The sequence below is a fragment of the Acipenser ruthenus genome, chromosome 27 (genome assembly GCF_902713425.1).
Source record: "Acipenser ruthenus chromosome 27, fAciRut3.2 maternal haplotype, whole genome shotgun sequence".
NCBI classification, from domain to species: Eukaryota; Metazoa; Chordata; class Actinopteri; order Acipenseriformes; family Acipenseridae; genus Acipenser; species Acipenser ruthenus.
In genome coordinates, this window is record NC_081215.1 from 8351952 (window position 1) to 8424040 (window position 72089).

A 72089-nucleotide genomic window follows, 5' to 3' on the forward strand; every position below is an offset into this window, starting at 1 on the left:
TTTTGGACTCGATCATTTCACTCTGTAATCAGTACATTCAATTTCCTTACAGGGAAGAAAAGCAGATTGCAGGAAAAAGGGAATTTCATTGCTCTCATGTAGCAATTAAAGCACCAAGAGTGAATTCATTTAATTTTGTTAACAAAAAACAGTACCTTTCAATTAATGTGCAGCTTATATCTGATGCTTGCCTCAGTCTACTAAATGTTGTGGCTAAATGGAACCCACGATTAATTTACTCTTCAAAACAGCAGTGTGGGCGCCCACCTAGAAAACAGATGAGTGACAGACGGCTACACTTACCACATATGGCTAGATAGAGGCATTTTAAATGCAAATTACCAGGTGTGACAATGAGATTTATTAACACCTATATTTAGAAACATGCATACGAGTGCCTTACACAACATTAACAAATCAGGATTTCATTATTCTAAACTTTATGCACAGGAACAAATCCAGTCATTTCTTCACACAAATGATAACTACAGGCCCAGGAGTAGAAGAGCTGACTTTGGCCACCCCAGAGTCTCAATGAACAAGGTACTGCTGAACATGGATTTTATTTTCAAAGTAAGGGTGCATTAGGCAGTTTATTAAGATTACCATAAACTATTGCTGGTTCACCTCAATGTTTGACCTAGAATGTTTTCCAAAACAAGGGGATAAAGTAGTGAAGTAGCTCTCCACAAAAGCCTGGACCAATGCATTACAAGTGAGAATATACATGAAATGCAAGTCAATTCTGTAGTTTACTGGAAGCCAGTGTAATGACCACTAGACCGGAGAGATGTGAACAGGTAGAATTGTTATGTTCAGAGATGCTGGCTGCAGCATTTTTTAAATGCAACCTTGTTGAGTTTGATATCTGGAACACAATAACCAACCACTAAAGTTGACATCTTTACATAACAGCATAGGCATCAAACCACACCAGTTGAGCAAATTAAAAAGCTCAGTGGTTTAAGAGGAGTCTGCTGGACACAGGGATATCTTTGCAATGCTACAAACATGAGCAAGTCAGAGCTCGCTTCCCCTCACACCTGAGTTGCATGTGTAGGGCCAGCAAGTGTGCCACTTAGTGTGTGTTACTTCTCCCTCTCCAGAGGGACTCAATTACAGTACATCAGCAGCTCAAAAAGCAACAATATTGTATTGTAATATTTTAATAGGACTGATGCCTTAATATTATTTGTTTTGTTCACCCTTCTTTAAGCTCTGGTGTTTGTAAATCAGGAGACAATGACACTGGCTACAGTCAGGGGTGGTGCCAGAAAGGACTTCCCATTACAAATTACCCAATCCTGACCTGCACAGGCAGTCTCCTCAAAACAGCCTTGTCCAGTACAGGAGTTTTAGCCATTAGCAGATTTGCATCCGTTATAGTAGTCCGCTGTAAATTATATCTTCAACCCTTTTGGAGCAATAAAACAAAGGCAAGTACACAACAAATAATTAAGAAGACACTGTCTTTAGCTTAATATTCACTAGCAGTAATGGGAAATCTAACACCATCCACCAAGAGCAGTTTGTAAAGTTTGAACTTGTCATAGGTTAATACAACATGGTGGGAAAATATATTGTTTTCAAGCATGAATGAATTAAAATAATACATAAATGATCAACAAATACCCACCAGGATCAGTCTCAGCTTTACTTTATTGGAGAATTTTACAGCACTCTGGATTGCATCAACCACCTAGCCATGGTTAACATGGCATAATAGGTGGTCAATGAAATCCAAGAGGATTCCCCAATGCTGTAAAAATTCCCTTATAAAATCCAGCAGTGGCTTATCCCAGGAGGGCATCTGTTGATTAAACTGACTCTGCAGTTTCGAGTTGCAGCTGCCTGTAACAGTTGGCGCAAGGACCTTTAATGTGTTTACAAGTTTTCAGGTTGAAGCCCATCACTTTACCTAGCAGTGTTTGAACAATTTTCAAAGGGTAGGGCATCCAATGCTGTTGTATATTGTTCCTTTTTGCTTGACTTTAGTAATACTCTTCTCACTGGAGTAAGGTGATGTTGGCTACAAACTGGGGTCAAACCTTCAGAAGTGATTCAGTGCAATCATGGAATATGTCTGCACAGAGGATATTGTACACTGGTTATTAATCTGGAGCATGTCTAACCGATACCTGTTTGCAGCAAGAGGAAAGCCCTGCAGTGCACTCTCAGTGTGAACACACAGAACCTGCTCTGCACTTACACAGGGAGGCACAATCAAAATTAAATTACAGGGCTATCGATTCACATTTTAAAATCTCAAAGCCACAAATGACTCAATAAAAGAAAAAAACCCTGCAATATCAATGGTTTCCTTGACTGGATTCAGTTTTGTCTTTTAAATACTAAAACTTGCACACTTTACACTGATTTTTAAAACTAAAACAAAAGAAAAAGACCATTAAGATAAGTTTAATATTTTTGAAAATAATGCATATACAAGAACTGAGACAAAAAAAAAAAAAAAAGCTTTGGTTCAATACCAAAGAGGTTACAAGATAAAGTTTGTGAAAGGTGAAAGTTCCTTTATAAAATGGAAAACAGCTCAAAGTAAAAATCTAAAGTTTTGGTAAAAATGCATAACACTGGAATCTACAACAGCAACTTTACCTGTTTACATCATTATTATTTATTATTAATATTAAAATCTAACCACAGGAACCGGAGGTTGCACGCATGCATTATAACAAGTACTGGTAAATCCCCATCTGGTCCCAATTACCACATTAGAATACCACTTGTTGCATCAATACCGACGTTTCACGGCTGTGCGATCTACATCCGATTCCCCCTCCCTCATCAACTTAAATACTCTTTGTTATCGTTTCATAGCTCTTGTTAAGTTTGCAAAATTCTACAATAGTTTCACAGACAAACAAAAATAACGCCATTCAAATTTCCATGCGCTTCATTAAAATCTTATTTATTCAGCAAGTAAAGCTAAGAAACTACTATAATTGAAACCCAAGCCTACACACCTCCTGGATCAGTTAAGGAATACAGAAGTGCTTATGCGCTTGCTGGGCACAGCACTATCCTGCAAGGGAAGACAGTGTTTAACACCACTGATCTGTTCTCAAACTCAGCTGAACACTGTTAGAGCCTCCTTTACAGTGACTTGTTCCAATCTTACCACTGTTCAACAATTGAATACCAATCAGTCTACAGGGTATTGAGTGCAGAGGGGAGGCAGACAAAGACCTCTTCAAAAAAGTCAAACTTAATAACGGATGGCAAGAATGGATTCACTACCCCACTTTTTTTTTTTTTTTTTTTTTTTCTTTTAAATCATCTCACTCTTAACTGGTCAAATAGAAAATTAGCCTTTTAAGCAGTATATGCTTCAGTCCCTGGTCATTCCAATGTGGCACTTAGGATCAATATTACAAATAAAAAAAAAACCCAATTAACTGTTACAAAGGAATGAATCACTGCAGGCGGCTCTTAAAATAAAAACAGGAAAAAAAATAGTACAGATCAGTGTATCTGATATAAATCATTAACAAAAATATATCTGAACCAGTACAATGTTACGTTAAAAGGAAGAGGGTTGTATGGGTAGGCTAACTGTCACACACTTCTTGTGTGTGAAGGGCAATTTGTCATCTTTATTGCAGAATAAATCTGAGTTGTTCGTTTTTAAACATTGCTTAGATTAAAAAGCTGAGCACAGCTTCGCAGGGAAGGGAGAGGAGGAAGGGAGGCGCTCATAGCAGCACACACTTGCGCTTCTTCTTGGGCTCAGGAGGTTCCAGGGCTGCCAATATCGCCTCGTCAAATACATTCTTTAGTCCTTTCTGAAAACAAGTGGGAGAGAAAAAAAGGCGTGGACTCATTTGTTAAATTAAAAAAATCAAATAAAAAGGGGGAAAATTTCAAAAGAAAATAAAGCTGCCTATTTGGATTTTCCTCATTCTTTCAATGAAGTCCAGTTATCAACACTCTTAAATATGGCATGTTGAAATATGGATGCAACTAAAGGCAGCATGTAGGCACTCTAGAGGAGTAAAGAATGAATCCATTACTGCAATGATGAAGAGACTTATTTAGCCATTAGTTGTAGTGGGATCTGGATTAGTGTGTAATTTATTTATATCAATTTAACCATTTCATTTCATTCTGTGTTTTTCCAGCAGTGGTTAGATTAATCAATAAATCACATTAAATGGTTTTGCATAATGACACCATTTTTCAAGACCTGATAATTATTGCATTAGGAGAGTGAATACACTACGCCTTGGTGTTTATACTACTTTGTTGTAATAAGATGAACATTAAGGACAAGCATGCTAAATGGAAATAAATAATAAAAGACAGACAGGTAAGTGATCATTGCAGTTAAACACAAAACAAGAAAGTGGAGGTTCTGTAAACAATTACTGCTTGGGTTTCAAAATAAAATAACACAATCCAGCAATGTGAAAAGGAATCAATATTAGCGCTTGCCCATTTGGGGATACACAGCAAGCATCTTTTGCAGTAAAATATTTTTCTACTATTGTTGGTATGCAATTCTTGTGCTAGAATTCTGGAAATGTTTTCATTTGTCATAATGGTACAAAAAGATTTAGAAATACTTCATACCTCAAAAGTCATTATGAACTGAAAACTAGCACATTCTTTCCATATGCAGACTAAATGAACATATTAGCCAGAAACTGCTTACTCCTTAAACCCATAACGCCATGTAGCTTTATATGAGCAGTTAGGGATGCAACACTTACAAAAGGCATGTGTATTACTAGCAGAGTGACCACCAGCACCCAGGCTGCAGGGATTGTTTAATAATTCCATGTTCAGATCATCATTGAAAGAACAATGTGGATATTGCATTTCTAAACACATAGAACATATGAAGTGATGCACAAAGCTGTTACTGGAATGCAATGAACTGGATTTTGTATTTGTCAACATTAGTTGTGGTGTGCTAGGATGGATAATTTAAATTTAATTTATCAACAGCTACAAACCGGTTCCAAACACCAGTAAATCAACAAAAATGTTCAAATGCATCTGGAGTTTCCAAAAACAACACACCCATCACCCTAGCCTTAGTTATTGTAGTACAATTTATGTGGTCCCTCTGATGGAAAGCTTTGAACAATTCATGATTTTTACAGAAATTTAGGATTATGCAGTGAGTGACACAACCTAGTATGCGGATAGAAATAGATACATTTGCAAAGGAGGCTAATGACTCCTTTGGGTTCAACGTCTATTTAATGCTATGCAGCAGATATGAACAGGAGACAGTGGGAGTCGCAAAAATAACCCCTTTCATTCGAACCACCAAACACTTGCAGAGCAACACAGTAACAAGAAAAAAGAGGGGTTTTCAGTTTTCCTTTATTCAGTTCACAAATAATTCCACAAATTTAAACTGGGATTTCACTGCTTGAGATCTCATTTTGAACCAAAAAAGCACCCAAGCCTATGGCACATTAAGCAGTCCATGGTCCAGCAGGGATAGAAAGAACGTTCTATGTAACATTAGTAGCAGTACAAAAAACAAACAGGGATATAGATGTATGGGAAATAGTCTAGAAAAGTGTTTTCTCTCTCAGATGTAATCAGGTGCAGAATAAAGCTTCCCTTTGACCCCTGTCAAAGCTCCAAGAGTATATTCTCAGTTTTCTTCTAAAGTGAAACATTAACTCCCAAGTAATACTTTATGACACCTCCTTTAGACCAAAGACCTATAAAGTGCTGATGTAGAGAAGGTGTTTAGAAAGCGGAATACGGGCTAATGGCCTTGTATCAGGGATGACGTACGAATGGAGATATTGGTCTTAGAGAAAGACAAAAGTATACACATTTACACAAAGCAAGCTTGCTCAGAAGGTTATGATAGCAGGACACAGGAATTTTAAAACGTCGTCATTTCGTTTTTATTTTACGTTAGTCATTTCTACAGAAGGGAAGAAGAAGTAGAGAGGGGAATGGTTTTAGAATATACAGCACTTCCGCTTTCGCTGAGTTTCAGGCGGCTCAAGGGCAGCTAGGATAGCCTCGTCAAATACATTCTTCAGACCTCTCTACAAAGACAGAGGGGGAGGGGGAAGAGAACAGCACCAAGGTTAGAGGTCAAAGCAAACAGGTTAGTGAGCAAGCAAACGCAACAAAGCACTTCAGGATGCATCTGAATAACTGGGAGCAGACTACAGCTGGACAGCAGCAGAGACCAGCTGGACTGGCTATTTAGAGTGGGACAGGAGGAGGTGGTGGGGTGGGAACGACAAAACATGAAGGTGCAGTATCCCTTTTCAAGTGGACAGCCCAATCACTATCTTTAACATTTCACCATTCATTATTTTAGCAGTTTAGAAAAAAAATCCAGAAGTACCAGACTTGCAAGTTCTGTTACTTTAATTCATATAAAATATCACCTTTATTGTAAATGGCTTTGCAAATCAATTTCATACTGCAATACACTGATTTCAACAAAGTGCTTTGCTAGCTTCCAATATAATGGGTGGCTTGTTTGAGAAAACACCCTGGCTATTCAAGTAAACTATTACACTTCCTAAACATTAACCCTTATAGATAAATGTGTCCAGCTGAAAAACACAAACCAAGAAGTAGTGATACGGCACCTTCAGGCAATCCAGTAGTTTTTAGTGCCTTAGAGCAGTCTGGGCAGGAAGCACCTCACTAGTATTTGAGTGAAAATGTCATTTAATACCCATTTATTGCAAAGGACCAAAAAATATCTGTGTTACAATCAATTTCAAGGCAACCAGAATACAATGTTGCAAGTATTTACTGATGACTCTTATCTACTTCCCAAAATTACTGTATTGTTATAAAAACTTAAATACTAGATGATTAATTTTAGATTTAGTGACAAATACGGTTACTCCCGCACCCAGTCTATTGTATGTTCACAGATGCATGTTTGGATCTATGCAACACATCAGCACCCAGTTAATCAGGCAGCACTTCAAGTACCACGCATTCCAGTTGACTGACTTGAAGGAATGTTATTTATTTATTTATTTTTTTTAATAAATATGGAGAGGATTTCTCATTAACCCCTAAAACTGTAAATACATGTGTACATGTGAATTTACATAATTGGGTAAATTCAGGTAATTTACTCCAAAATTTAAGTCTCTGAAATAAATTCCAGTTGTTTGTTTTCTGTCCAGTATGTTGTGTCCCCCCTCCTGTAAATCACAAAATAAAGGAGTTCGGAGAACTGCTTTGTGAATTCCCCTCTATATGTCAATGTTCACATCTTATACAGAGCAGAAATTAAGATTAACAAGGCTGTTATCCTGTTTAAAGCAGATAGATTTCTACTAGAAATATGGTTGGATAGAAAAGTGCTCATTACAAGCCTGGTTTATTTTAGAAGGGCTTGGCATGTGATAAAGGTCATCCATGTTTAAAACAAACTCCACCCAACTCTTTGTTCAATCATTTAGCTACCTCTGCAAATGAAAACCAAATAAACTACTTCAAAAGCAAAAACAAGGTGCCAAGCAACATTTATAAATAAACAAGTGGCCGACCTTGATAAAAAGGGATATAGCCACTTTAAAAGCTCTTGCTAACAGGTACACAAAACATTTACAGAATCTAAAACACTTACATGGTCGTGGACAAATTTAGCAGTCACTTATTACTTCTTATAATACGAATTCACTTAACACTAATTTCCTGTTTGTGCAAATTACTTAAGCCCCCAAGGGAAGAAATTAATAAAACGAATTGCCCTACTTTGAGTCTAAAGGATATTGGGAAAAGTATTAACTTGCATCCAGACCATCGTCTCTGTACTGTAATATAGTGCTGTTTGGAGACTACTGAACCTATGATGCACCTTGAGTTGCCATAGTGCTCACACATCAATGCCCTTTCCAGGAAGCATTGAAATGAGTGACCAGTACAGAAAGCATGCGTTATCCTTGCAGATGAAAGTGGAGGTGCTGAAAGTGGTTTATAGTACACCTCTGTACTACAAAAAGAAAGCTGTTGCTGCAGATTTCAACATTCCCGCAAACACTCTCTATCATTCTAAAAAAACAGGATAGAATCCAGGTCTATAAACAGCAAAGTGTTGATGCAAGTCGTCAGTGTTTCCGATTTGCTCAATATCCTGAGGTTGAGGATGCCTTGCTTTTGTGGTTTAAAAATGCCTGTTATCTGAATGGGACATGCAGATTAAGTTGTATTTATTATGTGTTTTCAATAAAATGCACACTACTTTTAAATGTAGAATACATTCCATTGTACTGTAAATGAAATTTGATTTTAGTGTTACTGTAACTTCAATAAAAACTGATAGTATGCATTTGGATTAGACTCCTGATGAGATTTTTTTTTTTTGCCGGTCCCTTGAAATTCACATTAATGACCGTATAGAGAAATATTAATTTCAAAATATCAATATTTGGGTTAACACAACACATGCATAAAATATAAAACACCAAAGCAACCACATATCCGAATAGGCAAAATGTAGAAAATCCATGCAGTATATTGAAGCCTATTAAGACCAGGAAGTGCCTGTTGTAGCACACATGCCTTTTTGTAACTCATGTTCCTTAAATGTTATGACAGTTGCATCACCCAACTTATCAATTGCTATGACTCACCACAATAAACTAAATGACAGCTGCTAAATACATAGATAATAAAACGTACAAAATATTCCAGTGTGACGATATTGCCAATGTAAATCAATGGAGTGTTTGTGTGATGATATTGCCATTGTAAGGAACGGAACGCACTTTCCCATCTATGATTTATTAGACGATGGAATCAGAAGAAAGCAGAACACTCATCTTCCATAGTGCCTGGATTCACTGATTTATAGCCCATGTAACTGTATGAGTGAATACAATGTTAAACCTCCACCTTTCTTGTTTTTCAACCAATGCATTTTTGCACAACTTAATGCTTAACAGATTGTTAGTGTGGCTTTGTACCAAGTTACATTTATCAGGTAAAGACTTTAAACTGGTTTTAGACTTGTGGTCAAGGTAGGCTATTGGGTCTTCCAACTGTTCACTCAATTAAATTAGTCAGAAACCAATCTGCACATCATTCACTGCCTGAACCTCAAACCTCTCCGGAATGAGTTCTGGCTTAGTTTCAGTGAGTGTTTCTGCACAGAATGCTGGATGGAATATCCAGTTATCACATTCCATTATCCAGGACAAACCGATTCCAGCTCCCTGGCTCGTTTCTCATGGCTTTGAGTAGCCACACTTCTCTCCATGGCTTGTTTGGAGTTGCTTTGTGAGTAGCCACGCTTCCCCACTCACCTGCGTGAGGGCAGAGCACTCCACGTATTTGACTGCCTTCAGGTCCCGGGCCAGTTTCTCTGCAGTCTCGGGGGTGATGGGCTTCTGTTTGTTCTTGGCGAGTTTCTCGATTGTTGACGGGTCGTCTCTCAAGTCAATCTGCGTCCCAACCAGGAGGAATGGAGTCTTTGGACAGTGGTGAGTGATCTCTGGTACCCACTGTTACAGAGCAAAACAAAATCATATTTTTAACACTTTTGCTTGGGTAACTGTTTCTCTTTTGTAAATGCATTTCTGAAATACCATGCATGTGTCAATGTGAGTTTAAAACATACTATACAAGAAGCAATTCATAATAGTTGACATTTGTAAATTGATGGTTCAATACAGACAGAAATATGTACATTAAAATTGAAATACACTAGAGCGCTGCCAAGTAACTCCTTGTCCAGTGGTGCTTACACATTGGAAAATATATTAAAAGCAAAAAACATCGAGACAAACCTTTTCTTTAACATTTTCAAAAGAAGAAGGTGAAACGACAGAGAAACAGACTAGAAACACATCTGTCTGAGGATAACTCAGAGGTCGCAACCTATCGTAATCCTCCTGACCTGAAAAAGAAAAGAAAAAAGTAGTTAGTTTCTGGAGAGGCGCTATTCGGCCCATCAATGCATGTCCGAGTCCTAGAACTTTGTGGAGGTAGGCCTGAGTTTTAGCTTTAGTTTTTTGCTGATATAACTCTACATGATATGATTTGCCATTTACAACCGACTACAGCAACAATAAAATAAGTCTCTCAATACATACAAATCTTTCTATATTGTTTCTAATTGTTTAAGACTCGTATGTGCGAGACAATAACACTATTGTGTTTATTTGTCACAGTTAAAAGGATGTGTGTAATAATGGTATGTCCCGTTCCTTTGGCTGCACAAATGCAGTTCAGTGTTGCATTTTTATTTCGGTCAAAAACAGCTGAGTCGATATAAAACCAAACCGAATCATAACGGACTTGCCTCCCTACAAATAAAACACAAAACAAGCCATATCTGTACCAATGGCAGCTGTACTTTGCAGGGTATGGTGTATCTTTCAAACTACTTTACACTTCTGGCATAACAACAAATTGTGTCAACTACTCCATTGTCTTGCCCTTAGTCCACATTCATAGTTTTGTGAATTGAGATTATCAGCATCCACCAGCTGAGTTGTGAAATCCTGGAATAGAGGAATTTCCTGAACAGCTTGCAATAGTACAGGGTGGGACGAGGTGACAGGAAACTTGCTCCATGGCTCATATCAAGACCTTCCTTTGCACATCAAAATCAAAACACATTGAAAACGTGGATGCAGAAAGCCTGAGAACACATGAAGGCATTTAAAGCCTTTTAAGACTTCTTGTAAAACGTTCTCATTTAAATATATTTATTTAGTTTTAGTAGTTCTAGAATTAAACAGCAAATTCTGTATGACCCTTTCCAGTACTCCAGTCTACTGATGGTGTTTCTTACAATCACCACTGATTATCAAACCTGGCCAGCTAATGATCTCTACAAGAATGCAGAGCCGGTGATCAAATACTTTGATGTTGTTTTGTTGCTAGATCTTATAGTATTTATTTATTTAAAAACCAGGAACCCCATTTAGACGACTCATCTTGTTTACAAAGCTATTCAGGGGGGGGTTACAGGGGGTATCGGAGCTTGTCTCATTTCATGTTACTCTCCATTTTCAACAATACAGCATGCCTTTAAAAGTTATTCAGACTCACTGTAGCGAGCACATCTTAACTTGCTGCAATCAGACTGCTAAACTTAAGTGCAGCACTGCTTCCCTGACATGGGTGTCTATGGAGAACCTCAGCAGTACAATAAATAAGACAATTATTTGTAAACATCCCACAAAAAGGGAATACCCTTCCAGGATTCTGTATCCATTCCCTGATCCAGACTACTCGTCTATCAATTAATATAGCAACGGAAGCTGCACAACTGGTAAAAGCTGCTTCAAAGCAATGATAGAGCACCTGTGCAGTGCACTTTACTGTTTTCAGCTCAAACCCAACAGGTTACATCGAATACAAATCAAAGCATCAACAACATTGCTCGACTGATCAATGGTTAGTTCAAACATGCAGTTCCCATATTCCCTTGCTTGCACAAATCAAGTTCGGTTTCAAACTTTAATTTCCGCTTTACAAAAAAATTATTGGATGTCAAACAGCTGAAAGAGTTGATTAAAAACCGAATCGATCATAAGCGACTTGCCTCCCTAAGATAAGCCACCGCGTTTCCAGATCAATGCATGTTCCCTTCCCTTATACAAGACAGTTAATAGTGCAACATACCTGCAGTATCAAATAATCCTAGGGTGTATGGTTCACCACCAATCATAACCGTTACAGCATAATTATCAAAGACCTAGAGAAGGGGAGAAAAAAAAAAAAACACATTCAGATATAGGAGGGCCATTCAGCAAACCTAGGACAGCATGATAATTTTTTTTTCTACATAGTAATAAGTGGCCTTTAAGAACGATGTCTTGGGGGTACTTGACTAATAGCTTATACTACAAATCTAATTTTAAAACCACACACCATTAGTCTCTTGAAATGTGCTAGAAGCCTACAGATGATAACAGCTAAGGCTGGGAATGAAAGAATCTGCAAAAAATGTAGCAATGCAAGTCTACTGCCTGCAAAGCTTCAATAACTGCTTATCAGGTTCTTATACAGCAATGCCTCTCAATTACCAGCAACTGCTGGATTTAGAGCTTTTGCCTGAGGTCAGACATTTGCTTTGTAAGGAAGAAAGGAAATTAAACTGGGTAGTGTCCCTCCCCCGATCTTAAACTAAAGTAGGCGTTCTATAATTTTAGGAGCACATTCTTAAAAGCAACCTAGTTTCAGGATGTAAAAAAGTATAGACTATTCACCAAAATACAAAAATAATAAAAACCCCTTAAAGAATTAAAACCGACTTACCGTTGGTACATATTCCGATGGGAATTTGTTGGTTGTATAGGAAATTAAGAGACATGTTTTACCAACAGCACCATCCCCCACTACAACACACTTAATCGTCTGCATAGCTGCTCTCTGTTAGAATCCACTGTTCTCATTCAACAAGATCTGAAACAGAGAGGGAGACAGGCAGTTTATTAACATGACTGCATTTTCAGTTTAACGAAACTGTGTTTCACATGGCAAGAGAGAGATTAAGGATCTCAGTGTATTGAATATTCTGATATTAACCGGCACACTGTCAATGGAAAGTACCCAAAAGAACGTATGCAATTCATTAACCTGTTAAAGGCTGGGGTGCATGAGGGGACTGTCCCCCGCCAGCTGTACCCTATCCTATGATAACTTTCCTTTGCTTATCAAAACCAGTTAATACTGTACCTTTAAACTATTGCGTCTGGCAGTGATACAGACAAGACCTGGATTGTGAAAGCAAGCTCTGGCTAGGGTTTGATACTTCTCAAGCACCAAGGCTGGGCAACCCAGCTCTGAAACATCTTCTTGGTGATAAGCTGGCGCAGGAACACTTGAGCTGCACACTCAAGCCAATGTTAAAATAATGGCTCGAATGAGAATTAAATAAATAATTTTTATATTTTTTATATATATATATATATATATATATATATAATGTACCTCATTTAGGAAGCATTACATTAGTTGCACATTTCGAGAGTTACGTAACCACCTGACAGAAAAAAAAAGCAAAATCCAAATGACTGCTAAACAATGCATTAAGTGACCACAAATGCACTTAAGGTTTAACTTTTAGTCCACTGATGTGTTTTTTCATAATTGTTTCAGATTTCTATTAAATATTGGTAAATTTCCCCATTTACATATGTTCAATACTAGCCAGCGCTCCAGATAAGGTTTGGGGTCAGATTTCAAGGCGAATAAACCTGGCTTGTTTGGTGCTGATGTCATGTTCACACCCTTCTGCAGATAAGTCCGGTCCATCACCACAGCGATTGCCCAAACGTTCACAAAGTACCAGCTAACCTGGGAAAATGTGGCCTCGACTTGATAAAAAAAAAAAGATAAAAACTGATTATACTTAACAAAAGGCCTGCCTGCACATATGATATATTTTTAAATAAAATAGTACTCTTGATTGATCGCCTTGCCATAGCAATATAAAAGCGACCAGACTCTCTCCAAACACAGAATATTGTATTTATTATATAGATTTACCTTCAAAATTTCAGCTGACAGATAGGTCATTTAGTAAGTTAGGATGAGGGGGACTAAGACTGCGCCGAGAAATCCAGTCGCTTAGTCACAAGCACACACTGCAAGAATCAACTGTACTTTTTATTGTATTTTATTGAAAACCCAGATGCATAGGTCACATGTTTCTGGCAATTCCCAGGCAGGCTACAAGCTGTCCCGTCATTTCTCTAGCTACTGCAAGCAGTACCCTCAAAATTGAAAAGCCGAGAACCACCAAAGTACAAGCTTGATAACATGCAAGCTGTTGAGCAGAATTGCTATGTGTATTCATTGCGCATTAAATTAAAATATCATGGGTACAGTTTATCTGGAGTGTAGACTAGCCATATATGGTATATCAAAAGCATTGTTACACAGTCACAATAAACTGTGTACTGTTCATCATAAACTACACATCGTGACTCAATTTCACCGACTTCAGTTTTACTTTGATTTATGTCTCGCATCCAGTACAGCTCTCTAGCACTTAGTAAAACTGCAGTAGATACAGAAAACTAAAAAAACTCCCAAAAAAACTAAATCACAACGTACCTGACCCTAAAGACATGCAGCACATGAAAAATGTTAGGGGTTATCTATTGTGCCCTCCAGCCGCTTCTCAAACTGTATGTTGAAACATTCAGCCTTATGCTCTTATTGTTCTGTACAGTGCAACTTAAACACTGCTGAATCGATTGGGCCCAATCAAAACAGCATGACAATAGACTTGCTATTAACTTTGACACCCAGCGATGGCATTGGGTCAATGGGTTTGATCTTCAACAGGTCAAGTAGCAGCAGCAAATCAGAACATGAAGTTTCAGAAATCATAGCACCTTTACAGATCCATTTCTAAAAAGAAATTATAATTTAAATAGTACATTTATTTATTTTTCTGTTTATTACTGACTATCATTATTGTCTAAAAAAAATAAATGTATTCTCTGTAGCCTACTGCAATTCATGAGTCACAACATCGCTAATGATTTGATTGTTCCCGCTAAAGTATAATACAGAATGCAAAAAAAAAAAAAACAGGTCTAAAAATGACAGTATATATTAAAGTTTTTTAAATAATGCTGTTCTATATCGATAAATGGATGGCAGATGTGTGGGAGTGACAGGCAGCTGCTGCAGGGGCGTCACACAAACACATGGAGGTCATCTGCATGCAAAACTCAAGTGAAAGCACCATAACTATTAGGATTTCATTTCAGGTTTAAAAATAAAATGAAGGACAGATCCATATTGCTGTTAAAACACACCACACAAGGGAGTGGAGATTTTGTTGCCTTGGGGCTGGATCAAGCTCTTTAAAACATTTATACTATTTATGCATTTTAAACAGTGTACAGGCCTACATATTTGGCTTTCATATTGTTTGTTTATTTGTAATTATTTTTTGAGATGCAGACCTCTATTCAGTATTTCAGCTGGTCTTTGCAGTTGACTTCTATGATACTCAGCGTGTCAGTCGTGTTGCAACACTAACACCACTCCTGCAGAGCAGATGCTACCTTCTAGTGTTGATGACATTAACCAAGTCAATAATGCAGTGTCACACACTCGGACTTCATTTTATACTGAATTTACAACATGTTTCCATTGCGTATCCTGCTGTGCACTACGCAGTGGTTCTCAATCCTGGTCCTCGGGGACCCCTGTGTCTGCTGGTTTTCATTCTAACTGAGCTCTCAATTACTTAACTAAACCCTTCATTGAAATAATAATTAGCTTAATTAGGCCTTTAATTGTTTGCTGCTCTTAAACAGTTGGAGATTTCAGCTCAACTATAAAATGTTTTAAGTAGCTTGAAATCTGTAACTTTTTAGGAGCTGAGAACAATTAAAGAGAGCTTAAAAATTGTTAAAATGAATACAAATTAAAACATAGATCTGTTTAGAAACTGCACCTGTAAACTTGCAGACACTAGACAGTCCACTGGAATTCCAAAACACACATCAAACCTTTTAACACCCCCCGAAATGGTTTAAGGATAGTTAAGGCCTGAGCAGCCTATTGTAAAACACAAAGACAACAATGTAACACATTTAACCAGCTTGGGATATTAATACAGCTTTACACCACTTTATTCTGGAAATATACTGAAAGCCCAGTAAATCAGGAACTATGATTAATATAAACTGATGCAAGCAAGCAAGCAAGCCAGCCATAGAAGCTGTCAGGATATGACAATTGGGAGGAGCCACAGGAAGGGCGGATATTATAAAAAGGAAGGGGTTTGGCAATTGCCTCCAAGTAACTTTTCTAATTGACGCAACAGAAAGATTGACACTGGGGCGGGTTTTATTCTCAGTCAATCTGGCACTTCATCGGTGCAGTGTGTGTTCATACTGTAGCAGGCGTGGTATGGTATCAGTTCCACAGCGGGGTTAGAAAGTTAATGACAAGCGTTTTTTCGTAAATTTTGTTTTAATAAAATAGCATCTCTAAAAGGAACGAGGCGAAGCCACGTTTTTAAGTATTTTGAGGAACCGTGAGAGAAAACCATGGTATGTAAATTATGCCAAACAAAATTGCCGTACCACAAAAACACAAGTTCAATGTTTCACCATTTGAAATGAACATTCAGAATTACTGTGGATAGAGCTACTGATAGCAGTAAAAAGCAAACATCCACAACACTTGTTATAGATTGGGCCGAACAGTGCATGATCACATTATTCCCTATGACTGAGGACAGTGCGTGTGAATTGTGAATGCAGCAGGTTTTGAAATCAATGTAAGATTATCCCAATACTGTGCCGACTCGTAAAATAATAACAGCGAGGCTGGAAAAACTAAGAAAATTGTGCTGCAGCTGTTCATACAAAACTTTCAAAAGGGAGAAAAAGTTGCGATTACCAGACTTGTGGACACCATTCCCCCAATCTTGCCATAGGCAGAGGCCCGATAAGAACTGATCTTAACCAGGGAATCACCTTTGTTCCGCATTGCCTGCAGAGTCAAGCATATGCAGATTGAATCCTCCATTCCAAACAAAGAGCCCACCCCTCCTCCCTCTTCCTGGTTTCCTGTCAGCAGCTGTGTGTGGTTTCCTTTCTGCTGTGCTGCCTAGAGATGCTCTGCAGTGCTCTGCTGCAATGAGGCAACAGCTCGCTAGAAACAGGGGAATCACACTGCTTCCTTCCACAATCAAACTGCACAAACACAAATCTGACCTCATCTGTGCATATAAACCTCATACCGAAAACACAAGCCTACAGCAAGTCAACAATCCAGTGTTACTGCACATTTTAAAATAATGACAATTAAAAAAAAGCTGCAGGCCAATTAACTATTCAGATTCAAAACACAGTGATAATTATTTGGACAGCTTGACAAAGTGAAGGCAATCCTTCCACCACCCCAATTAAATTATCTGTTTTGGTTTAATATTGAATAGGGCAGCAGTGTGGAGTAGTGGTTAGGGCTCTGGACTCTTGACCGGAGGGTTGTGGGTTCAATCCCCAGTGGGGGACACTGCTGTTGTACCCTTGAGCAAGGTACTTTACCTAGATTGCTCCAGTAAAAACCCAACTGTATAAATGGGTAATTGCATGTAAAAATAATGTGAAATAATGTATAATGTGATATCTGTATAATGTGAAATAATGTATAATGTGATATCTTGTAACAATTGTAAGTCGCCCTGGATAAGGGCGTCTGCTAAGAAATAAATAATAATAATAATGCTCAGACAGATTAGTACTGTATTTCCAAGCCACTGCAATAACAAATAAGCCCTTCAGTTTAACAGACTGCCATGAAATGTACAATTAGGTAAAAACGCAAGTAATGGCATCCAAACAGGCTGCCAGCCACCATGTTCATTTCTGGTCACAATTCACCCCAAGTGTGTATGCTCCATTAAGCTTAGAAAGAAAGAAAATAGTCAGATAGAGCACTATTTTTAAAAGACAAGTTAACCTACAAAATTGGGACAAACAAATGTTCTATTTTCACTATTTGGCCTGAATGCACTCATCTCAGAGCTGAAGCACAGTGACTGGTTTAGTCTTGCATTGGATAGTGGTATTGTAAACCAGGCTAGATTACTTCTGTTGACTGTGCTGTCTGGTAAGGGGCATCAGTTGCAGTACAATGTATGAATTAAGCTTTAATGTACGATGTAGACGTCATTCATTGTAACATTTCCTATTATTGATTATCAGCTGAATAAATCAAATATGTAACATTTCTTGTAACACGTCTATGAATGTGGACTTCTTTATCTTCATATCAATATCTTCTACCACAAGCCTTGAAACTTTGTAAATGTCTAAATTACAGGTCAGGTGAACGTGAGGAGGCCGTTCAGCCCATCTAAGTTTGTGCGCTTGCTAATCGCTGATGTCAAAATTGTCAAGTTGGGTGTTAAAGGATTCAATTGATTTTACTGTGTAAAGGAGTGTTTCCTTCCCTCTGTCCAAGTCTATCTCCATTTAATTTTCAACTGTGTCCTAGGATCCTGATTTCTATACTGCGCTTAAAGTATTGGATTGGGTTAACTATGTCAACTCCTTTTAGGATTTTAAGGTCTTCAAAATCATGTCCTCTGTAATTCTTCTTTATTCTAGGCCAAAAAGATTAAGTTATTTAGCCCATCTTCGTAACGCATTCCTTTAAGCCTAGAGATTAGTTTGATTGCTTTGTTTGGACTCTCTCCAGTCATAAGTCCCTTTGGTACTGACAAGAACTGAAAACAGTATTCCAACTATGGTCTAGCAGTGCACTATACAGCCTCACCACAACCTCCTAGGATATATACCCAAGCATTCTGTTCACCTTTTTGATTGCTTTCCTGTGCTGTCTGGTTGCTGATAGTGATGAATCTATTGCAACACCAAGGTCTTTTTCATGATAAGCCTGATCTAGTTCTAAACCCCCACCCCACATTGTATTTGAATCCTAAATTTGTGACTGGCATGTAATTACATTTGTTGACACAGAGTTGAATTTGCCACATTTCTGCCCAGTTCTGTATGCAGTCTAGACCTTTTTGGATTTGACTGAAAGCGTGTGTCACTTCCCCAAGCTTTGAGTCATCTTTAAAATTTGACAAGTTAGCTAGTAATCTCAATTCAAAAACACACACCACAATCTTCAACAACCCCAAAGCATGAGTATACAAAACACTAATACACAAACAATAGTGTAGAAATGTCAGCACACCCATAAGCCTATACAGCCTCCTCTCGGACCATAAAGTAAGTTTTAGAATTTGTCAACCCCCTTGCAACCAACATGAGAAGGCTAAAAAAACCACAAGGACTGTTACTTCGTTTCTACACCACATTCAATTCTTGACCACAATTTTAACAGGGAGACCCATCTCCCCCACAGAGTTGTGTGCTTCCTCTCTATACATTTAACCCAAGCAAAAAAAACACAAGTTTCTTCTTTTAGATCCTTAACCTTCAAAAGAGAGACATAACTGACTGTTTCATTTCAGGCAAGCGAATACTGTGCTGTCCCTTTGTAAGGCACAATGGGTTAGAAGGCAGCATGGTCCTGGCTCCCATTTGCCCCATAATGCCATTACAGGAACACTTTATACTTGGGAGCAACATATAGCATGGTCCTGTAACTATAGCATTATAGGGGAGAGCCTTTATCTCCAGCAAAGGGCATTATAATAAGGGCAGCTGCTTTTTGTTCTTCAGTATCGACGAGAGGAAATAAAACTATTACTGGAGAATGTGTCACAGTTTCAAACTTTCACCATGTATATTAAACACTACTGGTTTGAAAACTTCACAAAGCAGACATCCTTAAAAAGACATCCACAAAGACATAAAATGATCATCTTATAACTGACTGGTTCCAACTAAAAACTCACAGCTTTTTTCCATTTATTTATTTATTTCTTAGCAGACGCCCTCTCATATGTATCAAATATGTACTTTAAATATTTTCTATGTGAAATGTTGAGGACTCGAATGTTTTTAATATGCATTTAAACAAAATGTTGAAAATAGAAATTAACAGGAATAAAAAAAAGACTTCAACTTAAACATTCAAAACATGTTTCATTGTGACATTTTTGCTGATAAAAAGGCATCAAAAAATGAACCAGACTAACTACTGAAAAAAGGACAAAAAAACCACAAAAACAGCTGTTAGAAATTATAAGAAACTTAAGGGAGTTCAACTTAATTACAATACTACTTTCAGCAACTGGGTTATTTCTGTGTAGCATTACACAACATAAGTAACTTCAGCACTGCCCATTGCAGAAATAGGACATCGCAGTCTGACATCACTTTGTGTAATGGGCGTGCAATGCATTGGGATTTCACACTTCAGCCAGGGTAAAAGAAGAAACACTGTGGATACAGGGTCAAAACCATCACTGCCAACATGTCCCTCTTACTGTAGGTACGTTTGTTGTTGTACTACTGTGTTAGGTATGAAGATCATTTAAACTTCTGTTCCACTGTGGAAGACAATGCAGTATTATAAAAACATAGGCAAAAGTAGAGCATGTTAGATAAATTTGATAAACTCATCATCCCCCCCAAAAAATTTTCAGAACTAAGGTTAAAGGCAGACAATTGATGTTAAATACATTTAATTTAAATGTCATCAAAACTGGCAAGCAACATTTTGACAACTACCTGCCCACCGATGTGTCTGCACTTCAAACCAGTGATATTCTTCCCATGCCACGGCACTTCATTGAAAATGACAGCCATCGGCAACATGAAAAACCTGATCCCCATTCCCTGGATTCACTGGACGTTAGGGACAGTGTGATATATGGCAGTTACAATTATTGGCGATAACTGCATTAGGGCCGTTTTATATTACAAGGCTGTCATGGGCAATGTTATAATGGAAGTAATAAAGTGAGCGGTACAGCATTTGTTGTTTTCACAAGTGATACTGCAAGTTATCATTCAGCTGCATCTGCTTTATAGCCTGAATATTAAATTGTATTATTCTTTCTAATACATCTGAACTATTTCTATCACATACCGGTACTTCAATTCCAGCTATGATTGTTTTTTAAATCTATGACTACTGCTTTTATTTTTTAATTGCTGTGTGTTCACAAAGATACGGTAGGGAGGGAGAAGAAACACTAGGGCTTATGTGGGTGCTCAGTTAGTTATACTTTGGGCTCAAGGTTTGGCTGGTACTCCTTTTGCTCTGTGCTGTAGATACCTGTTGACAACAGACTGTGGATTTACAACAAGATTCCTTGTTCTGCTGTATTCACACACAAAGAAGTCTGGATTAATTTATAATGTGTCAACCTATTTTAAGATGATTACAACAAATAGACAGCTTTTTAAAGTAGTGGCTTGTTTGGCACTTCAGCACATACTAGGGCTACTTTATCGCAGATGGAATCGCAGAATTAGGCATTGGAAGCATAATTAGGCATGATAAAACGAGTGATCAGGAGATGATTTATCGGTATGCACGACTATGAAGAGGTATGTGAAATACAGTGAACAAGGGGTGGGCGGGGCTGGAGATGCAGTACTGAGTGTCCTGTTGATATGCAGTGCCTTTTAAACCTGTTTTACTGTGAAAAAAATATTAAATATTTAAACAGCACGTCTAAAATAAACTGTGCTGGACCTGACACGCTGAATAAATGGACTGCAAAGGGTTAAAGGAAATTGCTCGCTTTACTGTGTAAAGAGGATGTAGTCACTACCTAACACACCACACTGCTTGTTTCATAAAGACATTGTGTCTAGAGATGCACCTCTTGTTAAACTTAGCAAACAACAAGAATGCAGAATTGCGCAAATAAACTATTGGGAGGATTAATTAGAGTTTACATTAAAAGGAGCGCTATTTAAATTACAATCGGGTGATACACAGCAATGAACCTGTGTAGCAACGAGTCATCAACATGCCTTTTTTATCAAGCTGTTTCATATTTATTGTTATTGTAATGCCAGCAATAAACTAAACACCTTTATTAGTAGACTGTACTGCAGTGTCAGTGGAAGACTGTACATACGATTCTCACAGCAGTGCCGGACATTTGTTCTCTTATTTTAATACCAGCAATGACCCAAGTGAGGTTTATAAACATTGACATGCAAGTGTCTTCAGGTGCTTTACTTACCATTACAGCAACAAGAATAATTGTAAATCTTGACTAATAAAAAATAAATTGTGGCAATGCTTATTAATTTACTTTTTTTAACACTTCTGGGGGAAAAAACATAATTGGTCATTTTTGAAAAAACGGAATTTGCTATTCCCCACAATGAAAAAAACCAGTTGCCCTATACACCTAAATTAGTTTTAGATGTAGGCCAGCAGTATTTAATTTAAAATTACCCTTTCCATCATGATGACAAGCTACTAGTTCACTGTTGTACTTCCTAGTTGAAAACACTGCTGCAAATATACAACCAAGAGAAAGAAAGCACACTTATTTGTCTTTTCCACAAGAAAAATCCTAAAGCTTCCAGGGGTTGTATAATTCAATGTGTGTTTAAAAGGCATAAACTGTCTCTTGGTCGTTCAAATACTTCCACTATCTTAAAAGAAAAAGAGAAGTGGCTGGTTAGTTTATTTATTGACACAGCAACAAGGAGAGGAAACTACAGCAATTGCAACTTGAAGAAGATGTGCTATTTTTGTGGTTTACCAAAGCAAGGACTCAAAGAATGACAATCAGTGATGACATTCTGATAACAAAAGCAAAATCATTCGCAGAGCGACTTGCTACTTATTCAGATTAGCTGGCTTCAGAGATTTAAACAACGTCGCAAAATCCATTTTTATTAACATCATGGGGAGGCTGCGAGTGTGGATAATGCAGTTGTGACTGATGGACGTAGAGTTTTAAAAATGGTTCTCAGTAGCTATGATCTGAATGATATTTACAACATGGCTCTCAAATTTTACAGCAAAAGTTGCCTGTAAGCCCGCCTGTCAGCACCAGCACATCTGATCTACAGCCCATTCACAAACTTGCTCAGCACCACCTGGCCCGTTCTGTCACAATACAATTCTGTCTAATCTCTACCTGCGGGAAAATGACTGTCAATGTATTATTATTGTAATTCTTTTTACTGTGCACCTCCCAGCACAAAGCCACAAGAGACGTACTGTATCATTGGTTAACGAAGGGCAAACAGGGAGGGACGCTGTAGACTGAGCTCAATATGACAGCGGTTCCAGGAATTTAATCACACGTGTTAACTGGCAGTGTCACTGTGATTTTTCCACCTGTGAGCACCATGCCAACTCAAAAATGTTTAAAACGAGAGGAAGAAAAGCTATCTAAAGCACCCTTTTCATTTAAACATTATAAGGTTTATATGTACAGGTGTGCGCACATCTTAACTGACTTCACCACAGCACACAAACAGAAAAAAAGACTGAGTGATAAATTTATCAAAAGTGCCTGGAAGAAAGTGGTGAAAACTGGAAAATTCATCAAATACCAGCACAGCAACTCAACAACATATTGGCAAAACGTATCCTGTCAGTCAGATGACAAAACTGACCTCCGTGGTTTACTGGAAAGCATAGACAGGTATTTAAAAGCAACACAAATATGAAAGTTCAATTTACTACAGACTTTTTCAAGCTATTCTAAACAGCTACAACTGATAAAAAAAGACTACACCAAGGTGTGCATAATATAAGCCTGTAATCATATCTCGGCTTCTGAAGACATGGATAAATGACTCATTTATCTTGCCACCAGAAGCCTCAATACAATTACAGGCTTATTACGCACACTGGTGTAGTTTATACCTTATATTATTCAATTGTATCTATAATATATGCCAGGGCTTGAATTTCATTTTTGTGTGCTGGGGGGATTTCCCCCTTATGCTGCAGCCAATGAGGGATTCCAAAATTTTAGGGGGGGAATGGCAAAAAAAAAAAAGGCACTTTTGCATATAAAAAAACAATACCTATTTTACTGCATCTTCATTCACACTGGTGTTGCTTTAAAATAAGCTGCTTTCAGGAGACCTAACAGCTGTTCATCACTGTGAGATAGAGCACTCTCCATTGCTTTTGCAGAAGAAAAAGGTGCTTTTCTTTTAAACCAGCACTCCATTTCTTTTTTTAACACACAGCCCTATTTCCGCCTGTTTTTCACTGTTTTCATTTATGTATGTTTAACTACTGGATAGTTTGTGCTGCATGCATGTAACACATCAAATGAAAGGCCACAACATTTCCTTTCATACTATGTAAATTGCAACAGGATCAGGTATACTATATGTGGTAGCGGTGAGAATATATGTAAAAAAATGCTTTTCCAAAAACATCATGTTTGGCCACTGCTATATATATTGTAATCATAGATGGCAAAAAAAACAATGCACCATTGAATCTCAATATCACCTCAAACTCAACCTCTCTAAATCTGACCCTTTTCTTTCCCTCCTCCTCCCCCTCCTCTGATCTCTCTATCTCTGTTCCTCTGGAATCTACCACACTCTCCCTCTTCCTCCGCTAAGAACCTTGGAGTCACCCTGGACCCCTGCCTCTCTTATTCTCAGCACATCTCCACTCTGGCACGCACTTGCCGATTCTTCCTGAGCAACATCCGAAGAATCCGACCCTTCCTCACCAACTACGCTACCAAGCTCCTGGTCCAGGCCCTGGTACTCTCCTGCCTAGACTACTGCAACTCCCTCCTGGCTGGCCTCCCTGCGTCCGCCACCCATCCGCTCCAGCTCATCCAGAACTCCGCTGCCCGCCTGGTGTTCTCTCTGCCTCGCTTCTCCCATGCAACTCCACTACTCCGCTCACTCCACTGGCTCCCGATCACCGCTCACATCCAGTTCAAGACTCTTGTACTAGCCTACAGATGCCTTGACCAGACTGAACCCAGCTACCTCCACACCCCCACTCGACCTCTCCGCTTCGTCTGCACTAGAAAACTGGCTCTACCTCCTCTACGCTCCCCTGCCTCCAGAGCCCGCTCCTTCTCCACCCTCGCTCCGCAGTGGTGAAATGACCTTCCTACAGATGTCAGGACTGCCCAGTCCTGACCACATTCCGGCGCCTCCTTAAGACTCGCCTCTTCAGACAGCACCTGTAGAACTCCTCTGTTTTTCCCCTGGGACACTTATCACCCTTCCTTAAATGCGCTTTACTTGCTCTTATCTGCCCCCTATTTTACTGCATTTAATCCTGTACTTCAGAGTACTGTAATCTGCCAAGTGTTTAATCTGTAGTATTTTGTATTTAATCATATCCTGATGTAACTATCACTGACACTGTTATCTGCTGTATTATTGAATTGTATTTTGTCACACTTGTACTTGCTTGAACCAAAGTCATTGTATTTATCTTGCTCTTAATTGTATTATTACTTGTACTGTGATACTTGAAATGTATTTGCTTACGATTGTAAGTCGCCCTGGATAAGGGCGTCTGCTAAGAAATAAATAAATAAATAAATAAATAAATAAATAAATAAATAAATAAATAATAATAATAATAAAATATGAAATGAACATGGGGGGTGGGCAGCTGAGCTTTCCAACGATACCATCCCTTTCAGTCTAGCTGCTACAATGACGGATCATAGACTTAAAACGAAACCTAAAATGAACTCTATCACATGATGAGAGGCTTAACTTTGGGCAGTCGTCATTCCGGCTAGGAGTACCGCATACACACACTAAATAAATATGTCTTTGGAAAGCCCCGAGTCTATACTTTTAAACAAGCCAGGTAGGTGGCTTTTACAGTGCCCGAGTAATATGTGCGTAACCTTTGGTGCGCTGGCACCCCATAATGAATGGAACTGAGTTTTAACAGTTAAAGCGAATGTCACCACTTGCAAAACACCTAGGTAGACTTAATATCATGTATTTTTTTCAAAACTGTTTACTTATACTGCAGTGTACTGAGTTTCTATGATGCTTAAAGATAGCGGCCGAGAATCACGTAAGAGAGAATAAAGACTCGCAGCACTTAAAATATCCAGCACTACTTTTATTGATTGATTGATTGTATTTATTTATTTATTTATTTATTTATTTTAACCAGAACTTCTCAGAATGCAGCTCATAGTGCTTTCGTCACTGACACCCACTTCCATAGACTGTTGTAGCGTTTCAGGCATCCTAAATTGTATAAGAAAAAAAAAAAAAAAACAGTAGCTTGGTGTCTTAAAATATCTCTGCAGGATTTTCCTGCACTGAAAAATGCATATATGCGGGAACAACTTGGAATGTGCTATTCTGTGCTGAAATTCAAGCCCTGATATGCATGATTGCATGCGCATATATATATATATATATATATATATATATATATATATATATATAATATATATATATATATATAAACAGTGACACACAATAAAATCATGCCTTCTCTGTACACATTACTGTAGAATTCGAAAATAAAACATTTTAAAGTTGAAACTAAAGGAATTTAGTGCACTTTTTTTTATCCAACTACTTAATAAAACGCAAAACAAATATTGCTGCATTTACACGCTATACCACGCAGTACCTTCCATATACTGCAAACAAAAAGAATAATAAATCAATTTGAAATGTACATAGAATAGTTCACAGTGTACGTGTGGTTGCAAGAAAAACACATCGCCTACCTGCTGTTTTCTAAATTAGTCCAGAATTGTTTTCTGTTGGTATGATAACCTTAGCGTAGCATATTTTATACATAGGGCACCTCCATGTTCTCCAATACCGAAAAAGATTCTGAACTTGTAGTGTTTTTCTTTTTTGCGAAGCAGTTTTGAAAGAGTGTTCTCACTGCTTCCACTCTCCGCCTTTTCACAACAAAATCTCACAAAAAATCCTCACAACCACTGGGCCATCATCGTTAGAGCAGAAGTGGCGGCTAATTAAATATGACTATAACAGATGGAATAAATGTAAAAATAGCATAACAACTTCAGCTGTCATTAAAAATCGTCATAATTAATATAATAACGTACATTTCCGATACCTCGAATTATTTTTATAATGCAGTTTTTTTACCATGACTTCTATTCGATACGATATTACCGAGTTAATGTAAATCAACCCAACCCTAGTTTCTTCCCTACTGTATGTAGATGTGAAAATGTCATTTTGGCATACAAAGGAGGTGCCTCCATATACCCCTGCATTCTGCTACTATTAACTAGTGCAAAATAACGTCCCTTTCAAGTTTCGTCACAGATATATTTAAAGATGTAAGTGGACAGACAAATAGCCTACATATATGCCAGTGTAAATGGTACATAATGCAAGTTTTGGGACAAATGGACAAGTGGTTCTAAGTGTGCCATGTGTATGTATGTACGCCTGCCTCCACACTGTCCGGGGCATGCATTCCCAGCACAGGATAATAAGCAGGCCTAGATGTGCACTAGTGTATTGCTTACTGAACGAAAGGGCTTTTCATCTTTTCTTTATTCAAAGAGTTGGTACTGGTAGGTCAATTTATGTTCCTTATTTGGAATTCCCAGGATGGGTTTATTGGAAATAATATGCAGTTTTTTTCCATTTCTCTTTCTGTGGCACTTCCACAAAGGCTTAATATTGAAAAGGTTTTCATGACCTCCAGACACAAACATTCTAAAGCCGCTTTCACACTGGCATGCTCTACCCGGGTCGGCTACACTTTTGATAAAACAGGGTTGACCTGGGTGACAGACGCAAGTAAACAATGCGCGTATCAATGCCCTGGAAGCAGCTTGTTATGGACACTTCCATCCAAGCTTCTCTGGATTGAACCGTCGGCCCAAATGTTGAGTAGATCAAATTTTTCTTCATCCCTGCTGCAATCTGGCTCATGGTGTGTCTCGGTCAACAAAAATATGGCTAAACAGAATAAACCCATGTTACTTGTGGAAGTGAAACCTTCACGCAGGCGTGGCTGTTTGTTATTTCATGAACCGCCATCATGCGTTTTGTCTCGCTCGACCCGGGTCAAAGCGGGTCGACCCACATCTTGAGGTATGACCCAGGTACGTGGTTTCACACTATGCAGGATTGTGACCCGGCTAGCCATAACCCGGGTCAAGACCCGGGTAGGAGTGCCAGTGTGAAAGGGGCTTTAGACAACAGTTTCTGCCACTAGCAGGGACAACACCAGTACAATGGCTTTTAAGCGTGTGAGCAGTTGAAAGGGACCTCATACTCTGCTTCTCTTGACTTTGTTTCATTGCTGCTCATTCTTTACTCTGCTTCCATCTCTTCCTTTAGTACTGACATGAGATTCACCCCTTATGATAAGAGCCTTGGATAGTGCTTTTATAAGCCAATTGTTTCCCAAAAGAGGACCTTATTGTTCTTAAATTTGGATTATTAATGCACATTACCCATTTAGCCATCATTATTAACCTTCCTTCCTCAAGAAGTGATGGGGATGGAAATAGACTGCTTGCCACATGAGTGGAGATCAACAATGTTCCCATAAGGCTTTGCTACCAGGAAAAAAAATATTGCAATTAGAACTGTATGCATGAATGCTGGATTGTCACCTTGCTCTAGTATTAAAAAGATACATCAATTTATCTTCCTAAAGTATATTAAAATGATCGATTTTAACATTTTGTGGAATAACTTGCGTTCAAGATTCATCTATAGAATGTTAAAGCTAAGTGTCATTATGTTTTTCCGCCTCTACTACTGGATATCCCCATCTTTGGTGATTTCATCCCTTGGATAATAATGTGTTTGTTTGTTGTTCACTGTCTTGGTGCTACTTTGTAAGAACACAGGAATCGGAGAGGCAAGCCTTGGATATCAACAGGAATACTTGTATGTTTTTCTAGTGCACATCTAGGCCTGCTTATTATCCTGTGCTGGGAATGCATGCCCCGGACAGGGCTTTGAGGTGTTTGCTAAGGGACTTAAACAAGGTCAAGACAATTTGGCAGTTACAAAACAGTACACTATTTTGGATAAACAGAAGCTATCCTATTACAATTTACATGTTAAATGTTTCAGGGAGTAAATCTTGGTCAAAAATTTGCTTACAGTTAACCAACAGCAGTGGCAGATATGTCTTCCTCCTCACTAACCACAAAGTTTTGCCAGTAACCAAGTTTCCTACTTTCACACAAACTTACAAAGCACCCATGGCCTTAAAAAGCTCAAAAACATGTATTAAATTAAAAAAAGCTGCACGATTAGAAATTCTATATTTGACGTATTAGAAACCCAAGTGACAAAACAAGAAACGTTCCTCATTCAATTAAAAAATTAGATGCAGAAAGATAATTAAAGTGCAATGAAAGTAGTCACTCTGATCTGATAACTATACCCATTTACTGCAAACACACTTTGAAACAAGGTGTCTATCATAATCATAACACAAGAATTCCCGGTATATATGTTATTTAAGCATACGTTGTTCAATTAAGTTAGTGTATCTTGATATTCCATGCATCCTCACATCATTGCACTGAAATTCTGTATAAAGAATATCCCAACACTACAGCCAAAAGACGTTAATAAATCTACAGGAAGGGGGAGCGAGTTGTGAAATGCTTGAGTGACAACAGCCGTTATAGACAGACAGTCTGCAAAATGACTCGCTCCAATTACTTAACAATAAAAGATAAAAGATAATACTGTAATAAGAAATTCTGTAAATATTTAGTCCTTGCCGACACTCCTTTTTTCTTACTGTTCAAGCAAAGTAACACCCAGAAATTGCTTGTCATTTTACACAGCTGAACTGAATGACTACCAGAATTATCCGACCCCTTTTCAATGTGATAGTTTAGGTAGTTACATGCTTTGATTATCCTGCAAATGCTCATCCTGCAGCAGTTGCACTACACTATGCTGCAGACGGAGTGTGACATGTCGTGCAACCCCTTTTTTCAGTACCACCATCTTCCCACCGGATGTTTAAATGGTTTCGAGACATACATTCATACAATACATAGTTTTCCACTGATTCTTAAATAAAATAATGAATGATTGCATTTCATTTCACATATTTCATTTGCCGTTGTGTCGTATAATTTCAATTTCTCGGCAGTTTGTGTGTGTTGTGTTAGTCTAGTGCTCCTTCCTCCCATCCTGACTAGTCAGCGAAGTAAACTCGCCATTCCGCTACTGTACTGAGCGACAAAACTGACTGCATCGGATATAAAAAAAAAGAAAACAAACTGCAATGTAATCATTAACACGCCATTCAGAATCCAATGAAAACGCGTTTAAACGCGTCGCTCCTTTTTAACAGCTAGTATTTAATTCAATGTTGAAATGCACTTCCTCCATAGACATTTTCAACAGGGGATTCCGAGTCGAAACAAAAATACAATCTCTGTCCTCAACCCCACCTCGGGTCACATCACAAGCAAACCATAAAGCGGCGATCACCTTCTGCGTTAATATAACCTAAAACGCGTGATTACTGTAAACAGAGTGTAAAAACAAGCATTAGTATCAGAATATTTTGAATGATTTTCTAGCCCGAGTTTCTTACCGTATCGTTCTGCTGTTTGTGTGTCTGTGCCGGGCGTTGGCAGCTTCGCGCTCGGGGTTTCTCACTCACAACTACAGGGGCACGCACAGCACGCACGTTGCGTCAGATTTCTGCGCATCATATGCACGACCACGAAGGTTGATATTTGACATATACATAAAGCTTTATTCTGTGTGTATTTTTTTAATCAAAGTGACAAACCGCTGTTATTTTTCTAACATTATATAATGAACTATCTGAATACTGTATGTCATTATATTTTCAATAACAAATACAGTACACCAGATACAGATTTAACACTGGCTAAGAGCAAGCACCATCTTGTGAACAAGTACTGTGTATTAACAGCAATGCAACACTAGATGGCGCTGTCTCTTAACCCTGTACAGACACTTTGCTGATCCAGCCTGTGTTACTATGGTGAAAGATAATCTGGCAACTACAATTTAAGAGCGGCACCTGAAAAATTAAACAAAGCACAATATTGTAATTGCTGTACGGCTCAGACTGACACTAGGTAAGCGGGTAGTGATAGAAATCTAGAGCCGTGTAATTTGAAGCTGCTAAGGCTCTGGGCTTGCCACACAGCACTGATATCTGCAACACAAATGAAAATGATCTGAATTCGTTCCTCTCTTAAAGAGATTTCACACCTGAAAGAAAGAGAGAGCCGACCTATATTAATGCCCAGATGCCTGACTTAAAGGACACTCTGTATAATAAATAATCCTTTCTAAAAAACACTTAAGATTTCAGTAGAACATAGTGCTGTTCTAGGATTGTGTATTTGGGTGTATGACTTCTAAATAAAAACGATGAATCCTGTTAGGCAGCAGTAACGTACCTTGTATATTGTGGGAGATATCATTTACAGCTAATATGCAAGTCATACATCAACGTCCTACATTTTACTGTATACAGTATACTGCAGAAAACGTCATATATGTTTTAAATAGCTTCAGAAAAGCACAGTATACAAATGTATAATACGCTATATTGGCCTACTTTCTGTTTTAGTCAAAGAGCCTTGACTTGATCCCACCGCACTGGTCATGTGACACGGTGTGTCATCACATGACCGTGAATGCAGGAACGGAGGAATGTAACAAAATATTAATAAGGTAAAGTGACAACAAAATATTTAAATAATACCGCATATTTCTGTATGATATGTAACTGTTATCATTTGTATTTTGTGACGAACATTTATAAGCAAAATTCACAGCGGCATCGTTTAAAAAGAGCAGGAAAAACGTACGTTGCATGTTTTTCGGTGCTGTAGAAAAGTAAACACATTTTTTTTAGCAAGTTATGCATGGCTTTTGAAAACGACATTTTGTGAGAATCATAATATAGATATAACAGGGTCTAGGGTTGTACAAAAAACGTGACCTCTGAACGGAAGGGCCTTGTTAAAAGTGTAAATTCTCTTTAGAAATCCCTATGTTCATCCAATAGGAAACACTGATTTCACTATGTAACACAATTTTTGTTCCTGGGTAGTAAGTGTTATTTCCTAATTGCTTATGCCTCAAAAGTATAGAAAATGGCTATTATTCCCCACAAACTTTGCTTTTGTGACCAGGATAGTGATATTTTGAAATTTACCTTTTTCCAATGAGAAAACGGCAAATTTGTGTCTTTTCGTTCACATAAAGTCAGAAAAAAACAACATATGAATCCAAATTAACATGTATTTATACTAAAGTAATACAAAAATGACTACAAAAGATTTAGAAGTGAGTAGTTTTTCGAGATTTACGATTATACTGTAAATCACTTTCACGAATCAGCCCCCAAATGTAGTCTCCCATCATGTTCTCGTTATACTGTCCTTGGTAGCGGCATTCAAAGTCCAGTATATCCTGGTGGAAGCGCTCGCCTTGCTCCTCCGAGTACGCTCCCACGTTCTCCCAGGAACCAAAAATAAAATAAAAATTGTTACACGGTGTAATATATCACTATAGTATTGACAATCAGTTCATATTATGCGTCTATTGCAGTAATACTGGGACTTTACCACGAAAATACTTTAAATAGAAAGCAATATTAGTAGCTAACCAGTGTACATGAAGAGTCAGTCCACGCAAGAAACGTCATCCACAATGTATTAATTGGTTTAATTTTGCGGTTGATAACGCAAGTCATGATAATACACTGCTGCTATCTGACCTTGGCAGCACTGTGCACAGATACACAGGTGCAGGGAGGGATGACAGTAACAGTAGTACCCTTATGACATTCCCTCAAAAAGTTGGAAAGTGCAAAGAATTTGGGGCATATGAATCTCTATAGCTAAATATGAATGAAAACATGTCTGGAATATTGTGGTTCAGGAGAAAGCCTTGCTTAGCAGGAAACATATATTTTATATATATATAAAAAAAAAAAACAGCTGTCACATTATCATTGATTCATTGTCCATTTTTTTTTTTTACAGTGTACTTTAAGAAGTAAAGCAGTTTGATGATTGCCTCTTTGCAGGGAGACTCAGCAATGGCAGCACCAAACCCTGAAGGCTGGCCCCAGAGAGTAGCGGCGTTCTCCTGCAGCCCCAGCCATTTCCTCTCCAGCACCACTCCGGAGGACTTCCTGTCTGACCTGCTGCAGGACCTCAAGGATGACAAGGTCAGCGAGAGCACAAAGGTAATGAGGCTCTTTCAGACTCACCTGACTCCTAACGGAACATCCTACAGCCTATAAAGACGTCTCAAAATTCATCACAAAGTTCACTAGAATCAAGTATGCACAGATAACAACAAAAAACAGTGCTTGAGAGGCTGGAGTTGTTTTTCTTGTTTTTAATACCATGGTCTAAAAACCTATATACACAGAACACGCTATATCACATTTGAGTCATTTGAAGAATGCTGACTATAGCCCTTTAAAATTTGCAACATTGGTCTTTTGGAGTCCTGTTAATTTCACCAATCTGCTATGGTAAGCCGTGCAGTTAAGGTTACAACATGACTCCCTATACGCTAGAACAGTTTAGGACAGTTCAGGCTTTTCAACTCGCATCGCCATGCATGCTGGTATGTTTTACTTGTCTCAGTTACTGGTGTGTTGTTAAATTCATCGGTTCTCTGCATCGCTGAGTCGGAAGTGACATCACTTGGTGCTCATCGGTGGAGGAATTTAACAGCAGTTTGGTGAATCAACATAGCCGATAATAATAATAGAAAGGTTGCTGCTGCGGCATGCAAGGCTGTGGTTGACCTGTGCGAGCTGAAAGCTTATTGGGACGAAGGTTTAGTTATCTTTAACTGACTATAGGAGTAGTTTGTTGTTACATTAAAATGTAGAAAGCAGCTAGCCTGCAACTGTAAATATTTATAAATATGAATATATTAATGGATGCACTTTCAAATACAGTTCGCTCACTTTTCGCAACTTTGTAACATATTTGTTTGAAGTATAAAAGGACAAATAACATACACGATAATAAAAATAAGCTGTTCTCTCTCTCATTGAATTCTTGTACGTCACCAGCTCAGTCGGTTATTCTGGATAAGTTGGCAAATGTGATATTGTTTATCAATATGTTTATTAGCGCTATTATATGTTTATTAAAAATACACAACTCCATACCCACTTTCAAAAGATTTGGTATCTCTGAATCTGCAATTACATTGATAATAGTATCTCTGTACAAGACAAACTTCCATAGTGGTAGCGACCATTTTGGTTTTGCTGCAGTTCACCGACTCTCAACCCTGGTGAATCCGCTGCTTCAGCGATGATGCACTGGTGAATTTAACAGCTAATACAGCTACTGTGCTATCCTGGCATAGCAATGCCGTAAGAACTCCAAGCTCTCAATGTATTTTAATTTTGAACAATACTTTGCCACGAAGGAACTGGGGCATACATTAACAAATTAAGATTCTGGTCTGTGGCCGTGGCAATTGTGGTTAATGTATATAAGTCCAAGTATAATGTCTCTAAAGCAATGCCTTGTCTGACCCATGTCAATATGTTCAATAAAATTAGAAAACAGCAGTATTGTAGTTTAGACTTTTCTAGTTAACTTTAGCCAAAATGTACAATTAACAACCTAATGAAAACATCAGTAAACTGTCTATATATATATAGATTTATATATTGTGAGAGAAAAAAAACTCAAGTACGCTGGCAGACTGCTTTTTATTGTTACAATTGCTACAAATACAAAGACAGTATAATCAAGTTTACTTTATATTAAGATACAACAAACCCTATACATAACAATCATTGTCAGTCTCGCAGGCAAACACCCCATACTAACGTATTATTTAACCATTTTATTCCATTATTTGGCGTTTAGGTACCAAATGCTATTTGCATGCTACATTAAGCCAGATTAAGATTGGCCATCCGTCTTGCATTATTAAGAGATATGAGTCTGCGGTTCATTGCATTTTGTCTGTGTGATTACTTACGCTTATATTAATGTATTTTTAAAATGTGAACTTTCGTATTATAAATTAGATGTACTTTTAAAACATCAAAATAATGCAAAATTCAGCATGACGCCGTGCTTAATACGTTTAGAAGTGTTGTGAGTCAGCATTCACACGCAGAGCAGCTGAAGATTCAGTTACTTCGGGGTTGTTCATTTTCTAGCCAATCCGTAAGTCTGCACAGTGAAGTTTAGAAATATTTTGGTTTTGAGTTGGCTGATGATGGAATAGTAAAACAATATAACAAGACCTTGTTTCTCTCTCTCTCTCTCTCTCTCTCTCTCTCCATATATATATATATATATATATATATATATACACATTTTTAGAACCCTCAAATCTTTTTGTGTTCGGGGTGGGGTTGTCTTGCGAAAGACCCCATCGCGATGCAGAAAATTCACTTAACCTGAACATGATCTGAAGCAGATCATATGAAAACACAGCCTAAAGCGTGGGACACACATGAGTGGCCCAGTATCACATGGAAAAATCAGCATTTTGCCGTGCATATCGCTCACCAATTATTTTTATGAGACTGAACTCACGTTCTCACGCAGCGGAAGAATTTTAGAAAGGCAAAATATCGCTAGGCAAGCGTATTTTGCGGCTGAGACATTTTCCCGCAGCGGCAACTCTAACCCCAACCAATCGGTTTGGGATTGCATGATACGTCATATCTGGATGAAAACTTGATTTGTGTGATTAATCTCTTATACTACTTCGTCACACACACAAGTAACAAAAAACAGGGCAGCAGTGTGGAGTAGTGGTTAGGGCTCTGGACTCTTGACCGGAGGGTTGTGGGTTCAATCCCCAGTGGGGGACACTGCTGTTGTACCCTTGAGCAAGGTACTTTACCTAGATTGCTCCAGTAAAACCCCAACTGTATAAATGTGTAATTGTATATAAAAAATAATGTAATTGTATGTAAAAATAATGTGACATCTTGTAACAATTGTAAGTCGCCCTGGATAAGGGCGTCTGCTAAGAAATAAATAATAATAATAATGTTGGCCTCGTTCTGTTTGGTGTCTGTTAGGGGTAACACAGCTCTTGATATTTAATTCTGTAAGAACAGAAAGTTAAGGGAAAAATGAAGCTTTCAGAATCATAAGGCATTTTTTATTTAATATTTAATATGTTCTTCAATAAATGAACTGCATATCATTTGGTTTGAAATTCTTCCTCTTTGGCTGTATTGGTAGGGCCTGATTTACTTTGGAAACCGGCGCTGCATACACTGTTTTATGTGTGTCCACCAATTTTGCGGTATCACCCCACATTGCTCCCCGCTAGCGGTGCCCAGGCTTAACTCAAGCAGTGAGCAGCGTCGGTCTTCCAATTAAAGCTACAGTACCACATTAGCTGCACAGTACACAACAGAGTACCATTATTTTTGCTGTATTCAGAATAAAATAACACATCAAATAGCAACGTAAATATTCTACATTTGTTTAATTCTAACAAATAATAACATTAATAAAATAATCTGAATATAATCAGTTCATGATGTTATGTTGTTATTTTATAATTATTTCTACTATCACACTTTCTTCTCTTTTTATATTGCAGGTATTAATGCTAGGCCCCCTGCAGGAGCATCCAACTATCCTGTGCCCGTCCCCACAAGTGGGAGAGCAGACAGCAGTCTCTTTACTGGGCATCTTCTCTCGAACGGCTCACACGCCCAAATCTGTGAATCTCAAGTGCCACCTGATGCTATCCATCGCCACCGTATTAATATCCACCTCCTTTGTGAAGCAGGGGGTTAAAGTGGCTGAGGGCTTTCTAGATCTCTTGTTTCAGACAGCACAGGATACAAATGATCAAAAGCATGGTGGGATGTTTAGACCCTTGAGAGCCATAGCGTGTGATTGCCTTAGAGAAATGGAAACCTGCTGCCCAGGGCTGCTTTCCCATAAGCTGGAGGCTCTTTATTCCCTGAAGCAGCAGGAGATGACACCTTTGCACCAAGCATACACTCTCCTGTATGGAGTGGCCCTAAGGAACGCGGTGCATTGCCTGACTTTGCAGAAAGACGTGATGGATGGAGATCTAAAGAAGCTTTTAGCAAGCAATGAAGGGTTTGCCTGGAAGGCAACAGAAAAACCACTGGAGCTGGTTCAATTGACAACAATGAGTCAGATCCCTGTTCTTCCATCCAACGTGGAAACCAAAGAGTTGAAATCAGTTGTTTCCTTGCTTTTAGAGGAGTGCTATCTGCTCACCCCAGTGACGCAGGCCGCTTTGCTTCGTGAGCTGACTCAGGTGGTCTCCATGGTCCAGTCCTTGTCTCCGGCCATCTTCAAGTCTCAGCTTCTTCGTCTCTTTGGGACCGTGGAGATCTCCCTTCTGCACTCCACGCTGCAAATGAAAGGGACCTTCACAGATAGCCTCTTCACAGCCGAGGATGAGAACTTTCTTCTGAAGCGGCTGGTGGGCATGGCCCAGCACCCACTGCTGTCCACCCCACAGAAGCTATTTTATATTGAATGTATCCTCCACTTCCCAGAGAACCGTCCTATCTCCTCCAACGGGGAGGAGAGCTTGCCTGTGTTGGTGACCCCTCGAATGGTGGCCTCCCTTTTCCCCACCGTTTTTAATGACAGCAGCACCATGCTGTCCCGCTTAAACATCCTGAGTCTGGTCTACCTAGAAGATGACGAAGAGGAAGGAATCGGCTACATCTTTGACCACCTGATGGCTCTCCATAAAATTGTTGACCACCATGGCACCAGAGAAATGACCACCACCTTTTTCAGAGCAGTCTACATCTTTATGCAGAATTTCTACCTCAATGAAAAGTACACAACAGACTTGATAGAAAGTCTTTCTGAGCTCTACCGGAGGCACTACACCTTAGCCCCTAACCTGATCAACCTGGTGGACTCCACTCAGAGGCTTTTGGAGGACTCCAGCTGGCCCACTGACTTGCTCAAGGCCCTACAGATGTTGATTGTTGAGCTCCCTCTAGAGCATTTGATCCACCAAAACCTGTACTGGCACCTGAAGGTCTTAGGCAGGGTGGCCAAAGAGGAACAGGCTTCACAGAGGAGCACAGTGCGCTTCCTGCTCAATCTCCTCATTAACTCCAGCCTTTGTGGACTGGGAGACTGGCGGATTGGCAACGCTCTTCTCTCAGTTTGCCGAAACTTGCTTCAGCACCCTAACCTGGATCAGGTCTTCATCGAGTTGGCCGACCTTCTTCAATTCATGATGCACAACTTCGAGGACGTAGACATCCAAGATCATGCTCGCTTCTATTACACCCTGCTGACTAACCTTTCCAAGGAGAAGCTTTCAGGGGTCCTGAATATGGGAACAGGTGAGAGTCAAGCAAAAATCAGGTCCTTGTCATCTATCATGGCTGAAAGCGAAGAACTGTCCAGCTGTTTAACTGTCCATAGAACCAGGCAGCCAGTGCTGAAGCTTGTCAAACTTTCTGAAGATGGTATTAGTAAACCTGATCATTCGAGCAGTGGACCAGAGGACAGTACTCCTGATGTAGACCTGTTAAAGGTTTATCAAAACCAGTTCTTGAACCCTGAATTTGCCTCTGTGGTAATTTTGAAATATCATCTAACCTTTGCAGGTGAAGTTGATGCACTATACCATAAACTGTTTTGTATATGTTTGCATTTTGAGCAGACGGACTCTAATTACGAGCGAGTTAGCGATGTCAGTGTGCCATGCCTCATCTACGACAGGAAGCCTTGTGTGGTTTCCTTGACTCTCAAGCCTTGGAGGCCCTATCCCACGGTTCTTCATGCCAGTGCAATATTTACCACAGAGGATGGGCTTTCTTGGCACACCCAGCTGGATCCGATTCCTATAGGCTTCCCAGACTTGTTCCTGCCCCTCCCTGTGCCTGTTCACTGGTCTCAGGGTTCCAGAGAGCAGCTCTTTCACCAACTCTGGAAGTCCCTGTGTCCAGAAGAGTCCAGCCAGTCTGCCACAAGCTTATTTTGCTTTGAAGTAGGCGTGAGGTCTCTGAGGGAGGTGATCGAGTCCAGCTTTCATAAATACCTGGTTTCTAAGCAATTGAATACTGAATCTTACAAGGTTCTGCTATTCCTACCCCCTCAGTTTTATGTTTTGCTGAAGATCAAAAATTCAGAGGATGCAGCCAGTGTCAGTATCATAACTGACAACTGGAAGCTTTTGCCTTTTATAAATTCCTACATTAAGTGCATCACAGATTATAGTGCTGATCGTACACAATAATTAGACGTGTAACAATACACTGATGTCACATTATGTATCACGATATACTGTTTGCAATATGATATGTACCACGATATATGTGATGGTCCTGATGGGCTACTTGTACGATGCTTAATAAGATTAAATGAGCATTTAATGATGGACTGTTTTGTTAAAATACAAACGTGTAATAAGTTAGTAAGGATGTATTCATACCAACTACAAAACACACTTGTTCTTCATTCAAGAACCACTTGTTGAACTACAATGAGCTATGTTGTTGCTTTTCTGGATCCTGTTACAAAAAAATGTCTTTCTATTATGATACAATATATCATATAAATAAAGTATCACAATTTATCAATACAAAGTGTTTCGTTACATCCCTAACAATAACCAGTTCTGATCATGTGGAAACATCTGCACTTGTGGACCTCACTGGTGGGCTGAAAACTGAGCACCTTTTTAATATTCTGTGATATTGGCTACGCTGGTTGGATAGTAACAGGGCTGGGATGCATTTGTGAATTGTCTGATGAATCATCAGACGGGAGAAAATTCAGTGCTTCTCTATAAATAAGAAAATCAATTTACCTGCAAAACTGTAAAATCTTGTGTTTTATTTAATTAGCCAATTGATGTCATCTTTACAGTCACGCCAAAGAATCAAAAAGTGCAGTTAACATGTATTGACTGGTGAAATACAATTTAAAGTTGCTGCAGTCTGTCCACTGTTTTGTCATTTCAAATATTTTCACAAAACAAACATTAAACTTTAAAGCCAGTGTTCAGTGTAAATGCATGTCATGAAAAACCACATACAGTATGTAGGTGAAAAACGTTACGATAAAAGTTGCTGCATTTAAAATATATAAACACGTGACATTTTTGGTCCACTAAAATAAAGGGCTTTACATAATCTTTGTACGAAAGAAATTGCAGTGTCCAGTGTGAAAAAACAACACTAAATAATAATTTAATATCCAAAGTAGCACTATAGCTAGCTCTTAATCTATTACTTGTATTGTAACGCTTGAAATGTATTTGCTTACGATTGTAAGTCGCCCTGGATAAGGGCGTCTGCTAAGAAATAAATAATAATAATAATAATAATAATAGCATTCAAATCTTCAATACAAAAAAAGGCCTGAGTTACAAGCTCTTGCAGTGTCTAAAAAAAAAATTAAAAATTAAAACCCCAAATATGGATTGTAGTGTAACAGGAAAGCATACTCAATCAGACTGCGGAGTCTATATCATCTGATCCGAAATCTCCAAACTCCACGTCTTCGTCATCTGAACCTTCATCGTTGATGATGCAAGCACTTGTCTGAATCATTAATGCACAGAGCACCTACTTCTAAGCAGTTATTTCACGTGAGCTGTGATTATGTCCCCTCAGGTATTATAAGTTGAAAGTTGGGAGGGGGCGCCATTGTTCAGATCAGGGCGTTGACTCGGCAAAATCCGGTATATATATTTTTCTTTCTACACAGCAGTTTTTTTTTAACCATTTAAACCTTATTGTGTTGTGCAAGATGTACTATCTTTATTATCAAATTATATGTAATGTCTATGATGGGTTGGTAATTAATGCTCACAGTTGAAGTGGAGACTACGCTGATGGCCTTTTCTACTTACAAGATAACAGCAAACTGAAAAAGACACTTTGTATACTGCAGGGTTAAGGGTATTTCAGACACAATGTATTGATAAGCAGCATGGCTGTAGTTGTATACATTATCAGAAGTCAATGTGCCACTTTGTAATGCTGGTGTCTCAATATGACACCTTGCAATGGTGCTGTGTCAGTGTGACACCTTGCAATGGTGCTGTGTCAGTGTGACACCTTGCAATGCTGTCTGTCTGTTCTTTGTGCCCGGTGTCCGGGGGAGGTTCACTGTGTGAGCCCCTGGAAGTTGGGCTCATTACAGGGGGGCAGGGCTATCTGCTGGCTCAGCAGCTTGTCTAGGATGCTGATCTCAGAGTCCCTTTATAAGCTTATAAGCACCAACGAATTTGTGCGGGCAGCTGGAACCCCAATCCTAGAGAGAAATACAAACACAGCACATGGAAATAAATAAACCTCTGTGTAACGTAAAGCTTAAGAAATCATTAATGAGACCAAGAGAACGTGTGCACGACTGAAATGGATTGAAGTCTAAACTCTGCCACTCCCTTTCATTGGGATTCCAAATCCTGTGATACAGTACAGTTTGGAGAAACAAGCACTGCAATGAGTCCACTGACAGCAGCCTATTGCCATGCTGCCAGAACGATTTAGTTGAAGTCAAACTCCTATCTGAAATACAATACGTGGGAAGACAAAAGCACTTCTCATACACCAGTAATAGCTAAAATTAGATAACACATCATGTGGGAAATCCTAGACTTCGTCTCAATTTGATTCACTTTTTTCATATTTGATACACTATTTTAGTATTATCAAAATTGTTTTGGCTATGTGAACAAGGTAATGGGGAAAAAGCAAGAGATGGCAATTTGCATGATTGTGTTGAGTTTTAAAAAGATATATATATTTAAATGTCAATAACATACATATCTCTCCGCCAAGGACAAATAGAAGATAACAAATATGACTGCATAATTTGAACATGTTTTGGTGAAGTGGTCTTTAATGTATAGCTTTCAATAATCCACAATGGGAAGACCAATTCTAAAGATATAGCTACAAGTTACACTATAGAAGGACCTTTATTTACCTTCGGGTAGAGGATGGAGAAATATCGTTGACCGGACTCCCGCATGTACAGATAATACATGTTTCCTGGCTTCTTGACTACATTGCAGGCAGCATGGTGAAGTTCAGCATCTTTCTTAGCATCTTCTAGAACCTGTAACACACACACACACACAATTGGTTTGGTGTGTAAAGAACCTGACCACATATGAAATGTACTCTGAGAGATGGTACAATGTTCAGAGGATTCTGCTAAAGCAGCTTTGCAAGATAGATCATCCACATCTCCAAATCGTGAAATGTTTATGGTGCTAATCCCTAATAAAAGCGTACCACAGTGAAAGCATAGCAAAGTATAATATAGCAGAGTAAAGGCATGGTAAAGCGAAGAGAGGTATGCTAAAGCATATTACAAAACATTATGGTAAATGCAGATTATTACAATGGGAAAACTGCAGTTATTGTGGTAATATTTGATAAATGATGGATTGATGGATCAGCTGTTTTGAAAAAAGATGCATTAATGGTAACAAAGCAAGCATTGCTCCAACACTACATGCAACTGAATTTAGTGAACAGGTAAACTGCCCCTCCCAGCAGCAGGACCCCAGAAGAACGCTGCTTCATCTCAATCTCACACTGCTGTAAATCTGGATGTAAGACACATACAACTAGGGGAAATAGCACCTCTTACATAAAGTCAACATTAGAATAGTGATTTTTAAAACAGCAGGCCCCATACCTTCCTAGCTTGCTCCTGTAAGTATCGAATTTGTTCAGCTATTACTGTCAGTCTGTTGCTTGCATTGGCTCGAATAAATTAATCTGCCTGCAAAACAGGAACAGAGAGATCAGTCAAGCATTATAAGAAACATAATGTCACTCGTGTCCTGTATGCAGTGAAAAACATCCAGCAATATGGCGAGCAAAGTTACACACATATCTGAGTTGATTTAATTTAGTAATTCATCAAATGTCCCATACAGAGTCCTGTCTTGTTATTGTGTTACGAGCAAGTGATCATGCCCATGCTAAATCTGCTCTGAACTGGATGAGAGAAACTGTTTTACCTCCTTTGTTGCCTGGATCTCTCCCAGCAGGCAGTTTCAGTTCCAGGGAGATTTACTGGTTACTGGTTGGACAACTTGTGTAATAACTCTGACCTGTAGCCAGATTGCTGGTACCTGATCATTTTCATTAAGCTCCCATATATAATTACAAAAATGTTGCAGCAAAAAAAAAATAACAACATGAACAAGTCAAGGTTAAATGTATTGGACTTTATTAAATTAATTTATCAGCTGCCTACAAGGGTGTTAGTTTACTTTTAACGTCCAAAACGTTTAACCTTTAGTATTAACATGTTTAAACATGTAAGCTTAGTGACCAATCAGAAACATCATAATAAGCAGCCCTCTATCACATTGTATACATTTCTGCAACGTGTGTTTGGGTACAACAAAGATACAACATTGAATTGTATATGAAAAAAGTGAAGAAATATAGAATGTGAAAGTGACACTGTACACTTAATACTTATTAAGACCAAGGCAAAATTATAAACGTTTAACACTCTAAACTTGAAACCCTAAACTATTCCACCCCTGCTTTCAGCGAGTGTGGCTCAGAGTCTGGTCGATGCCCCTACCTTCTGCACTTGTTGTGCCAGTGCCACCAGGTCCATTGGGTCCCCCACCCGGTTGGTTTGGTAAGAGCTCACCAGCTGAAGACCAGAGGGATTGGTATTACTCTCCACCAGGGCAACTTCAAGAAGAATCGGACAGGCAGGACACAGTGGGTTAACAGAAGGGTATGCAAGCCTGTGTTTAAACAGAAGGAGGCTGTGTGGTCCAGTGGTTAAAGAAAAGGGCTTGTAACCAGGAGGTCCCCGGTTCAAATCCCTCCTCAGCCACTGACTCATTGTGTGACCCTGAGCAAGTCACTTAACCTCCTTGTGCTCCGTCTTTCGGGTGAGACGTAATTGTAAGTGACTCTGCAGCTGATGCATAGTTCACACACCCTAGTCTCTGTAAGCCACCTTGGATAAAGTCGTCCGCTAAATAAACAAATAATAAGAAGAAGACTTCCTCATCTCCAGAGCTGCAGGCTGTGCAATGGTTAACCCAGGCACACATCCATACACATGGAATCTCTGACCTCACACCAATGCAATGAATACCATATGACTCCATGTTCACATGGACAGTTCAGGCTTTTCAGCTCACGTCGCAATGCATTCTGGTACGTTTTATCTGTCTCGGGTTCCTTTCAGTTGTTTAGGACTACACTTACCAGAATGCATTGGGTGCGAGTTAAAAAGCCCGAACGGTGCTAGAGAACATAAACATGACTCTTGCACAAAACAAACCGGACCTGCATTCGGACCCAGCTAATGAACGCAGACGTTTGAAAAACATTTTTTTTAAATACACTTCATAGTTTACCCATTTTCATTTCTATAAACTATTTAATAGTATTATGTCATGGCAACTAGTGCGTCGACCTGTGCCAAAATACCCCCGAATGCAGGTAATGTCTGTGGAGATTGAAACAATCCATTTTAAAAGCCTCCTCCGGTTTTTACTCACACGCATTCCTTTACAAACTGATACCAGGAGTAAAACACAGCACTAACCAGCTGACTGATAATGAAAGACATAGTCGTGAATATCAAACCTTATTTAAATAATCAAAACAGTACTTAATTTGACAATATTGATTGCCTTTAAAAACCGATCACCGTTCACCTCGTCCCGGTCGAAACCCGTTTGTTAGAATGAGGGTGCCACGGCACGACTGCATAACCAGAATCCACTTATATTACCTAATCTCACCTCAACACTGCTACACTGTACAGCCAAGATCAGTAAACATGTATTTACATTACCAGTAGTAGTACGTGTTGTCAACTTCTTTGGTGCAGTAACGTTGTTGTCCTTGTCCGTTTCCATGTTCATTACAGAATTTGAAATAAATATACAAAAAATAAACCTCTATCTTTTTCTTTTTCTAATAAAAGTGTATGTTGCTGACACGTGTGGGGTTCTGGGTGAAAGTGTTACTCTGGACACCTATGCCTGTGAAAAATGGTTAGAATGTTACACAAGCGCTTATGTAATGCAAAATGCACTGTGCTTAGTGCGAGGGCTACATTGGGCAATTATGTAAAAGTACTGAGACGTTAAAAAAATACACTAAAACATCTAACTAAAAAAAAATATTAGTATGCATGTCATCTAAAAATAATACTGTACCAATAATACTGTTAGCAGCAGGTTAGATGTCCAATGGCCGTGCTGTTTTGATGGGAGAGTGTGTGCACTTCTCACCTTATTTACTAGATTTGCCGTCATGTTATAGGTCGGATAACACTATTTAACACAATTTTTGTTCCTGGGTAGTAAGTGTTATTTCCTAATTGCTTATGCCTCAAAAGTATAGAAAATGGCTATTATTCCCCACAAACTTTGCTTTTGTGACCAGGACAGTGATATTTTGAAATTTACCTATTTCCAATGAGAAAACGGGCGAATTTGTGTCTTTTCGTTCACATAAAGTCAGAAAAAAACAACATATGAATCCAAATTAACATGTATTTATACTAAAGTAATACAAAAATGACTACAAAAGATTTAGAAGTGAGTAGTTTTTCGAGATTTACGATTATACTGTAAATCACTTTCACGAATCAGCCCCCAAATGTAGTCTCCCATCATGTTCTCGTTATACTGTCCTTGGTAGTGGCGTTCAAAGTCCAGTGTATCCTGGTGGAAGCGCTCGCCTTGCTCCTCCGAGTACGCTCCCATGTTCTCCTTGAATTTATCAAGATGAGCATCAAGGATATGGACTTTGAGGGACATCCTACAGCCCATTGTGCCGTAGTTCTTCACCAGAGTCTCAACCAGCTCCACATAGTTTTCGGCCTTGTGATTGCCCAGGAAGCCCCGAACCACTGCGACAAAGCTGTTCCAAACCGCTTTCTCCCTACTAGTGAGCTTCTTGGGGAATTCATTGCACTCCAGGATCTTCTTTATCTGTGGTCCGACAAAGACACCGGCTTTGACCTTTGCCTCAGACAGCTTAGGGAAGAAGTCTTGAAGGTACTTGAAGGCTACCGACTCCTTATCTAGAGTTCTGACAAATTGTTTCATAAGGCCCAATTTGATGTTCAGTGGTGGCATCAGCACCTTCCGGGGGTCCACCAGTGGCTCCCACTTGATGTTGTTCCTCCCCACACAGAACTCGGTTCGCTGTGGCCAGTCCCGCCTGTGGTAGTGCGCCTTGGTGTCCCTGCTGTCCCAAAGGCAAAGATAGCAGGGAAACTTGGTAAAACCGCCTTGGAGACCCATCAGGAATGCCACCATTTTGAAGTCTCTTGTGACCTCCCAGCCGTACTCATCATACTTCAAGGCGTCCAGCAAGGTCTTGATGCTGTTGTAATCCTCTTTGAGGTGCACCGAGTGAGCCAGGGGAAGAGACGGGTACTTGTTACCATTATGGAGCAGCTATTTATATTACTGGAAAGTTCTAGAAAGTTCTAGAAGTTACTCCAAGTTTACTCAGCACTGAATCTATCTGGAATGTTCTGGAAAATAGGTAAATTTCAAAATATGTCCTGGTCACAAAAGCAAAGTTTGTGGGGAATAATAGCCATTTTTCTATACTTTTGAGGCATAAGCAATTAGGAAATAACACTTACTACCCAGGAACCAAAAAAAAAAAAAAAAAAAAAAATTGTTACACGGTATTTGGACTGATGCAATAGCGCGCCCCCTGGTGGGAAACCTGCGATAGCAAGCTTCAGTAAAATCACAGAAGCGGACTCATAATAGGGGCTAACATGACTCATGATCTAGTCGTAAATGTCAAATTCCCTCAAACTGTGATGTCACAGTAGCAAAAGTGTCACTTTTTTCAAAGCTAATTTAAGTCTAAATGTTGTGCAATAAGTTTAACTTTAAATAAATATTTTAAAGAATGTCACAGTTCTGTTTAAGGTAGCCTTGGCAAACCCCAACTCTAAGTCAGTGTTTAAGTGTGAATCCCCATTATTAACAAAAGATAATAACAGTGTATTACAGCTATATGCATCAGTTACACACCGTGGCATACTGATTATTATTATTATTATTATTATGATTATTATTATTATTATTATTATTATTATTATTATGTATTTATTTTCCAGACGCCCTATTTCGCTTTGAGTGAAGGGGAGGTAACACTGTTGTAATTTACTGCAAGTGTTTTGCATAGTTATTCATTTTTTTTTTAGCCTGGTCTGTGTTACAAAGAAACCAGTTTCGGGTTACATTGTGTATTTTATCTCTAGACGTTTTCTTGCTTCATGTCCTGGCTATACTTATTCATATATAAACAAATACACGTCGTTACGCGGAGTGTACGGGTAGCACAGTTCTGATTAGTTTAGTGCGGGGTGTACGGGTAGCACAGTTCCGATTAGTTTAGTAGGTTTTTGTATTTCGCGTTGCACAGAAGTTTAAAGGGAGTGTTCGGAGGGTCTCCGCTAACTCCACCTCCTTCACTCAGTGCTTGCCCCCCGGCGCAGCTGTGAGTTTAGGATTCCTCCTCAGTGTAGACGATACTAACTCAGTGGAACACTGCTGATCTCTCACCAGCGCGGCCCGATTCATCACCATGTTCTGGTTCCTTGGGTCTCTCCTTCTCGCCGTCTCCCAGCTCCCAAAGTCCGCTGCCGACATACAGCTGAACAGCAATGTCCCGTTAGAGCCCTATGATTTGCTGTACGACAACGCGATCGAGGCTTATTACATCGGAGACTGGAAATCGGTCATCTTGAACATGGAGCGGGCGCTGCGAAACAAGGGAGCACTCCGCCGGGCGAAGGCACACTGTTGTCTTCTTTGCGCCAACCAGACCGGCTTCGGTGAACCTCTACCGGGCTTGGGCATGGCGCTGCCAGGGATGGGGCCAGTTGAAGACCTCGGCTTTTTCCAAAAAGTGGTCAAAAGGGCTGCGTGCATACATGAGTGTGAGATGGAGAAAGTGGGGCCCGCATCTCTCCACAAAGTCAGCGAGGAGGTGGCGCTGGAGTTTAGGAAGAGGAGCCCTTATAATTACCTCCAAGTGGCTTATTTTAAGGTAGGTAACTTAAAACTAAGTCAAAATGCATTTATTATGCAAGAAATGCAACCTAGTATACTTTGTTTTTTAAATAAAAATGTGCCAGCCTGGTGTTTTAAAGATAACTTCTTTATTTAAAGTATTATTAATTTCTGTAGGGAAGCTGCAAAATCAGTTACAAATTTAATAATATTCTCACTCCGTTTGGACAATATATTATTGCTATACTCGTTCCAACGAGATTACATATGGCAAACCATCATTTGAAACTAAAATGTAACTTTCTTTTTAAGGAAACGTTTCCAGAGTTGTATTGTTAATGCAACTGTACACACGAATTATTTGTGCCACAGACACTAAAAAAGATACAAGAGTTGTAGAAAATTGAAGTGTCCACGGTTAACTTGTTCAAATGCACTGTAACAAAGGTCTAAAGACGAAACTACTTGGAAGAGGGCAATAGTAAGGTTTCCCGATATATGACGTGCAGCTTAGGCCCTGGGTTATATGTACTTGCCGAATGTCTGCTAACTGTTACCGAGTACAGCAATATGTATACACTGTACAGGAAAGATACACAAATTGTGAAAATATATAAGTACATTATGAAAACAAAAGAATGCATTGGTGTTTGTATACTTAAACTAAAAATAAATAACAAATATCCTTATACGTGATAGTATATATTTTTACACTGCAAAAGGCATGCATTTTTATGCATAAACAGTTCGTTTTCCAGTTTCTTTACCATTATTAAAAGTTTAGACGCGTTTGTCACACTGTGTCGAGTTGGTAAACACTCAGGTAACCCCCCACACCCCACACGTATTATTTTAAAGAGTCCTTCCCCCTTGAGTTCGCTGCCACGTAGTGAGCTCAACACTGCTGGCTGCTCGTTTTCACAGTCTTCCAAGGAAGAGACAGCCACTCCTTTGTATCCATCAATTAAAGCAGGCAGGGCATTGCAGAATTCTGCACCAGCGCGTGTACCCAGTTATGGGCTCCTGCACAATCACCACACAAGTGATTTAGGTATCAGGAAGCGGCAGTAACTTTCAGTTGTACAGTACCTGGTATTTTAATTAACAGCATGTCCAAAAATAATGTACACAATGGTTTGCATTATCATCTCCATGAAACCGTTTTACCTACAGCAGTGACCAAAAGTTTTGCATCACCCTCGGTAATTACCGAATTTTGCTTCATAAATTTAAGTTAACATATTGAATTACACACCGCTATGTAGTTTTCCATATACATAACGGACAACTGACAAAAATGAAAAAAAAGACATTTTGAAATCTAACATGAAATACTGTACTACTATTATGGTTTCTAGTAGACTTTTGCGATATAAATTTGTAGTGTCTTTGATTACATGATGTTAAATAAAATATCTAAATTATGTTTATATATTTTTTTTAAAGTGTGCCACAATCCTAAAATTCTAGGCGATGAAAAACTTTTAGCCACAGCTGTAGTATACTTAAAAACCGAAACTTTAAAATCCAAACACCCCCATGTAATGAGGTGACCATATGACCTTTGACCTTACTTACCAACTGCAAAATATGTTTTTACATGGCTGGAGTGCACCACACAATGCTTCAATCCCATTCAACTGACAAAGATGATATACAGCATTGACACTGACAAAGCAAGGCTATTTTAATATAGTACGAAAAAAAGTTAATATACTGGGATCCTTCACCTGCTCTCTGGAGAAGGGAGCAGGCTGACAGTTTCATATTTGTTATCGGGTAATATCTGCTGACAACTTAATATTTGCATACAAATGTTAAAATATAACCGAGCCCCAGACTAACTTCCTCTTATCTTTGAGTTACATGGATAATTATTCATCGCTCTTCTCAGCAGTCTCCATTGCAGTATTCAAACAGGCTGCGTTTATCGACATCCTGTGCATAAACCTGTGTTGTTTCTGAGAATGGTTTGTGAGGTGACATAAGGCATGACTCCCGAGGGATATAAATAGGGGCTCGTCTTGAGAGTATCGAGCTGATAACGGAGTTGCCTGTTGGGGTGCTGTCCTCTGGACCATCTCGCTCCTGGATAACTTGGGTGAGAATCTAGAATTCTTTCTTACATGTATCTGTAATTGCTGTCTGTTCTAATAAACAAGACAACATTGAAGGACTTGTCTCTGAGATCTTTCCTACATTATGAGAATAATTGAGAGTGAACCAATTGAGAAGACCAGAAAGGGCAAACCCTGGTAAGTATAGCTGATCTGTGTACCTAAAGCAGAAACAAATAGAGCTCTAACAAGTACCATATATGCATAGGGCACCACACCTTTATAAAAAAGCTTTGACACGCCAATAAAAGAGCATTAAACCGAGTAACAGAACTGTGTCCTTTAATATTTGGCAAGAGACATTGCACAAGTGTGTAGCAGGGAGATGATCCAACTGGTCTCTAATAGAAGCAGAACTCAGTGCACACCCTCTTCCCCCAGATTAACAGGCTGGAGAAGGCTGTCGCAGCTGCCAACACGTTCTACATTGCTAACCCCGAGCACGAGGAGATGAGGCAGAACCTGGAGTACTACAAGATGATGGCAGGAGTGCAGGAGTCCGACTTCAAGGACCTGGAGGCAAAGCCCCACATGGTGAGAGACCTGGAACGTGATCCCAGCTGTAAGCCATAAGGTTACATGTTCTCGTCCCGCCCTTGACTCTTACAGCCACGGAATGAGTCTGTGTCAGTAAATCAGTGTCTTCACAGCGCATGTTCTTATTGGTTTTTCTGCCCCCTTACCTCCTTGTGAAGTTTGCCCTCGTGAGAATTGCTGCTTCATAATGTTTTTTGTATCCCCGGAGTTCAGGATCTGCTCCTCAGTTCTAGTTTCTTGTTATTTATAGATGTAACGAAGGCTGTATCTGTCAGCCAGTGTTTTAAGAGCCAGCACCATCTAGTGATCTGCCACTTTGTTATTGATTTGCTGGCAAGGACCAAGCTGTAGGTACAAATAAAATAAATACATCAAAGGTAAATGAAAACACCTTTAAATGGGATACGCTGCCCCAATGATCCGTTTTATCGGCACATTCCTAGACATTTCCACTGGACTCCAGTATCCTATAAAATACTTGGCTGCCTTCCTGCTGCTCGAGCTTGAAGCTGGTGTGGGTGTTTAATGATACTTGCCTACTTTGGCATTGCTTTGGCTAGTTCTGACACACAAGAGGACAGGACACATCTAGTGAAATCTGAACCATGGCTATCCCCAATGTTCAGACGCATGGATAGCCACAGTAACCCCACCCTTACCTCAGTGAGTGCACTGAACTGATGTGCAATACAATAACACAATACAGTGGTGCAATGGATAGCTTCCCTCCGATCGAATCTGTGTTCAATACAGTAGTGATTAGGGCTATGCTGAAACTGTTTCTGAGTAATTACCCTTAAGAAATTGAAGTTGTTAGGTATTAAGTGGAATACAATGTGTTAATTTCTTCACACAAAACAATGCGGTCCCTTGCTGTCCCTTGATTGCACAATTATTGAGTATCAATCAGTAACACTCTGGCAGTATTATTTAATATAGGACCTGTTGTGATCAAACTAACAAACTCATTTATATTCTATAAGCGATTATTTGTCTTACCTTTTATCCTTTTGATATGAAATTATTTTTTACCCCGCTTTCCTTAGTTTCCGTAGAAATGTGTCGTGTTTGCAGTGAATTGTGGGATTGTATTCCTGGGCAAGGTGTTATCTCTGATTAAACGTGACAAAGAAATGCATATCCCATTTTCCACAGCGTTAGCTCAGTTAGGTTTAAGTCATGTTTACATGACCAGTCAGTTGCATTTGCTAGTTTTGTAACATATCTTCATTGTCAGTTTATGGCCTCGGTATGGCAGTACGGCAGTAAAAATGTCAGCGTCCCAGATGAGAGGAAAATGTGCTTCCAGTGGGCAGCTTTTCTTGTTTTGAAATCAGTGCATTAATAAATAGGTGTGTTTTGATTTATTTAGTACCTGCCGATACATACTTCTTAAAGGTAATTCCGTGTAAAATACAAGTGTCAGCACATCCCTAGTACTGACATCCTTTCTTTACAAATTGCATTTGTGTAGAGCTGGAAACCGTGAATCTTGTAATATAATTTTGCTTCAAGCTGTCTTTGTTATTTAGATTAAACACCAGTAAACCCACGCTTTGGCAGATATCTTACATATAAAGAGTACCATACACAACTATAGCAGTGTGATTGCAGTCCGTGTCCTGAAGATTTTGGACATTTTACTACCCTGTCAGTAAGTTTGTAAACTTCACTGTGAAAACAAGTTTTGGATCGACCTGCCCCCCTAAATTCTATTACTGAATTGTTTGTTTGTAGTTTTATACAATTAGCGATTTTCTGTGGGTTTTTTCTTTAAAAATAACAGACTTAAGCTAACACAGCTCCTTATTTTTGTACAGTTTGCGCTTAAATATTTTGTTCTAAGGCCAATGTTAAATGAGGTTCCAGTTACAGAACAGCGGTTCTCAAACTTCGCTGCACTGTGATCTCCTAGTTCTAGCAATAAAAATGACTAGGTAGTATTTTTTTACAGCCAGCAGTAAAAAAAATAAAAAATAAATAAAAATTACAAATGCTTCCAGGCTGCCACGGTTTACGCGATCGTACCACAAGGACAGCTTCTTGATCCAGCTTTCCATTTTGTCAGTGTGCTAAGAATATTTAAGCAATCAAAAATATCTGCCATTTAGCACAAGCTTATTGTTTTTTTTTTTTTGTTTTTTTTTTAGTACTGCTAATCGGGTCTTTGTTGGCATTCATAAATATTGACACATGCTTTTAAAATGAAAGGCAGCATTTTTGTGCCTAACCCCCCCAAAAATGTTTGCAACCATTTTAGTCGCAGTCTGGAGCCATGCATCATAATTTCTCATTTCTCTGTGATTCAGTGGTACAAACAGCTTGATACATTACGATGGTGTGATTGAGGGAGTATTGTGAGCAGCTGCCGGTGTGTTTCAGTTGCAAGCCTGCGTCGTACCAGTACCGTTACACGTACCACAGGTTGAAAACCGCGGTCATAGAATATACAGACTTGGAATCCCTATAGGAGTAAGTTAGACCATCATTCCCACTGTCCTATAATAAAGACTAGATCAAGGGGTCTATAGCATGCTGCTGCACTCCTTCCCCCTGGAACTCCCCTCCAGCTCTCTTTGGAATGCAGAGTCAACATTTTGAAGCTTAAAACATATTTTTTTGATTTGGCTTTTTACTGGCGAGTGCCCTGAGATGCTTGTTCATGAAAGATGCTCTATACTTAATTAAATGATTATGGTATGTAATAGAAACCCTTTCAGTGCAGAATTGATCTGATTGTGCACTTACCCACTGATTTTTATTAATTTATTGGCTTGCTTAAAATTGCAACCTGCGCATTTAACCTCCACCCTGTGTTCCCGGCCTGAGATCTGTCTTCAATCACAGTTGATATTTGTGTTTTCACCTCCATGCTGCATTCCTGGCCTCTGTCTGTCTTCAATCACTGTTGATTTTTGTGTTTTCACATACAGGATGAGTTCCGGCAGGGAGTGAAGCTCTACACTGACGATCAGTTCCAGTCCGCGATCGAGCCCTTCGAGAGGGCCCTGGAGGCCTACTTCTCAGCTGACCTGGAGTGCCGTGCGATCTGCGAGGGGGCCTACGACTACGACGGCTACAACTACCTGGAGTACAGTGCAGACCTCTTCCAGGCAATCACAGGTACACAGTGCTGACCTCTTCTACACAATCACAGGTACACAGTGCTGACCTCTTCTACACAATCACAGGTACACAGTGCTGACCTCTTCTACACAATCACAGGTACACAGTGCAGACCTCTTCTACACAATCACAGGTACACAGTGCAGACCTCTTCTACACAATCACAGGTACACAGTGCAGACCTCTTCCAGGCAATCACAGGTACACAGTGCAGACCTCTTCTACACAATCACAGGTACACAGTGCAGACCTCTTCTACACAATCACAGGTACACAGTGCAGACCTCTTCTACACAATCACAGGTACACAGTGCAGACCTCTTCTACACAATCACAGGTACACAGTGCAGACCTCTTCTACACAATCACAGATACACAGTGCAGACCTCTTCTACACAATCACAGATACACAGTGCAGACCTCTTCTACACAATCACAGATACACAGTGCAGACCTCTTCTACACAATCACAGATACACAGTGCAGACCTCTTCTACACAATCACAGGTACACAGTGCTGACCTCTTCTACACAATCACAGGTACACAGTGCTGACCTCTTCTACACAATCACAGGTACACAGTGCAGACCTCTTCTACACAATTACAGGTACACAGTGCAGACCTCTTCCAGGCAATCACAGGTACACAGTGCTGACCTCTTCCGGACAATCACAGGTACACAGTGCAGACCTCTTCTACACAATCACAGGTACACAGTGCAGACCTCTTCCAGGCAATCACAGATACACAGTGCAGACCTCTTCTACACAATCACAGGTACACAGTGCAGACCTCTTCCAGGCAATCACAGGTACACAGTGCTGACCTCTTCCAGGCAATCACAGGTACACAGCCACAGCTTTCTGAACTCCGGGGATCAGGGACCTTTAAGGACGTTTCTTACCTGTTTATTATGAAAAGACAGAATACTGAATACTGGCATCCATTTATGAAAGCATATTTTCTATATGGTAAAATTTGTAGTTGTCTGTTTATTTTTATTTTTAAATGTATGTTTCCAAATTACATGTTATTTTGTAATGTAAGCAAATGTACACATATAAATCTAAACCCACAATGGGCACCATAGGAGTTCATTATTACAGAACAGAAGTGCTATGTAGATAATAATCAAAATACATTCTGTAAAAGGAAATATATTAAGCCAACTAGACAAAAATACACACTTAATACATATTTAATATTCAGTATTGTGAGTAACTTCTTGTGGACTACCATTTAAGAGATGTGATGTTAACTTAGTTACTGAAAATGTTAATTCTCATATACTGGAAATGTGGGAAATGTCCAGCCTTCATAGAATGGGAACACTTCACCCTATTCTGAAAGGAAAACACACCAGTAAAGCAGTGAATATTTTTTTTGCGAAGGTATATTATTATTATTATTATTATTATTATTATAGGGCTACTGATTTTCTATTCTGGGGAATAGCAAATTCAGTTTTTCAAAAATGACCAATAACATTTTTTTTCCTGTTTTTCCCCACTTTATATCAATGTAGTGTTAATTAAACATGGCATTTATACATAACTACAATGCTGATAAATAAAATAAGCAAATTAAGAAATATTACCACTTTTTAATTTTTTTTTAATTAGTCAAGGTTTTTAATCAGACTCTTGTTGCTGTAATAGTAAGTAAAGCACATGAAGACACTTCAAACCTGTCGTAATGTTTATAAACATCACTAGGCTCATTGTTGGTATTAAAGTATTAAAATACGCAGAAACTTAATTATATTACAACAGTCCAGCACTGCTGTGAGAATCGTATGCACAGTCTTCCACTAACACTGCAGTACAGTCTACAAATAAAGGTGTTTAGCTTATTGCTGGCTTAACAATAAACCATATTAGACAGTTTACCAGTTTATTGAAACTTGGTATTAACATCAATAATCATAAGTTAATCGAGAGTATTCAATTCTGGGGCTATATGGGAATGTCTATCCGTACGATTGTTCATGTGTATGTCACACTTTCATTATTGCATATATCTGAAAAACCACTTGTTAAATTGTGAGCAATACAATTAGAAGGTGGAAAAAGCATAGTAAACTCTCTCTCTCTCTCTCTCTTTCTCTCTCTCTCTCTCTCTCTCTCTCTCTCTCAGATCACTACATTCAGGTGCTGAACTGCAAACAGAACTGTGCTGTGGAGCTGGCTACCAGACCCGGCCGGGACAAACCCATTGAGGACTTCCTCCCTGAACACTTCAACTACCTGCAGTTTGCCTATTACAACAGTGAGTGGCCATTCTTGTACAGTAACACAAGTGTAACCCTACACACATATTCACTTATATTATACTATTACACTTCTGTGTAAGTTTCAATTAATATTGGAGACTGTATTTCTTTATAGGCAGAATACAAATGAGACATGCATTAATCTTTCATTCATTTAATTCTACAATTTGACAGGTTGAGACAGGACTGATTGCTGTGGAATGACCTCTATCTACATATGTTCCGTGTTCTTTCATGCATTCCTAATTGAACTGCTCTCAAAATGACCTTGCATATTAAAAAACATTCAAATGAGTTTAACTTCAGAATTGTCAGGCATTGACCTCTATAGACAAGATGTACTGGATGTTTTTTCATACATGATTTAGAATGTAATTTCTTTGATCTGAATGTGTTGCAATAAAGTATTTGTGAAAACCAGTCCGTGCACATACAGAGGGTCCTCAAAACACTTAATAATCACACAGTACCTGAAACCATCATATATAATCGCTTAATCAAATATCTGTGTAAAAGTTTATGGGAATATAGCAAAATGCAATCCGAAACGTCTAATAGATTTTGGTGAAAAATCAAGGCTGTTATCGTGTTCACCATGCAGTGTGTGACAGACAGCAGATACACAGACACAATCAGCGCCTAAGCATCTCTAGGTTTTGCATGAGGAGCCTAAAAACTCCAAATCTGAACCAAGACTGAACCGAGCCCCCATTGGTTTGGCTGAAACGTATCCATTCCTGTTTCAGGTGAGAAGTATGAGAAAGCCATTGAATGTGCAAAAACCTACCTCCTCTTCCGACCCAATGATGATGTGATGATTCAGAACCTGGCTTACTACTCGGCAGTGCTGGGGGAGGAGAGGGCTGCAGCAATCACTGCTAGAGAGGTAGGCTGTTCATAGCAACCAGGGCAAAAGCAAGAGCTCTACTGAGCTTTGCTGCAGAACAAGCTCCATCAGCACCGCAGTGCAGCACTGAGACAAATTTACTGATTGTTTTTATTTTATAAACACTGTATAGTTACTACTGTATATCTTATTTGGGTCCGGAAAACTTGAACAAAATGTTTTGGGGCAGGGACATGAAAACTATGCCTAGTCTTTGAAGCCCTTGGATTTGTAGTGTAGTCTGTAACACATGTTAACCTCCTCCTCCTTCCTTCCCCCCTCCCTCCCAGAATATCCAGCAATACATGAAGCAGTCTCTCCTGGAGAAAGAACTGCTGTACTTCGCCTATGACATCTTTGGAATCGCTTTTGTTGACCCGGTACGTGAAGCACTTTGACTAAAAATACAATACTAGAATGGCACCCCGAAATGTTCACCCGTTTCTAGGAAAGCAGTGCAACTGGGGATGGGGAGTTTTGTTGACTGATGACCTCACTCAGAATACTTGCTCACTAAATATCCTGAATAGATAATTATCTCCTCTTTAAAAAATATATTCTAAAGACCTTAATGAGCAATTCTTGGTGGTACCCAAAATATGATCCGTTAGTTACCAATGCTGAATGAATGGGTGGAGCTCTTGTTCTCTTTGTTATTTTTGTTGGTACTGTGTGTGTGTGTGTGTGTGTGTGTGTGTGTGTGTGTGTGTGTGTATAATACTATTATACTGCTCATCCAGGTAGATGTATACATGGAGTGGTGTAAAAACAGGAAATGCATTGCTGTTAGTTTTGGATGCAGGTCTTCATTCTACACTGACTGACCTCTGCAATGTGTTTGACATGTGTACAATACACTACAATGATACCCCAAACTGCTCACCTGTTTATAGGAAAGCAGTACAGCTGGGGATGGGGAGTTTGTTACATACATCACTTACATAACTTATTAAAAATGCTACTTGAAAATAGATTCAATTAGTTTATCCACAAGAACAGTTTATTTGATCATTTTAAGCTTGTCAGGTTAGAACCCCATTTCACTGGAATAGCCTCCCAGGCAGCACTGCCCTTCTAAAAGTTTCCCACAGTAAAAGCATAACAAAGTGTGATAGGGTAAAGCACAGGTAAGCATTGTAAAGCCCAGAGAGGTATGGTAAAGCATTTAAAAAAACACACTTTATAAACCGTGGGAAACTATGGTACATGCATAGCATAACCATGGGGAAAAACATGGGGACAATGCTAAATAACTGTGGAAAGTTACTGTGGTAATTTTTCTAAGGGTAGATTAATAATTTCCGTGAAAGAGTTCAGATAATGCATCTTAAGAATGCCTCTTTCTAGAGAACTTTGTGATGGCGCCCATACCTGCCAACCAAAAGCTTGAGGCTTGTGATCTGTACTCTAATAATCATATGGCAGATGCTTACAGTAGCTAATGAATGGTTAATAATAATAATAATAATAATAATAATAACTTTAAATATAGCACCTTTCACACAGTGTCCCAAGGCGCTGCCCAGTAAAATGTCCACAAATGTATAAACATTGTAAACTTAAATACAAACAAGATACAAGCAGAATTTCTCAAGTACATTGGTAAACCGTGTAAGCATAAAAACAAGATACCAAATCTCAGTTGATATTTCAAAACCTAGGAAGCCTAAGAAGAGAAGACAGCCAAAAAGAGGTACATTTGAGAGAAGTGTTAAACTGAGAAACTGAAGTAGAATTTCAATGCAGCTGGGAAGACTTCCACAAGGAAGAGACAATGCAACTATAGCTGTGCCCACCAAGAGGAATACGCTTAGGTGAAATGCATTTAAGAAGTCCTGAATTGGAAGGCCTACGCTGTCTCCCAGGGATGTATGTAAGCTCTGATAATGACGGTTTCTCTTTGTTTCCACTTCTAGGACACATGGACCCCTGAAGAAATCATGCCTCAGAGGCTGCGAGACAAACAAAAGTAAGAATGAAATCAGTAGAAGTGTTCAAACTGGGCAATACAATACAGTACAATACAATCCAGCAGCAGCTACCAGTCAATATCCGGCTGCTCTTCAGTTCTGGAGGACTGCCATAGATTGCACTGCATATGTAACACAGACTAGATCTGCCCGCTGTCTTCTAGAAGAAAGAGGCGGCGCCATCTAGTGTCCTGCCACTTTGCCTTCAGTTTTGCTGGCAGTACCCTGCTGTGCACTAGAGGGTGCTGGCGTTTGCTAATATAAAGACACCTTGGCTGATCTACAGTAGCCTACATTCCACATGGCAGTCAACTGGAACTGGAGAGCAGCTCTCAAGCTCATAATTGTTAATCTGCTCATTGACAATGGAAGTTTTGCATTCTGTATATGAAAGACACAAATGTGTTAATGTTGTGTCAATGCGAGCAGCCAAGTTCAGAGCCCTGCTGGCTGATTCATGACCTGGTCTAAAGGCCTGTATAAGTGTGGCTGTAACCCTACCCGCTCTCTGCAGGGCGGAACGGGAGACAGCAGCCCGGATCTCTGAGGAGATTGGGAACCTGATGAAGGAGATAGAGAACCTGGTGGAGGAGAAGAGCAAGGAGTCAAATGACATCACTCAGCTGGTCAGAGAAGGTGAGGAGGAGTCGCCTGGTCTTCCAGGGAAAAGCTGGTGCCTTTGGGTTAAACCAGGGATGACCACACTGTGGCCTGTGGACAGGTAGCATACAAATTCATTATAAAAACTGCACTTTCAAAAATACAATGTGTTTAATTTCCGTATGTTAAATATGTTGGCATTTAAATATTTAAAAAGGCATGGACTGTTATTGAGTTATTTTAATTCTATCAGTCCACTGCAAATCACCCTTGAAGCGCAGATCACATGTCCTCTGTGTGTGAGGAAGTACTGGTGGCGTGAATTGCACTGTTGTAGTATTAGAGGCAATATTGTAAAAATGGAACGTGGGTCAAAAAAAAAAAAGAAATGCAGTACAGGAAACAGGCAATTTCAGGATAAATGGAGTGAAACTTTTTTTTTTCACAGTTAGACAGGACTGCTTGTCTAATATGCCAAGAAGCCATTGCTGTAATCATACTCCAAGTATACAGGAAAGAGAAAGCCAAAGAACTGAAAATGAAACGTGCCCGACGAGATGTACTTCCAAGAGGCTCTCGCATACAAGAAAATATCACCCGTTTACACATTTATTGAGTATCATGATCAAACTAGCAAACATTTGTATTTTGTAAGTGACGATTTGTCAACTTTATTATCCTTTTTTCATATGACATTTTTTTTCACTTTCTTTAGAAATGTGTAATTTCCACAGTGAACTGTGGGATTGTAATTCTGGGCAAGGTGATATCTCTGATTAAACTTGACAAACAAATACATATCTGTTTCTACAGCGGTAGCTTGAGTTAGGTCAAAGAAAAGGTCACATTTACATGATGAATCGGTTGCATTTGCAACATATTTTCATTGCCAGTTTACTGCCTCGGTACAGCAGTAACAATGTCAGCGCCTTGGTTGAGAGGAAAATCGCTTTCAATCTGCTTTTAAAATGCTCAGTGTGGTAGTTAATTGATTGGTACACAGTGGTGAAAGGGCAGCTTTTCTTGTTTTGAAATCCACACTTTAAATAGTAGGTGTGTTTTGATTTATTTAGTACCTGCCGACAAATACTACTTAGTTACTTACTCAGAAAATCTGTGTATCCGCACAGCCCTATCAGAATGAAGAGGGCATTCCTGCAGTGTGTCCCGTTGCATCCCAGTAGATCTGGTGTGTTAGTAGATTACAGGAATGAGCTGTCTGTCATCGAGCAATAACACCCTGCTTCTGTAACACCCTTTTCCCTAACAATGCTTTGCAGGTGGCAAAGTGCTGTTCGATGGGATCACCATCAGCATGACCTCCAAAGAGCTGAATGGGTCCCAGAGGGCGGTGCTGGATGGGGTGGGGACAGAAGAGGAGTGCAGGGAGCTCCACCTCCTGTCCAATGTGAGTATCTCGAAAGATTAAACACAAGCACTAGTAAGATACAGTAAGACGGGGTCCTCGAGCGGCTCACCTGGTAAAGGCAGGGACACGTGGTGTGCAGGATGAGGCAGACAGTCAGGGGAGAACAGGTTTGTGTCTTGGCTGTGCAGAGTTGCCAGTCTTTGCTGGGGATTCCACAGGGAGCATTGGCTCTGGTGCTCCAGTGGGTTAGAGACAATCGTCAGGGACTGTTTCTCCTCACCCTGCTACAGCAGCCCTATTGGCCAGGCTGCTCCCCTGCTGGGCCACCCCATTTCTATGTAACATAATGAAACCCCATACATTACAGGATGTAAACAGACCAAGGAACATCATGCTATGGGACGACAGTAGTTATGTTGTGGAGCAACTAGTATAGGAATTTTTCAGAAGGTCTTTATTTTCTTGCCAGGAATGTAGAATGTTTTGCTCATAAAATGACACTAGTCCAGTTCACCTTGGAATATTCACTTTGACCTTTATTAATGCATGTTTCACGCAGTAATCACACAGACTTCCCTCCCCTGTTGAAGTCTGCAAATCTCCCCTTTGTCATTGAGCTATTTCCAGCATGCAGTGCTTTCACAGGTGTGTTTTAGGAAGCATTACATATCCAGCCATAAAGTGTTCAGTCCTTCAAATGCAATGCAGTTCGAAGAAAATAATGCAAGTGTGCTTTTCATGTAATATAACACTTGTAGACAGCAATGCATGCCGTAATAGCTAAGACAAAGGGGATGCTGCTGTCTGTCGTAACATTCAGAACTCCCATTGCATAACATTTGAATCCAGGTATTTGTTAATTAGGCCAGACGTTTTGAACTTTGTTTTGTACTGAGTCGTTGCTGTGTCTCCCCAGGCAGCCGCTTTGAAGGGGGATGGGTACAGAGGGACTCCCTCTCCACACACACCCAATGAGAAGTTCCACGGAGTTACTGTCCTCAAAGCACTGAAGGCAAGCTGCTTTATTCTGATCATTTCAATTAGTTTTTTGTGTTTTTATTTTATTTTTATTCCTTTACTTTTATCTTAAACATTACAAGAAAGCACAGGCTACCCTCTGACTCCTTCATGAGAGTTGGAAAGAGAAGCACCCTCTATTAGTATTTCCAGGCATGATTTGAAACACACTTGGAACTAAGATATTACACCATGCACACCAGTGTTACCATCTGCATAACAGATTAATCAGTCATGTGAGGAACCGCCCATGTACACAAAAGGGTGTACTAGGTATAGCAGATGTTTTGTATGTCTTTGTATGTGTCGATTCATCTATTAAAAAAAAAAAACTGCTGTGGCAGATACAGTATATACAATCCCAGACGAGGTTTCCAGAAAAGATTAATTTCTCTGTGGGGATTTTTAATAGAAGCTTACCCTGCTCCACAGCCAGTATAGTAGTCCTGGACCCTTGATGATTCTGATGTTCAATAACAAACTATTAGCTTTGTTTTCTGTAAAATATAGTCCGCTTCTTTTATAGAGCATGAAGATGTAATGTATAACCCTTTATTGCAGCACGCCTATTTTATTCACAATGTGACAAAAAAATATGCAGGTTTCCAGGGGGGAGAAAACTTTAGTGTCTTCATAAAGTACTTGTGGGACATGTAAACAAACTGGACTGCCAACCAGCTATACTTTCTGAGAAAGCCGAATGCACACAAAACTGTTGTAGAAAGTGTAAAACTAACATTACTCATTGCAGCACCCTGCAGCTTGAGCTTGTGTGTTCAGTAGTTTTTATCTGTGGAATTGCAGCTGGCACAGGAGGGCAAGGTTCCCCTGAAGAGCGTGCGGCTGTATCATGACCTCAGCGAGAAGGTGCGGAAGGTTCTCGAGTCGTATTTCCGTCTGGAGACGCCGCTGTACTTCTCCTACACACACCTCGTCTGCCGCTCCGCCATCGACGGTGAGGAAACAGCCTACCATTCACAACACTTAACTAAAAAAAGAGTGAGCGTTAACAGGTTCCCTTTGCTGTCCAGTGGCTGACTCACTGATGGGTGACAGTGTGCCACTCATGGAAAATAATCATTTGACGCTTGTCTAACTCGTGAAACTTGACAAGCTGCCATGTTGTTGTGTTTGTTAGCACAGGACATGCTGACAACACAGAATGATCTGCTGTCCATGAACGGCATCTTCAGCTCTCAGCTTCAGAGTTAAAAAAGAGCTGCAGCAAATGATTCTTTAGTTTGCAGGCATGTTGTCAGCAACCAAGTGACAGAAAATGTTGAAGTGTTATAGAAATGCCTTTCAAATGGCCCAGCGTCTTAGCCAGTGTATTTGTAATGATCAGCTCCAAGTCCTGTGCCTTGTGAGTGAGAGCCCCGGTGAGAACAGTTTGAGCCTGTGCCTGGAACCTTGTGCTTTGTGAGTGAGAGCCCCGGTGAGAAAGGTTTGAGTCTGTGCCTGGAACCTTGTGCTTTGTGAGTGAGAGCCGCGGTGAGAACAGTTTGAGTCTGTGCCTGGAACCTTGTGCTTGTTGTATTTCAGAGAAACAGGAGGGCCGGGAGGATCTCAGTCACTCCGTGCATGTGGATAACTGCTTACTCAACTCCGAGGCCATGGAGTGCATTAAAGAAACCCCCGCCTACACCTACAGGGACTACAGGTACAAGAGCAGGGCTTGGGCTGCGCAGCTTCAAGTGTCAATTACTGTCTGCACTTGCGTTCACTATACGGAACTCAAATGTGCAGTTTCAAAAGAAACACATGTGACAGCAAATTTTAATTTCAAATATCTGGTACTGCAGTAAGATTAAAGTTTGCTTGCCTTCCTATGTCATTTCTCCTCAGCCATGTCGGTGGCATCAAGCATCTTACTGGCTGCAAAGCATGTCAGTCATTGGGGCAGGCTGCTGATTGGTTACTGACAAGAAAGAAGGCCCTGGAGGAATGAGTTCAATCTCAGTCTCCAGGTGGCATGAGCATGGAAGTGCACAAGTTTCCTTTAACCTAATTTAGTACCAGGAGTTTCAAAATGAAAGTACGTGTCTGCTAGATGTCTTTCAAAACTACACTTTAAAGACACATATAGTCAATAGAACATATATGGGATTATTTAGTTATCTACATTCACTTTATGGTCAATGGCAAAAGATCTAGGGACCTTGTGTAGGCAAGTCAAAGTGAGAAGTATAGTTAGCAGGATGTTTAGAAATTCCCAAAGTGGCTCTCTTGGTTCCAACAGTGTCCACTGGATGGCATGTGTTCTGTTTTAAAACAGCCCCATTCAAGGAGACCTGCAACCTCTGTCCACCAGGGGGTGCAAAATCCTATAATATTTTTTACACTGTGCAAAGGGGACATAAGGGAGTGACACCTAAGCATTTTTAGTTTTTGTGTACTGATTTTATTCTTTTGTAATTTCAGTGCAATCCTTTATCTGAATGATGACTTTGAAGGTGGCGATTTCATCTTCACAGAGCTAGATGCGAAAACAGTTACTGTAAGTTGTGTTGAAATACACACAGTGTTAATTGCTTTAAATCTGTTTCAACCATACTCCCTAATAATTTGCAACATTTCCAGTGTTTTTATGTCATGAAAAGTTTGTGACCGGATCTCTGCGACAGATCGCACCGCAAATACACTCTATTGCTAAGCAAACTGTGTATCATTTAAAACAAACACTGTTTACAACACTGATATTCACTAAACACCAGACAAGGGTGTGAAGAATACACTTCTCTTCACCCAGCTCACCTGTCATAAAGGAATGAGCTCTGTACTGTCCTGTAAACAGTAATAGATTACCCTACAGTGTCTTGAAATGAGTCTGGGGAGCTACAGTATACTCTTATTGAAAACTTGAACGCAGTACCCCAAATAGCAAAACCATTTAAAAAATGACCAGTAAGATTTGTGGTATTGGATTTATTTGTACAGTTCACATGATGTTGCACAAGTAAGCTTCCAGTGTTGTTACAAATGATTATTACACATCTAGAGTGTACAAAAACATTTCTTCATTTCCATAAATGTTTTGAAAACTATAAATAACTTGTTGAAACAATACTTTGAGAATAAGTAGGCTATTCCTCTGCAGTAACTTGTCTCTGCTCATAAATTGGACATTTTGTGTTGCTACCAGTTTCCTTCAAAACCATTATCAAAATACAGTACACAGTTCACACTAGATTAAAATAAACTGACTTTTAGTAGAGCTATGAATAAGACAATAAAACACTGTGTTACTGTAGCATTGATTAGGCAGCATTATAGTAAAATCATGATAAAGTTGACGTTTAAATATTAATGAAAATGATGCTTCAGACAGTGAAGATGATAGCCTTAATACAAGCTATGCTTCTCAGCCTGTGTGTGTATCTTCACTTTTTTCTTCTGCTCTTTGCAGTGCTTTTCTATTTCTTTTTGATGTGTCTGTCTGGTGAGTTGTGTTACATTTATGTTCTACCTGCGAGTATCAACCTGCGTATGAGGCTGGTTGTGTTTTTTCAGGTTATACGAAAGCCATGAGGAATATTCTCTTGATGAACAATGAACAAGAGAGGCTGGGGTACAGCATGGTGTCTAATATCTTGGGAACTGCTCCTCTGAGATGTAATGTGCATTTCAGTGGATATTTATTTGTTGAAATGATTACATATATTGTGAATGTAGATTTTGTGATGGTACTTTGTTTGTAGAGACGCCTATGGAAGGCTATATCGAGGAAACCACTTCTCAACGTTATTATAACACTGAACAGAAGCAGCAAGATGTCACTTTCAGCACACACATACACGCACACACACACACACACACACACACACACACACACACACACATGCTTTCACAAGTGCAGAATGCGAGCCCTTCACCAGACATGCATGTCTGTCATTAAGTGACTCAACGCTTTTCCTTTGTAACTGCAGGCAGAGGTCAGGCCGAAGTGTGGTCGAGTTGTTGGGTTTGGAGCTGGCAAGGAGAACCCTCACGGGGTGAAAGCCGTGACGAAGGGACAGCGCTGCGCCGTGGCAATGTGGTTCACACTGGACCCACGGCACAATGAAAAGGTAAAGCCTGCTCAAGCCTATCTGGGACTGGGAATCTCATCAGTTAGTCCTACACATTTGGTTTGACAAGGAACTATCTTGTGCTTACTGTGTGACATTGTAGTTTTGACCAAATTCTTCTTTAAACTGAATAAGATTAAACAGCCAGTCCTGGGTTTCAGAACTCCCATTGTTTAGGTGTATTATTGAAATGACCAGGAGCCTGTCAATTGGGACCTGGGTAAATCTCCTCTCAATTGACTGATTGCACATCTCATCACAGCATGAATAATTTACCTGTGAGTCTGTAGCTTTACTAATAATAGGAGTTGCTCATGCAGCTATAAGGGATGAACCATTTATTAAACATCAAACTCCTGGCTGCTGTTCATTTCAGTAAAATATGTTATTTTATAGTAGTTCTGAAACCCAGGACTAGATGCAGGGCTGGTGAGAGTTTCAAGTCATATACTGAATTCATGAATAATCTTATGTGTATGTATATTAGGTATACAATGCAATTCTTAGAAAATGTAGATTCATGTCTCCAAACATAGAAAATTTAAATAAATGCCAACCAGTCAATCGGAAGCTCCTATAGGCATCCTTAAAGCACCATTGTCGACTCTGGAGAGATTCTAGAGGAGTGACTGTCTTTGGAGAAATTCTAGAAAAGCGACTGTCTCTGGAGAGATTCTAGAAGAGCGACTGTCTCTGGAGAGGTTGTAGAGGAGAGACTGTCTCTGGAGAGGTTGTAGAGGAGAGACTGTCTCTGGAGAGGTTGTAGAGGAGAGACTGTCTCTGTATCAGTTATACTAAGATCCTCAGTCTAGCTTTTTCCACTGTGTGAAACTGTTTAATTGCATTTGGCAACTAGGAAGGGCAAAACAATAGAATTTCCTCAATAACAACATTGCTTAACAATTACATTTCAACAATATTTGAACACTAAAACATGTTTGTTTATTAAACAGGAGAGAATCCAAGCGGAAGAGCTGTTGAAAATGCTCTCTAGTCCAGTTGATGCAGAATTTCAAGAGGTCGCTAAAGAAAGCCCAGCAGAATCAAAACAGACTGCCGAGACACCAGGGAACGCACAAACAGACGTCACAGAGGAAACAGACTCTATTTCAGAGAAACAGGCTCCAGTAACAGAGGTCCAAACAGACTCAGAATCTGGACCTGTATCAGACTCATCCACAATTAATGCCTCTGTCTCCTCTGCAGAGACTGAGCAGAAAGTTTCAGAAAGCAGAGATCCCACTGCTGCCACCAGCTCAGCTCTGGACTCAAGAGACAGAAAAGAGGAGCTATAAGTTTCATTTGCAGCAGTTTTAATTTTATATTGTGTTTTTTTTATATATATATGAATGTGTTTGGTTTTGTGGTCAATAAAGTATTTTGTGGGGATGTTGGCCTGATTTACGTTTGTGCAATTTTGTTTTAGATTTTCTTAAATGGAGCAACACTGGGTATCATATATCAGCTCTTTAGACAGTGTCTCTTATTCTGTGGAGACAGGATTATCTGTCAGTAATTAGGAAGTTTTAAATCAATATGTTTACATGCAAAAGCAATTGTTTATGGAATGCTAACTTTCCTCTGTCCCATTTGAACATGATAAAAGGGCTTTACATGAATTTAAATTAGCAAGCTATTTCTCATGACGCAGTGCAAATAAGGGAGGTAAGTTTTACATTTTTAAATGAACCAATAAAGGGTGCTTTATAATGGCAATCAGTCATTATAACCAACAGACCCTGAAAAATACTGTGAGGGAATGCTGTCTTTCTTTCTTTGTATCCTTCTCTCCTCTGATCTATCCTCTCCTCCATAATATATCCATTGTGCATTCAAAGTAGAGAACTTCAGTTTTGTGCTTTACCATGGGAAAAGCACAGTAACATTGTTGAGCAGTGATACACATTTTAGTTGGTGCATTCATCAGTTATTTGTCTATGCAAATGGCATTTTAGAGTTTTGCATATAACAGTACATAACCAAAACTTAGTTCTGTGTAAGAACTCTGTTTAGAAGTTATGGATAATTTACACAATAGAGACCGGTGATTGGAATAAAGCTTTGTCAGGACAACTGTAAGTTACATTTTGAATATGTTTATAATCACTCCTTGTGCTCCAGTATTGATATACCGCATGCCTTCAACAATGACAAAACGAACCCCAAACACTAAATTCAATTAGAAAGTATCTGTATTTTGGGAAATAAACTGGAAAGTCAACAAGGTCTAATTTCTGAAGAATAAAAGTGCAAAGTGGTGTCAACTAGGTATAAGTAACACAATCAAGCCAAGTTTTAATAAAATTCAGCGACAGATACACAACTAAATGATGTTCTTCTAGTGCTATTTTATAATAATTTCAGCTTTGTCATATTGTTTAGCTACTAATTAAGAAATATGATCAGTTTAATATTTTTTTTTTCTTGCCAGCTTTCATTTTGCATGTCAAAATAAATGAATTCCAGTCCCACATCTGTTCTCAGCTTACGTTTGTGAACGTTCGTTCAACCCAACGCCTGCATTCCCATGAAGAACTGTGTCCTCCTACTAATCCTGTCTCACTCTTCATATCACAGCCGCCCATTAGAACCATCTGCCTAAAACATTCCAAACTAACTGGTAAAGAAAACAATGTAACTCAAGCACGGAGATCAGAGTAAGTAATCATGCTTTTTTAGTGTAGTCTATAAACTAAACTTCCTCGTTTAACAGGTAAATACCCTCCTCGATGGATTGTAGAGGTGAAACGCCAATCAGGTTGTCTGTTTTAAAAATATGTCATAAATTTGGTGACGTTCTGTACACATTATCTCAGACCACAGAATTCTGTTGTGCCAATATTGGAAGACCACCTCCATAAAAAATTAGAAAGATTAAGCAATTGGAACAAAGCAATGCATTCATTTAACAATAAATGTAGTTAATAAAAAAAAAAAAAACAGCAGTAGTATGTTACTATATTTATTAGATATTAACCAATAATACTCTTTCAACAGCAACTGATAAAACTATAGGTGTTTTTCTTTTGAATACATACATTCACCTATGCAGATTTGTAATCACATATTTTTTGTAACTAAAAATGTATTTGTTAATAAGGAAACCCAACAAGTTACATTTGTAAAAAATCCCCAAGAACTAGAATGCAACGTCTATGGTTTTAAAATATTATTTTAATACAGTCACAAAGCATTAAATCACGAGTTACAATTATTTAAAGAATGTTTGATAGCGTGTTTTGATTAATTTAAATCAAGTTCATAGACCTTTACGAACCTTTTCAGAAAGAGTTTATTAAAAATACTTTATTTAATTAATAAAAAATAAAAAAGGACTTCAATAAAAAGGGTTTGGGTCAAATTTACAAAAACCCTACTTGTTCCATTTATCAGCAAAACAACCAGTAAAACTTTTCATGTGCAGTGTAGCAGTTCAGAGATCAGAGAATTAAATTGTACTTCCTACAACAGGCACTAGATGGCAGTATTGACTGACTCATTTGTGTGTGAGTTAACCAATGCTTCTGTAATATAGTTGCATTGTCTGGACATACAGGTTCATCATAACGCTATAATTAGTGGTCACAAGCTTTTTGACAATTAATGCTAAGAAGTGCTTGGTTTAAACAAAGCCTTTTCAAATATGTTTCTGTCTAACTGGTACTATATGCAGCAATCAAATCAAACAAAAATACCAGTCTCCATCATTAATTTAATATAATTACAAATGCTGCAAAAGGAACCTAAAGGAACCCTAAAACATATTCTAAAACGGGCATGCGCAAATGACGTTAGCTCTGAAAACAAGGAAACACCCATCTGAAAGGGGCACAATGTACTGAGTTTGGCCCAGAAAGTTATTTTTAATATCATTTTTTTTTCACAATTCAGCAAATGTATGACTTTAACTGATAAGCAATACATTGGGTTATCTAAAATTGTAAACCTATACGATTTGGTGGGTGATGTACAGTTTGTCTTGTTCGTAGTGATTTGTGCAGTCATCAATCACAGCACTTCTGAATCGATGTAGCCTTAGAGCCCTGCTTGTATGGCTGGAGATCTCGTTTTCAAAGGTGTCAATATAACTTTTTAAATTAAGGTATGGTGCTATACTAAGATCACAACGATAAATCTAAGCAGTATTTTTGTTGGTTTGTTTTTGCCGATCGCTTACGGCCCTGTATCAGCTAGTTAATAAATGCCTTGCATGCCATTTTTCTTGACGGTTCTACCCCTGCATGTCTTGGATGGTATCAACAAAGGTGTTTATTTATTTTACTTATACTGAAAAATAACTGCATTTTACAAACGCAATGTTCTCTGAGTGTATTGAACCGAACATTTAAACAAAAGTCCAAGCTAGGGGAAAAAAAACCAAACTAAAGATCTGCTGAAAATATTCCTAGTTTTGTATTTATTTTAAATTTCATCACATTAAATGACACTCTTACACCATTAGAGGCAGGGTCAACTGTACATATTAACATAGCTTACATTCACATGGTAACATTCCTATAGAGAGTGAACAGGTATACTACAAACACTATCTCCACACCTTATTATCAAGCTATAACCAACATAACATATCCAATGTTGAGTCCTGGTATACAGCACACACAGGCAGCATGCATATACACCTCATTTAATACAATTATTATATATTCTGTCCAACTGTTTAAATGAGGGAACACAATCACATGGAAAAATGTGACAATAATGTAGATTCCACAAGCTTAAATGCATACATTAAGTATCCTATTCAATACCCTCATGCTTCACATTGTACTGTAGGTTGTACCGCTATCAGTGTATATATTAAAAAACAAAAAAGAAAAAAAAAAACTAGTACATAAACTGGCACATGCATTAAAAGACTTGAAATACAAACATACCCCTTTTTGACAGCATACCATTGTCTGACATTACATGGGTCACATTTTGGTATGCATACCACATTCTGACAATGTACCACTTTCTAGCCCTACACTGGTATCTACAGTTTGCAAATTAATCTGCTCCATGAATTGAAAGAAGAAACTGTACTGTAACAATAGTTTATAATGTGACTTCTACACGTCTCACCCTCTCCTGCAAAGTGTTGAATGTGACCTTTATTTAAATGTTACTATTCAGTCAGCTGTTTAATAAACAAAATGTATTTTTTACATTAGTAATATAAATGCATGTTTTCTGTATGGCTCTTTGAGAACATCTTGCTCATCGCTCATCAGTATAGTTCTGTTAACCCAACGTGTTGGATGGCTTGGTTTTAAGGTTTAGCTATTTGGTTGACTTTAAATCAACTGTTATTTTCTATCTGGTAGGCGACTTTATTGTTCACTTGTATAGTGCAATGTGACCTCCGTGCCTGGATCTGTGTTCAAATTTAATTAATGCATGCTATACCCACACAGTCCCACCAAATACCACAGACGGAGTGAAATCATACAACTGGCAGATCTGAAATGTAAATAACGTGGACAAACAATTTCATACATTTCGAATTTAAAAAGCGAGGGTTTGTTATACGATATTGACTGCAGAAATGTCTGTAAAAATGTAAATTTGTTGTAGAATCGGGGTGGTATGTATGACCAGCATAACATTATTCAAGCAGAACACACAAACTGGTGTATCAGAATCGATGACCAATCCTCACAGAATGACATGTTAGTAGTTTGCATGCCTTACTTTCAGGTTTCTGTTACACTTCCCTGGTCATTCCTCTACAACTTATAACACATTCTGAGGTTCTTACATTCATAAATTCTAAGGTAAATACGCCAAACCAATTCAAATCCTCCCATACCCTCTCCTTTTCATTCCATTGCCCTACAATTATTTTTTATCTTCAATGAGACTATTTTTTTTCTTTTATTTGAATCATATTTACATGAAATGAGATATCTACCTGTGTGTTTTACCGCACTGAATATTAAAGCTGCAGTGAATATACACCGTTCTGAAACACTGATGCCAGTTATACTGTGTAATGGTCATGGTGGTGTCACAGTGTTCATTTAATCAAGACCCCAGTAGTCCAGATCAGGGACTAATGCATACAGTAAATACATTTTACAATACATAGAACTGCAAAACACAACATGTTAGAAGGCATTTTATCAAAGTGTTTTTTCACCTAAGATGAAAAGACGAGGAAACGAGAAAGAAACAACATGCTGAGTTGTTTGGCTTTAGTTTTGTAAAATAAACATGTGATTGTTTTTGTGCCTTTTTATAGACATTCGTGGTAATGGATTTGAAGAGGTGGTGCAGTTTATTAGATTATCTGTGATATGAACACTAGCTTTCATAGGGTTACCATGTGGCTCCAGATTAACCAGACTGTTTCTGTTTGTTAAAATTCAATCGCCCATATTATTCTGCAAATACAATCAAAGCATCATCATCTCGTTGCTCTATCGATAGATTCACTATTCGTTCATTAAGATCTGATCAGAAGCAGCTGATCAGTGTGACTTGTTTGCTGCTTTATACGTGAATTACTTTCAGTTTAGTGGGAATTTTGAAATCTCGGTCTGTCTCAAAGCTTCCGGTTAATCTGAAGCCATATGGTAACCCTAGCTTTCAAGACTCACAAAATGTCCACTTACACCTGAAGGAGAGATTTTTTAGGTCTTGAATATTTGTAGATCACAGTTAATCTAATTAAGCGATGGTCAATGAAGGCTCTACGGTGTGGTAGTTGACCGTGACAGGAGTTATCTAGACGGTGCCAGATATCTGAATACAGCAATATTACTGGATTTGATCTGCTTTT

At 39.1% G+C, this 72089-nt stretch overlaps 4 protein-coding genes across 6 annotated transcripts; 2 read left to right on the plus strand and 2 right to left on the minus strand.

Annotated features, from left to right (window-relative positions):
- Positions 1-2402: 2402 nt before the first annotated feature.
- Positions 2403-30063, minus strand: LOC131701823 (cell division control protein 42 homolog). Of its 2 annotated transcripts, none has more exons than XM_059001892.1 (6): positions 29911-30063; positions 12244-12390; positions 11608-11680; positions 9762-9871; positions 9279-9476; positions 2403-3803 (listed from the first exon to the last, which is right to left on the minus strand). In XM_059001892.1, the coding sequence occupies exons 2-6, from the start codon at positions 12346-12348 to the stop codon at positions 3714-3716; spliced, it is 576 nt and encodes a 191-aa protein (XP_058857875.1). In that variant the 5' UTR covers positions 12349-12390; positions 29911-30063; the 3' UTR covers positions 2403-3713. The 2 variants fall into 2 exon arrangements, with proteins under 2 accessions (XP_058857875.1, XP_058857876.1); XM_059001893.1 differs by lacking the exon at positions 2403-3803 and adding an exon at positions 5339-6041.
- Positions 30064-30930: 867 nt separating this feature from the next.
- On the plus strand, positions 30931-38717 carry LOC117432126 (AP-5 complex subunit beta-1). 2 transcript variants are annotated; one of them, XM_059001853.1, is made up of 3 exons: positions 30931-31031; positions 32351-32556; positions 35925-38717. In XM_059001853.1, exons 2-3 carry the CDS (start codon positions 32377-32379, stop codon positions 38574-38576), a joined length of 2832 nt encoding a protein of 943 aa, XP_058857836.1. In that variant the 5' UTR covers positions 30931-31031; positions 32351-32376; the 3' UTR covers positions 38577-38717. The 2 variants fall into 2 exon arrangements, with proteins under 2 accessions (XP_058857836.1, XP_033909524.3); XM_034053633.3 differs by having other exon boundaries at positions 32395-32556.
- A 131-nt stretch (positions 38718-38848) lies between these two features.
- LOC117432041 (uncharacterized protein C1orf50 homolog) lies at positions 38849-44288 on the minus strand. Its single transcript, XM_034904937.2, is given in 6 exon segments — positions 38849-40549; positions 40551-40600; positions 41279-41410; positions 41999-42085; positions 42905-43020; positions 44144-44288. Coding segments are annotated over 6 exon segments (552 nt in total). The 5' UTR covers positions 44214-44288; the 3' UTR covers positions 38849-40452.
- A 2465-nt stretch (positions 44289-46753) lies between these two features.
- LOC131701821 (prolyl 3-hydroxylase 1-like) lies at positions 46754-66699 on the plus strand. The gene is made up of 15 exons (XM_059001854.1): positions 46754-47379; positions 49841-49993; positions 52930-53119; positions 55261-55392; positions 56143-56282; positions 56573-56662; positions 58199-58251; positions 58767-58888; positions 60133-60260; positions 61138-61233; positions 62043-62193; positions 62781-62898; positions 63660-63735; positions 65165-65305; positions 66259-66699. The coding sequence occupies exons 1-15, from the start codon at positions 46915-46917 to the stop codon at positions 66598-66600; spliced, it is 2397 nt and encodes a 798-aa protein (XP_058857837.1). The 5' UTR covers positions 46754-46914; the 3' UTR covers positions 66601-66699.
- Positions 66700-72089: the final 5390 nt, after the last annotated feature.

Coding starts and splice junctions, on each gene's coding strand:
- LOC131701823 (XM_059001892.1), bottom strand. CDS start 12,348: ATGCAGACGATTAAGTGTGTTGTAGTGGGGGATGGTGCTGTTGGTAAA. Junction 11,681..12,243: donor CATCGGAATATGTACCAACG/GTAAGTCGGTTT, acceptor CCCCTTCTCTAG/GTCTTTGATAATTATGCTGT. Junction 9,872..11,607: donor AGGATTATTTGATACTGCAG/GTATGTTGCACT, acceptor TTTCTTTTTCAG/GTCAGGAGGATTACGATAGG.
- LOC117432126 (XM_059001853.1), top strand. CDS start 32,377: ATGATTGCCTCTTTGCAGGGAGACTCAGCAATGGCAGCACCAAACCCT. Junction 32,557..35,924: donor AGGTCAGCGAGAGCACAAAG/GTAATGAGGCTC, acceptor TTTATATTGCAG/GTATTAATGCTAGGCCCCCT.
- LOC131701821 (XM_059001854.1), top strand. CDS start 46,915: ATGTTCTGGTTCCTTGGGTCTCTCCTTCTCGCCGTCTCCCAGCTCCCA. Junction 47,380..49,840: donor TCCAAGTGGCTTATTTTAAG/GTAGGTAACTTA, acceptor CTCTTCCCCCAG/ATTAACAGGCTGGAGAAGGC. Junction 58,889..60,132: donor CACTCAGCTGGTCAGAGAAG/GTGAGGAGGAGT, acceptor AATGCTTTGCAG/GTGGCAAAGTGCTGTTCGAT.